Source organism: Vicia villosa, linkage group LG1, assembly GCF_029867415.1.
Source record: "Vicia villosa cultivar HV-30 ecotype Madison, WI linkage group LG1, Vvil1.0, whole genome shotgun sequence".
NCBI classification, from domain to species: Eukaryota; Viridiplantae; Streptophyta; class Magnoliopsida; order Fabales; family Fabaceae; genus Vicia; species Vicia villosa.
Window position 1 is genome coordinate 240,686,603 of NC_081180.1, and position 72,089 is coordinate 240,758,691.

General features: G+C 34.9%; 2 protein-coding genes across 2 annotated transcripts; one reads left to right on the plus strand and one right to left on the minus strand.

Moving 5' to 3' along the window:
* Positions 1 to 29,873: 29,873 nt before the first annotated feature.
* Positions 29,874 to 33,217, minus strand: LOC131624411 (receptor-like serine/threonine-protein kinase SD1-8). The gene is made up of 6 exons (XM_058895355.1): positions 31,875 to 33,217; positions 31,517 to 31,779; positions 31,085 to 31,295; positions 30,750 to 30,987; positions 30,506 to 30,656; positions 29,874 to 30,405 (listed from the first exon to the last, which is right to left on the minus strand). Exons 1-6 carry the CDS (start codon positions 33,175 to 33,177, stop codon positions 30,088 to 30,090), a joined length of 2,484 nt encoding a protein of 827 aa, XP_058751338.1. The 5' UTR covers positions 33,178 to 33,217; the 3' UTR covers positions 29,874 to 30,087.
* Positions 33,218 to 38,667: 5,450 nt separating this feature from the next.
* On the plus strand, positions 38,668 to 49,000 carry LOC131645024 (uncharacterized). The gene is made up of 2 exons (XM_058915682.1): positions 38,668 to 39,455; positions 42,916 to 49,000. The coding sequence occupies exon 2, from the start codon at positions 43,456 to 43,458 to the stop codon at positions 44,518 to 44,520; it is 1,065 nt and encodes a 354-aa protein (XP_058771665.1). The 5' UTR covers positions 38,668 to 39,455; positions 42,916 to 43,455; the 3' UTR covers positions 44,521 to 49,000.
* Positions 49,001 to 72,089: the final 23,089 nt, after the last annotated feature.

Consider the following 72,089-nt stretch of genomic DNA (forward strand, 5'->3'; position numbering starts at 1 on the left):
AAATTCCTACCTCATAATCCATCATTTCTTCTTCCCTAGCAAAAATGGCAAAATGGATAGAAACACTGCTTCTTACAGTCGTCACCATTGCTACGGTGATCGCAACTTTCTTCTGCCTGCACAGTCCTGAGGAGTGTGGACCTGCAATGGTTATGCTCCCAATCATCTACATGTTATTGTTCATAGCATGGGTCATTAATCGTCATTCTTAAAATTTGCCGTATTTCTTATTTCTTAAATGTACCGTTTATTCGTCGTACTGTTCAATATAGTATGTGATATTTGTACTGTCAGTATTAAATGTTGTACTATTTGTCATAATATTGCTTAGTTACTAAGATAATATTTTGTGTGTTTTCTGCCAGTCAAATATTCCTATTTCTGTGCATTAAATGATTTTCAGGGTTATTATCGGTAATTTTGCCCGCATACCGTAAATATTAGTTATTTATTATGTCTGTGTTTTTCTAACAAGTCATGTAAATAAACTTTCATTTTTCACATAAAACAAAAACAAAAAAACAACAAAAAAGAAAATTAACTTTGACTGTTGATTTTTCACTTTAACTGCTGCTTCAGTACACGAACAGTCGGTTGACAGACAAACTGCAGACAGTACAATTCACAGTGATTTGTACAATCAATCAAATCAATCATTCACAATTCAAATTTCCAAGATTTTTGTGTTAGAAGTCTTCTGAATATCACATGATTAGCAGAAACTCAACACTGCACAAAAATCAGGTACGCTTAACTGCCTCCTATACAGACAGTCCCTAATCAGGGTTTTTCTTGTTTTAACAGGAGCAACAAGTTTTGAGAGCTCAAATGGATTTCATATACATCCATACATCTCAAAGTACCATCATACAAATTTTCAAACTTCAATTCACTCAGACGCACCGTCAGCAGCTCAAACAGTCAACAGACGACCCGTTTGACCAAAAAAAGTCAACTGACAGTCAAAAATGAAATTTTTTGTCAAAGTCCATATTTTGTCAAAGGATTCAACATTTGATCATTGGATGATCACAATTCATCAAGGAAAGATCAAAAATCAACAAAACCCTAAGATTCAAAATTAGGGTTTTTGCCTGAAAAGTCAACTCAACTTTGACTGATCATAACTCTCTCATCCTTCATCCAAAAAATGTCAACCAAAGCTCATTTTGAAGGAAATTCAATTATCTTTCAAATGCAATTGATCCCATGGTCATAGCATTCACCATTTGAAAAATATGGCCAAAGACATTACAGGTCATTTTCAAAGTCAACAAAAAGACACTTTTTTCAAATGGACACACAAGGAGAACCAAAAATCATTTTGATATGAGACCAAAGACATTGGTTAGAGGACTCTTTGAGGTTTCCAAAAAGTGCAAGATCTCCTTCATATGACAAAAATTGAAGGATTTACACCTTGTTGAAGTTGGCTAAATTTTGGGAAAATGCATGAAATCAACATTGCTCAAAAATGTTTTTTTTCCAAATGAGTCCAAGTTTTTATGGTCCAAACATCTTTGCCATGTTACTATGGGCCTCCCACGACCAAGACAAAGCCCACATCTTTATTGGCCATTTTTTGCATAATTTTATCTTACTTTAAGATTAAAATTAAAAGGAAAATGCATGGATAATGGTTGCTTGGCCTCCAAGTATGACTCACTTCAAGGAATCTTCATTTTTTCTGCAAGAATTGAAGAGCAAGACAAGAGCATTGAATGGAGTCAAGCTTGGTCAACAATTCAAAGATTTTTAATATTTTAAAAATCAAACTTTCAACAAAGACAACAAAGCTTCTTAGCTTGAGTTCCAAGCAACTTTGGGCTATAAAAGAAGCATCATACTTCAGCAAAAGAGAGACACACGAAATAGGGCAAGAGTATAGCAAGAAATATCACAAAAATTCTCAAAATTTGCATATACTTTGTAATTTTCAAATTCAAATTTCCAATCAATATCAATACCAATAAACACTTCTAATCATCTCCTCAAACATTATAGAGTAAGATTGAGCTCTAAATATAGACATATGAGAGTCGTATAAAGCACTTAAAGCTCTTCATGTACATATGAGTTTTATTTTCGTTTTTGTATATGCAACTAATTTCACTGCAAACTAACCACCCTAACATCATTATGGGGACCTATATGTGTGATCTGGGCCTTAGCATGAGTGTTCCAACGTGAGGATCAGGCTCCACCATTAAAACGAGTCCATGAGTGTTTAAGCTTCATCTTCTTCGTATCCATAGCTAGGAGCTTCAAACCTTAAAACAAATGACATATTTGGATTCAGGACACTCTAATTAGTGGATCTGGGTCACTTGTTTCTATTTCTAACTCGTATTTTTTGCAGGTTCATAGGTTGTTAAAAAACTGGAATTTTAACGTCCAAATAAGGGAGGTTAAAAACCCCCGCTATTTGAAGCTGAAAACCTCACTTCTGGAGGTTGAAGACGACCACGCGTCCAAGCGTGGTTCGTCTGACTTTTCAGCGCGCCAAGGTGGCCCTTCCCTCAAATCTTATTCGCTGGTCAATCCAGCGTGGGCCCCTGCAAAGACTTTGAATCCCCTTGGATTCAGTGTACACCATCATACCATGCACCTACAAATCTGTGCCCTTGGATCAATCTCAAAGCCAATCCAACGCCTCACACATGCAAGCTCACCATGCTCCTTCATTAATTGCCACACCAGATCAGTATCCTTACATTTTTAATTTTATTTTCTATTTTTATTTTAGTTTCTTTGATAAATTAATTAAAAATAGTTAAAAACTTCCAAAAATTCCACAAAAAAATATTTTAAACTTCTAAAATAATATATTATTTTATGAAACAAAAATATTTTATTTTTCTTCAAAATTTCAATATTTTTCATAATTAATTAGTATGTATTTGTATATTTGCTTATTAATTATTTTAATTAGTCAAAAAATCATAAAAAAAAAAATTGTTCTTTGTGTTAAATATTGTTTATATATCATAAACTAATTTTGTACATATTTAGGATAATTTTCTCTTTAAGTTTTAATTATTTGTGTAATTATTTGCATAATTATGTTTTGATTAACTTAAAATATCCAAAAACAAATTTCAAAAATTCCAAAAAAAATTAGTTTTGTTCTAAAATCAATTAACAAACATTTTGTACATATTTTTAAACTTATTTGCTAGGTTTAATCATATTTCCATCTTTTCTTTATTTTAAATTAATTAATAATGCATTAATTATATTTAAAATAAATCACAAAAATACAAAAATATGCCTTTTATTTCTTGCAATTTAAAATTCCTAGGTAAATGTATAGGATGTCAAATTCATGTAAATAGGCTAGTTTACATTTCCCGCACAATCGATGTAATAGCGTAGATTTACTTTCTGCACTTTACATTTCCGCATTTTAATTTCCAGCACCCATATAAACTGCGTGTATGTCAAAGATAAAACTGAACCGTCAGATCACTAACTTCAAAGATAAATATCTGAATTCAATCACAATCACATTTGCACCTCCTAGGGTAACCCCTTTTCACTCTTTTCAAAATCAAAGTTACATTTCTACTGTTTCGAGTACAAAATCGAACCTTTTGTTTATATCCGACGAATGGATAGATTTTTAAAGGGAACAAGGATAAAGACCTCCTAACTCAGGGTAGACCTCCTAGTTTGCTTGCTCAAAATCAAAACAAACAAAATTCTCATACACTGTTGTTTTTTTTAAAACGAATTTTCCAAAAGACAATATTTTGTATACATCCAAACACGGATCATTACAAAATTAACGATCTTTTCAAAACATCTTTCGAAAGATAAACAAGCATTTGTATATATCCGCACAAGGATCATTACAAATTCTATTTGCAAAGGTATTTCAAAAACACAGGTAAAGCATTCCGAATCAATTGAAAAGTAAAGCAAATGAGCTAAGCAAACTAAAGAGCCCATGGATAACCATGGATACAAAGGGTGCTAACACCTTCCCTTTGTATAACCTACCCCCTTACCCAGAATCTCTCAAAGGTCTTTTTTCTGTTTCTTTTATAAACCTTTCCTTCATTGGATAAAATAAAAGGTCGGTGGCGACTCTGTAAACTTCTTCAAAAGTGACGCGAAAGCGTCCGATCGACAAAAAAGAGTCAGTTCACGTATCCCACCCACGGAGGGGTATGGCCCGAAAGGACGGTCCACAGTATTCCTATGGAAGTCCATCATTTATATTCCCCTTGTAAGGCGACAAGGATCTTTCCGTGGAACTCCAAAATTTAAGTTGACAGTAAATTCAAATAAAACGGTTGCGACATCTATGACAAGTGTCTATATCTTCTTTGCCTCGTGTGTTCATCTTCTCTTATTTAATATTTGGATAAACTCCATATATCTTTTTAAGAGCATCCCACATTTCCTTGGCAATTTTACAATGACAGACATCAAAAAGCTTACTATCATATAAAGCCATTATTATAATGTTTTTGGTTTTAAGAGTAAACCTAACCATTCACAATAGTTTTCCACAAATCCTGATTTATACTTTGAAGAAACTTTCGAATCTAGCTTTCCAAATATTAAAAATGACATTTTTCCACAAATCCTGATTTATACTTTGAAGAAACTTTTGAATCTAGCTTTCCAAATATTAAAAATGACATTTTCAAAAAGTGATTATGTATTTAGAAACGATCTTGTGTCGAAAGCCATCTTCCTCTTGAGACAATTAGTTCTTAAACGAGAGTTATGTTCTGATGCCACTTGTTGAACTTGAGAAGAAATGAACTATGTGGTTTGGAAAAATGTGATTTTGAAAACTTTTGGGAAAAAAGATGATGAAGAAATCGTAAAAAAGTCTAACTCAGGTATGGTTATGAGCGCGATAGAGGTCGTCTTGGATCGAGAGAGTGAGGAATGGGTTGACAAAAAAGGTGTTTGTAGAGTGCTTTAAGTGTCATAATCTAGTAAAATATTATCCAGTTTTGTAGAGTGTCATAGTTTACATGATATTTCAAATTTTGTTTAATTTGTTGATAGTGAAGACTAGTTGCTTATGGCTCAAGATCAAGTGAGAACCAACACCAAAGATGAGATATAGTTCCTTGATTATGGGTGTAGAAATCATATGATATGAACCAAGGAATAAGTATTTGACTTTAATGATACTTTTAGATAATCAATAAAGTAGTGAGATGATTCTAAGATGCCAATCATGAAAAAAGGGAACTTAGAGTTGTGCTTAGGAAGAATAGTTTTGGTTATCCCTAATACATATTACTTTCCAAGATAGAGGAATAATCTTTTGATTAATGGTCAACTGCTGCAAAATGAGCTCACCACTGTGTTTCACAATGACACTTGGAAAGTTTTCCATAAAGAAATATGATTTATTATCTTTGTAAAAATTTCCTTTAATATAATATTTATGATATTTGCACCAACAATAATTCCAATGTGTTTACAAATGAAAATATTTTATTGAGGAATTGCATATATACTCATATAAATTTGAAAGGAGTAAACGATCCTGCAAAGAAGCATTTGTCAATGGATTGCCTATTTTAAAGAAGCTTGAAGAGATTTTTTTCCAGATTGTGTGTCTCTGGAAACAACATCGAGATGTTATCCCAAAAAATGAATCTCAGAGAGCCCTTGAGAAAATGAAGCTTAAACTTTTAAATATTTGTGATCTAATGGATCTAATATCTAATAGATGAATCATGTACTTCAGTATATTCACTGGTTACTTTAGTAGAAAACATGGACCTATTTGATATTTTTAAGAGATTCAAAGAATTGGTTGAGAAATAGTCAAAGTTGTCAAATCAGTGTCTTAGAAATGATATGTGTGGTGAGTTCACATCTATTGCATTCGATGAGTTTTATAACATACAGTACATGACATAAAAAGAAACTTTGTTTATCAGAAAATATGGATAATCAACATTTATCCCTGCCATATAGGCGAGATTCGGGTTACCCCCTATAATTTTTTTTTGGATTGCCCCCTGGAAATATGAAAAGTTCTATATTTTTGCCCCTACGACTCCCGTGTAAAATGGTTTTTTTGATTTACCCCCCCTGGTTTTTCACTGTTTTTTACACGCTTAGGGGGTACCCTAAAATTTCAGGGGGGCAATCCAATTTTTTTTTATAGGGGGTAACCCAAATCTCGCATATATGGCAGAGGGGTAAATGTTGATTATTTCTATATTTAATATAATACCCACTTTGTATGTTAAAAATACTAATACTAAGAGCATAGATGCCCCACTTTTATGATTCTGCTAAAAAAGATTATGATAACTAGAGATGTTGTGTTTGAAGAACCAATCTCCCAGAGTCAATAAAATAATAAGTCAATCAAAAGCCTCAAGCTTGGGCCTCATACAAGCCAGCTAAAAATCAAATCTTTTATACAGTAGATGGATATAGCTTATCTCTATAGAGAGATCTTTCTCCTATCTCACCACATTCAAACAAACAAACATTACATTACATTTTAATTTTAATCAGTCTCCCACTTAGGATTTTGAAAGGCATGCTCTGGCAGTAAAACCCAGGCATGTGGTAACTTTCCCTAATTTGGATGAGCATTTTTCTTTCATTCAAGACGCAGTTGACTGGTATACTTGCACATACACAAGTAAGGTCCCCCTCTTGAATGAAATGAATTCAGTTATTCTGTCACTCTTTTAATGTTTGTGGTGGAATAGTAGAAATACCTCTCTGTAGAGATGATTTCATGTCTCTTTACTGTAAACAGAGACTTAATTCAAGCTTCAACCTTGAGCTTTAAGCAAGGCACCAAAAATAATTAATTTCCCTAATTAGTTCCCCGAACTACATTAAGCTCTGACTTCCATTAGGGATATGTAGGCATGAGGTTCACAAGGAATCTCAGCGAGCTAATAAAATACCAAAAATAGTCTGTCTGTCTTTCTTTTAAATCAATTCAATTTCCTTCTCCTAACACAAAGGAGAAACTTTCCCATTACTAAGCAACAAACACAATCACATAGACACAGAGAAGGTTCCCGTAGAGTACTACGGATATGTAGGGTGCTTAAACTCTTCCCTATGTATAACCGACCTCCCAGACTCCAGAATTTCTAGTCTAGGTGAATCCCCACACTTAGCAAACTCCTAGGGTTTATTTGAGATCTTTTTCCCCTCTCCTACTCGTAGGATAATTAAAAAGTTCGTGTGATATCGTAGGAAGAACTGAAACAAAATTCATCCCGCCTCGGGCGCATTATCCTTCCAAATTTCGCGTGAAGGGTCTAGCGTGTCGTCCTCCCAAGTGAAACGGGGAGGTAAAGAAAACGACACCACATTAATTATGTTTTATTAAATATCACTTGTTTTTGGTTTTATGTCTAATTTAATTAATAAAGTCTTAAAATCAATAGAGCAAGAGTTTGAGGTTTTAAGGCCGACTAAGGTTAAAATCAATAGAACAAAAGTTTGAGATTCTTAACTGGATAGTAGACATAGGACATTAGTTTTGAGGATGGCGAAAGCGTATTAAAACTAATTAGAAATTATTTACTTTCAAAAAGTGTTTTTAAACCCGACGCGGGATGGCGAAAGCGTACGTTAGGGAATACTGGCATGAACCGAGTCAACAGAGCGAGAGTTTGAGACTAGGGGATTTAAGTAGATAACGACTTCATAAAGCAGGCATTTTATAAACTATGATGTTTTCAAAGAGCTTTTCTAAATCTAATGGGATGGCGAGAGCGTACATTACGAGTTAGGATAGTAGTCTAAATCAACAGAGTGAGAGTTTGAGAGGAGGACTTTTAATCAACAGAATTAATAAAGATATTTAATCGAATAATACAATAGCCAATGGACCTTCGGATCACCTAAGTTAAACGAAATACATACTGATATCCGTTATTATTATATTTCTTAGAATTCACAATTACTTTCCCTTTAGAAACAATCAAAATATTAGTAGCCTTAGCTTTACATAGTAACCTTAGATAACGGTAGATCGATTCATAGTCCCTGTGGATTCGATATCTTTTAAAACTACATGACACGACCGTGCACTTGCAGTTATCAGATTTATAGACACGTAAAGTCGCGATTAGGTACCTTCTGGATTTCCATAGCCTTCATACGTTCTTCCAATTGCTTGTACCTCTCTTCACGATATTCCTCCTCATAATAGTAGTCTCCTTATTCATCATCTTGCTTAGTAGAAGCGACGTTACTCTTTGCATCAGTCTTGATGCTAGCATCATCATCTTCTTCTTCATCGTCTTTGGGAATTTCTGCTTCTTTGACCTTTTTGAGAGGGCCTTTGAATCTTCTTCCCAGGTTGAGAACACCCACTGGTTTCTTAGCCTTCTTCTTCTTCTTAGTCAGAAGGGATTTCAGCTCGTCTTGCCCCTTGGATAAATTCAGGATCAAAGCTTGGAACTCGGCATTTTGAGCCTGGAGATTCTTGACAGTTTGTTCGAGATCCATTTCCTTACTGAAATAAACAGCGGAAAGATGAGATATCTGCTTACGAAAACCTGTGATGCTATGTTATGACTAATATGTTTATGCGTGCAATGTTTTCAAGGAGTTAAAGGATTTTTAACACATTTAAAAAAAAAAATAGAAGCAAAACAAATTAGTAACTTAATTGAAAATCAGTATATTCTAAGTTTTATAGTTACATCAAAATTACTGAAAATAACAATAAACAAACAAAGTAAATAGAAATCAATCTTCAAGTCGGCGCTTCCTTTTCAAACTCCTGATCTCTTCCTTATGAGCTTTGATCATTTCGTTCCTTTCCTGAACAAGTCTATCAATCTCTTGTTCCCATGAATGTATTTGATCTGGAGAGATAAAATCTTCGATCTTCCATTTACGGGAGAAATAGTCAAGCATACCATCTCGCTCTTTAGCATCAGCCACTAACACTGCTTTTTCGGCCTCAACCTCACGTAAGCGCTTTTCAAGATCATCTTTTTCTTGCCTCAAGCAAGCAACAGTGGCAGCAAGGTCTTCATCCGGAGCGGGTACATAAGGCTCCACTTCCACAGGAATGACTGGAGGAGTAATCCTTGGAACTATAGGTGTGTCACACGGATATGGTATTCCAAACTCAACGACTCGGTCATAGATCCATCTGAAATAGAGGTCCGAAGGAATATAGTTTCTTAATCCCAAATCTCTTATACCTACTTTTTTTACCTCGTACCAAGCTGTAATGAAACGACCCTTTTTTTCGGTTGGATCGGAATCGTAGTCAAAATTTTCCGCACTAAGATATATGGAGTGTGGCCTGTCTTTCAAAGCAAAACCAAACTGATGTCGAGCAAGGATAGGGTTGTAAGTGATTCCCCCTCGGGTACCAAGAAGAGGCACATTAGGGAATTCTCCGCAACGATCAAATAATTGGATTCCCTCGAACTCTTTTTGATGCCAGATGATGTCATCATAAGAAAGCTTCATAATTCTCAGAATCCAAGTCAAACCTTCTTCATTCCTTATCACTGATCGAGGCAAGTGCGAAATAAACCACTTGTGCAGAAGAGGAATACATCCAAGAACACAACCTTGTCTTTTTGATACTCTAGCATTGATGGAATGCAATAAATCACCAAGTAGAGTGGGAACAGGATTCTTGCTAAGGAAGATCTTAATAGCAGCCCTATCAACAACTTTGTCACAACGGTGAAACAAAACTTGTCCATATATCAGCAAAGTTAGAACACTCTCCAAAAGCATCTATGCTTAAAGCTTTGGCAAAAATCTTGGCCTTCTTGTATAAGAAATCAACAGGTATCCCAGAATAGGGTAATCTATTAATCCAGACCTTTTAATTTATGTCCTTGGTAGGTGTAAAGCAGCAGCAATGTCCTCCAACTTAGGACCTCCTTCCTCACCCGTGTAAGGAATTTGATCAGGTATGGGAATGTCCATTATGTGAGAAAATTCTTCCAATGTTGGTACCAGTTGGAAATCTCTATAAGTAAAACAACGGAGGAGAGGATCATAAAATTGCATCATAGAATTGAGGAGAGCTTCATCCACTTTGGTTCGTACCAAACTTATCAGTTTGTTGAGAGACTCAGTGAGGACGAGAGAACCAGAAATATCATCGCATAAAATCTTTAATGCAGTAGGTACTTTCTTGAAATTGAGAAAGAAAGGTTTACGGACTAGAATTTCCATATTCAGGTGACCTACAAAACAAAGTATGGTTAAAAACCTTTTACCTCCTTGAAATGGGTTAGTCATGTCATGAATGCATGTATGCATGATGCATCATAGAAAAACAAATCCACACAAATCACACAATTTTTGGCTTAAGGCTTGCATGGAGTATGATCAGGTGCCTTTCCCAAAGGTACTTCTATGGATATGATTGAATTTAGTAACAGAGTTCTACCAGTTACTCAGAATTGTCAGCCCTTCTAAAGCACCCTCGGACATGATACATTCGCATCATGCAATGATACTTTAAGAAAGAACCTATCTGAATTGTAGTATCGGGTAGCGACTAGGTTCTCAACATTTGTCAAGAGTAGTCCCCCCACTACGTTCCTAAAGGCCAAGATGGGTTAAAGGTAACTAAAGGTCCTTGAGCTCCGGCGCACCCACAAGCACATACATAGACCTCCCTCATTTGAGAAAGGTGTGCATATAGCTATGGAGTCCTAACTCAAGCGTGAACTTCATATTGACTCATCTCCCACATATGTGAAAGAGGTCGCCATGACTATGCCACTCCTATCTTAAGTGTACTTGAATCCGGGTATAGGATTCGTCCTTCATTTATTTCCCAAAGCAGCCCTGAAAAATAAAGCAAGCAAAGCAAACAATAGAAAACATTTAAGTGATCCTAAACTTTTAAGGTAACCCCTCTTTTATTCGAAAAGTCCCCAGCAGAGTCGCCAGTTCTGTAATACGGTGAACTGACTTTAAAGAAAATGTCGCGGTAAGCAAGATTCGCCACCGACTTTTATTTTATCCAATTTAAAGAAAGGCTAAAAGAACAGAAAAAGATCTTTTAAAAAAAATTTGAGTTCGGGGGTAATTTATACAAAGGGAAGGTGTAAGGCACCCTTTGCATCCATGGTTTTCCATGGGCTCTTAATTGCTTAGCTCACTTTTAAATGTTTGAAAATGTTTGTAGTGAATAAAGAAAAAGATTTGAAATAAGGATTTTAGCTTGTCAATAAGCGTAGCCTTTTTGAAGGTTTTTGATAAAGGGTAAGAAAAAGATTTAAACCAAAGCAAGCAATTAGGAGGTAATTACCATTAAAGTTAAAGAGTTCTTTTAGCCTTTCAGGGCTATCCATAACATAAAAGGGTAGGAAGTCCTTTTATTGGAGGTTGAAGGGTCGTCGAAGTTCTCCATAAGACTGTCCCTGCCATAAAGAGGGCAGGTGGTCTAAGGGAAGGATAGAACAGTCATTTTAGGCAACCAAAGAGGACGCCTCAGCAATCAAAAGGGACTATCACATCGTATCGTAGGCAACATCGAGGGACGAGATCATATAACCGAAGGCAACATCGAAGGGACTTATGATCTTTAGTGATGAGAATAAATTGAGGGCAACATTTGTTGAGGCATCCTCGGAATCCGAGGGACTTGACTATTCTGTAATAAACAAGGCAGCAAATAACAAGGCAACAGGCAACAAGCAACAGGCAACAAGAGGGGTTACCTTTAAAGGTGTGTGGGTGCACAATCACGTGATTGATTCAGATATATTATCTTGTAAATTAGTTATTCTAATTCTGCTCAGAGTTGCACTCCCTAGAATTACTAACCACGCAATTATAATGTAAAGCGTAATAGTTTAAGTGCCTTCAAGGCCAAACAATACAAACCAGAAGCAGTTACAAAAATATATTAACCATGTGGAGGGGGAAATCACAGTGATAAAGAAAAATGGGTTAGCCACAAGTAATAATGTGAATAAGTTTAGGGTTACCACAAGGTTTGAGCTTTAATCGATTGGTTAACCCTGAAAATTAGCGAAGGAAAAATAATAAGGGTTAGTGTATTACAGATTCATTGACTATTGATGCAAACCCTATTTTAATCCGAAAGGCAAAATAAAATAAGATTAAACCAAAAGAAAAAAATTAGAACTTAGCTTTTTGATCTGGTGTGGCGCGTGGCTGAAGGATCGTGGCTAACCCTGAAAGTTTGCACAAAGAAGAGAAATTTTAGTGCATGAGTGATCTAATGACAAACCTCGCAACCCTGATTAGGGCACAAGTTAACCATGGTTAATATAATAAGAAAACTAAGTTAATTAATTATTGGTTTTCACCCTAATTAATTAAATCGACAAAAGTATGGTTCCGATTAAATTATCTAACCCTAATAATTAATTTAATCAATTAATAAAAATATTAACCTAATTAAATAATTAAACAACTAAATTAAATTAATTATTTAATTATTTAAATCAAATAAATATTATTAGAAAAAAATTATTATGATTTTATAAAAAAGATAAAAATTAAAAGAATTTTTATTAAATAAACAAACAAACAATATAAAGAAATAGTTATTGAATAAATAAAAATAAAAAAATTTGGAAAACTTAGCTTGCGATCCAGTGTGGCAAGCCAATGAGGTCTATGGTGCATCCGCGCGTCCAGGAACGTTGGATTGATTTGGGCATACATCCAATGGCTGATGGAATGAGGGAGCATGGCACTCACGTGAACAGGCACGCACTGGATCCATCTGGCTATCACAAAAAGAAGCGCGCGCTTCTTGGTTTGAATCATCCAACCTAGTCATCTTCTCCAAAAAAACCTGCAAACCTCTTTTTACAGCGCTCGCGGCATACAAGGTGTAAAAAGCCCTTACCTATTACACCTGTTGAATGCTAAAACACACCAAACACGCATAAAAGTTGACAAGGAGACCATGGTTCGATTCAGTTTGTCGTTGCGAACTCAACCATGGTCTTATCTTAACTTAATGCCACCTGCAACAAAAAACCCTAAAAACAAACCTAATGTCCAACAATGGCGATTCACGATATATGTACGCAAACAAGCAATTAAACAACCAAAAACACTCCATACATCATAATAAACAAGATTATGCCATTGGAACATGTTTATGCATTGTGAATTAAAGCAATCGAAAATTTTAGGGTTGTGCGAACCGTGGCTTATTGGAGACAATTCCAAAGGTTATGATCGTGTGTAAGGACTTGATTAGCTTCAGCAAACTCCCAGGAACGTGTTGCAATGCTTGAAACTCTTTGAAACGCCTCCAATTTCCAAAACCGATTTGAGTTTTTTCTTGAACTTTGGAGCTCGGGCTAGGGTTCTTGGATGCTGCAAAAAACTTCTCCTAGGGGTCTGGGATCAATGAGTACTTATAGTGGAATGGTTTAGGTCAATAAAACTCAAGCAAATCCTTTTGAATCCATGATTGCCATTTAAGAAAATTTGATTGAAATTTGGTTCATGATCTTTCTATTTTTGTCCCATATTTGACTCCATTGTTCCAAATCCAATATACACGAAATTTGATTGGTATTTTGGTGTAAATGTAGATTGGATTTGATTGGAATTATAAACCACATTGAATCTTTGATTTATTTGAATTTAATCATTTTTTAAATGAGTAAAAATCCATAATAAATCAAATAAATCCAATAAATTCGTGACAATTGGTTTTAAGGCCTTGGATCTCTTGAGAGTGAAGATTGGGCCCAGAAAGATTTGATCCCTTTGGCAAAAGATTCATTTTGGAGCCCTTTATTTCACATTTTTTCTCTCAAAATTGTCCAACTTTGACAAGGCGTATCTCCTTCAATTTTTAAGATATGGAAGATTTCTAGGACTTTTTGGAAACCTCAAGATGTCCTCTACAAGCCACTTTGGAAGCTTTTTTCCATTTGAAGATTTTATCTTGATGATATAGGCTTTGACAAAAAACTGCTTTTGGTTGACTTTCAAAAAGGACCTATAATCTTTTGATCCATATCTCTCAAATGAAGCATTTTTAGACTTGGCATGTGAGAGACAAAGTTGTAGAGAATTTAATTTCCTTCAAATTGAGAATTGGATGAGAAATTTCTGATGTCCCATGTGAAAGTTATTGCTTGTCAAAGTTCAGTTGACTTTTATTCCAAAAAACCCTAATTTAGAAACTTTGGATTTTGTTGATTTCTGAACTTTTCTTGATGAACCATGATCAATCCTTGATCAAATGATGAATGATACTTCAAAATAAGGATGTTGACCAAAAATCAGGAATTTTGACTGTACTTTGACCACAGTTGACTTTTAGGTCAAACTAGTCGACTGTTGACTTTTTGAGTAATTGACTGGGCAATCCTTGGAATTGGAGCTTGTACTTTGCCATAGAGATAGTTTGAAACATTATAGGCCATATGAAATCCATTGGAGCCTTTAATTCATTGATTTCCTTTAGAGAATTCAAAACCCTAGTTCATTGAGCCCTTGTCTAGGAGAGTGTGTCTTTGAGTCTTGAGCTTTGGTATGAGTTTGAAAAGAGAAATGAGATGGTCAAATTTTGGGGTATGACAATAGGCTACATGTCAGACTTAGGCTTTCAATTTTTTAGCAGGTTAGACTAAGGTTTGGCAAAGTCTAACTTGACCCAGGTTAGGCAAAATACCCTTTTTAGTCCCGTAAATTTACCTCAAGGTTCATTTTGGTCCTTTAACTTAAAAAATGTTCATATTGGTCCCTTAACTCTTCAAAATGTTTCATTTTAGTCCTTTTTGTCTAATTAGCGACAGAAAAACTCAGAAATCGGCCGCTAAAGTTGTCGCTAATTAGACTAAAATGACTACAACGAAACGCTTTGAAGAAATAAAGAACCAATATGGATATTTTTTAAGTTAAGGGACCAAAATGAACCTTGAGATAAACTTACCGACCAAAAAAGATATTTTGCCTTTAATTTATATAAACGCGTTATTAATTAGTAAACCTTAAACTCATCAATTCTTAAAATTTATATAAACCACCACAAATTAATTAATTTAAAGATATAATTTTTATAAATAAAAAATTTAATGAGATTTTTAATAATAAAATAATAAAAAATTTAAAAATCATTATAAACAAACAACTTTTTATATATAATAGATTAAACAATTATTATATTCTATTTTAAAATAACTTTGAATAATTTAAAACATGTAATGTAATGATACTTCTAATTAGATATTAAAATTCATTGACAATTAAAATAAACTAACAAACATTAGAATATGATGATAAATAGAACTAAAAATTTTAACAAAAATAATATTTTAAGAGTTTTACACTTTTAGGTAGGGGTGGTAAAACGGATCCGTCTTGTGATAAAAGTCTGATTTACCCGCACTTTCTTGCGAGGCGGGACAAGGTTTTAGGCACGCTCTCTTTGATGTGTCTGCCCACTCCTCCTCCTTTTTTTGCGGATTTTTGCGTGTATGGGCTTTTTCATACAATTTTACTATTTTTAGGCTTAAAAAGTTCAATGTCAGCGGACCTTCCCCACCCCCTCACTTTTTTGCAGAACAAGACAACGTTTTAAACCCACACTTTTAAATATGCCCGCCCCACCCGCCCTATTTTTCGCGGGCTTTTGCAGACGAGCTTAAACAGAACAGACATATCCGTTTACCACCCCTACTTTTAGATATCGAGCCTTCATTAACATGTCAATCTTAATTATATAAAAAATGATTATTTTAAAAATGTTTATTTGGTTATAGATTTTTGTTAACGATTTCTTTGCGTTTGCCTAAAAAAGTTATTAAAAACAAATTAAAATTAATAAAATATTATTTAAAATTAACAATATCTCATCAACAATAAATGAATGGGCTTTATTGACAGTCAAAATAAAATATCAAATGAAATTAATTATAATAATTTAATAAATAATTATACATTTTATAAAAATTAACTTTTAAATAAAAAAATTTGCTTTTATAATTTTATTACAATTATTTTAAAAAATATTATTATAAAATTCTTCTTAGGCTACAATATCTATTGGATAGGCTTGCTATTTATACACCAAAAATCAAACTTCTTACATTTACACCGTATAAATACCAAATGTGCATATGTTGGTTTGTTATAAAAAAGAAGTTTATTACACAAACCAATATTTTACTCTTCATTAACCAATTTTGTTTATTACTAAAAAAATATTTTTAATATCAGGATATTTATTAACCAACTTCACAATTTCATTAACCAATTATTTATATTTTATTAACCAACTTTTATTTACGATTAAAAATTACTATTCATGTATACTGTTCACGAATAAGATAACTTAAAAGGAAATATTTTTGTTGAATTTTAAGTACTTGTGACAGAAACTTCAATTACATTACTTTAATTGAATACATAAGCAAATATTTCCGCAAGCGTCATTTTTTATAGTTTATAACTATTTTGACTGGTCAATAGTTTATTTTTGTTTTTATATTTTAGTTTGAACGGGTTAATTTACAAGTGTATCTCATAATCTTTTTTAAAGAATTTACTACAACAAAATTGTGATAACAAACACTTGGAAATCTTTGAATTTAATTATGTATTGGTATCATTGGTCAATGAAAAAAATATATTCAATGTCATGTATTATTTTAATATTAATTTACTTTAAAATAATTTTAAATTTTAAATTTATTTATATTAAATATACTGATGCCAACAAAATTCATAAGTATCAAATAAAATTACTCAGTTTTTAACACATTTTATTGCTATTTAAACTAAATTTGTCATAACTAAAATTCAATCTTGTTGTGAGGCCTTCAATTAAGCTAGAAACTTTATATTTATTACCATCAACAAGTCCTTTAAACATTTTTGTTCTCTCTCTTCTCCCATTTTTTTCAATCTACCCTTCACTTTTTCTTTCTCCTCTAATTTTTTTATTTTATGAATATATAATTAGGGGTGACTAACGAGCATAGCCACCCCTTTTAATTCTAATTTAAAAAAAATATCCACCCCTTTTAATTCTAATTTAAAAAAATAGACGAGTGAAGAAGTCATATTTGAGAGTGTGGAGCTAAAACCTTAGTCTGTCCCGCAAAAAATTGAGGACGGAACACGGCGGGCACACGGGCGATGCAGACACATTAAACCCTAAAAATAATTGAGTATCAGCATTGCAATTTTTAAACCTAAAAATACAAAAAATTATGTTAATAAGCTCTCTTACAAAAGCACTAAAAAACTAAGATATGGCGATGCATGCACATTAGAGGGTGCATGTCTAAAACCTTGGGCCGCCTGTTCACTTCTCAAAGTGGTCACATGCAAGTATACATGTTTTGATTTAAGGAAGTGATAAATATAAGAGTATCGTACCCACAGGGAGTGTTTACTAAATAGATGTGACTTTTGTATAAACTCTATTCTTTCAATTTAAGCATGAGTATGGAAAAATAATATGAGTTGGATTAAATTCAGCTTTCACTTTAGAATAAGTACCCAAAGTATTGAGAGAAGTATAGGAAATGTATGAGAGTGATTGATTTGAGCTTTGATCCATCAATATTTCTAGTTTAGTTATGCGTTAATATTATGTGGTGTCGTGACAGGCAAGGTTAGAAGGATCTATAGGTGTATCTCTACATCATTTAGATACGTGCATAAAAGGGTAAGGAAAACAAATCTCTGAGCTTCACTTGTAACTCTAATATACGTCTGTTAAAAGTTCTTATTTTCGTTAATGGTTGCAGTTCCATATCTCTAAGTAAACTAGGTCAAGTGAGTATATCTATCCTACATTCTTCTATAGTAATTAAATCACTCAGATTTAACTAAAACTCTTCACTTCAGCTCAGGCATGATGTCGTGACATCCCATGTGACATGTTATTCCAGATTCAACATAACACGTTCTATCATTTCAGTGGGACTTCTTTGTTGTTCATGTTCTTCTATTACATAACCGATACTATTATCTTAATCTTAATATATATAAATGGAAGGTTGTCATGATGGCAACCCTAGCCACGTGTCATCATGATAATCATTCTTAACAAAAATCCTAATGTGTTATTTACTAAATTGACCATATATTAAAAATAAATAATAATAATAATAATAATAATAAATATATAATAATAAATATATAATAATAATAATAATAATATATTTTGATATTACTATTAATAATAATATAATATAATATTCAAATTGACACTTTATTAATTATAAATAATTAATAATAACAACAACAATAATAATAAATAAATAATAACAACAATAATAATAGTAATAATAACAATAATAATAATAATAATAATAATAAAACTAAAAATAATATAATTTTATATCTATATTTTATATAATATAATATCTTATAGAATTCAATATGTACATAAAAAATTCCTAAAAAAATGCCTCTCAAGTAACATTTTACTACCTTTATAACTCCTATTATCATTGAATGTTACTATTTTTTATTTTAAAAATTAATAATAATAGTAATAATATAATATTTAGATATCACTATTAAAAATAAATATAATATATATAATCAATAATAATAATAAATATATAATAATAATAATATAATATTTTGACACTACTAATAATAATAATAATATAAATATTATATATATGATATAATATTTAATACAATTCAATATATAATTATTAATAATAATTATCAAATTGGCACTATAATAATAATAATAATAATAATAATAATAAAAATAATAAAAATTTATATTTACATTTTATATAATATAATATTTAATACAATTCAATATGTAAGTAAAAAATTCCTAATAAAAAATGTCAGAGAAATCTTTTATATAATAACTTACTAAGATTATAAAAACAATCTATATTAAAATCTTATTTCATGAAGAAACAATTCATTACAACAACATATCTTCTTTGAAATTAATTTAAATAATTTGTTTATATTATATAAAGAGAGACTCCAAAAACATATTAATATCATGTCATAAATTGTTTTTAACATGATTTTGCCATTTCAACTAAACCTTTTCTACATAGTATATACACACAATTTCTTTACCGTAAATATCTATAACGTAATTAATTAATTGAATATTAAATTTTTTTTACATATTCATAACTATAACGGATCTATTTAATTGAATATTATATCTTTTTACTCTACATTTATCAGACGTTACATTTGCAATTTTACATGTTTCCACTTTCACTGTTTTTCTTTATATAAAGTATTCCATTCACTTCCCATTTATTATTATATATGAAATGAAATATGAAATGTCACTATCAGTGAGGTATAAGGTGAATCCGAATATTCATAGTAAATTCAACCAAAAAATAAGACATAATTTGGTTTATTTATATAATTTTTATTTTGATAGATGAGAAGACATCAAGACTCACTAGGATCATGTGGTATAAGGTAAATCTATTTACTTTTTTATTCAACCACTACACATATTTCTGTTATATAATATGCTCTTAAAAATTATAAATATTATTGTTCCAACTTATTTTCTGTATTTTTTTTTTTACATTCTAGGTCAAGTTTGTTATTCTTTTCTTTTTATAATTTGTATGTGGATGAAGATCATAATTTGTATGTGGATGAAGATCACGTTGAAACCACGAGGCATACATTCTAGGTCAAGTTTGTTATTCTTTTCTTTTTATAATTTGTATGTGGATGAAGATCATAATTTATATGTGGATGAAGATCACGTTAAACCACGAGGCAATGTTGTTGCGGAAGTTGTTATAAATATGTTAGACCATCTATAAAATTGTGATCCTATAGTGTTAGACATATTTCAAAGTATAAATGAAATATGTATGTGGATGAAGATCATAATTTGTATGTGGATGAAGATCACGTTGAAACCACGAGGCAATATTGTTGCGCAAGTTGTTATAAATATGTTAGACATCTATAAAATTGTGATCCTATAGTGTTAGACATATTTCAAAGTATAAATGAGTTAAATTACTTTGTAAGTCATTTTTTATATGTTGTATGATTATTTTTTTATTTTTCTATTTTTTAATAATTATTTTATTTATTTTATAATGATAAAGTGTAACCCTTTTTCTTTCCATATTCTTGAGATAAAAACAGATAAAGGTAGAATAATTCTTAAATTTTAAATATTAATTAATTTTATTAAGTATTAATTTAATGAGTAATGTATTTCTTATATACAAAAATTTCACTCCTCCCTTGATAACCAGTCAACAAGTTTATACACATGTCTTAGATAAAACTTATAACTTTATTTTTTGTTGGACAATTCATTAAGTTTTTAAATATGCATTCAAACCAACTTCTTTATTGCTAATTCATTTACTTAGTAATTAAACCTATTATTAATTGTAGTATAATATTAAAATTTGAACGAAGCGTGAATTTAGTTATATTCTAATTCATCATTAGTTTGTTTCACATTCTTCTTCTATGTCTAGAATTCCAATCCATTTGTTAATGATCTATTTACATGTATGGTAAACTCTTACCTACACTCAAAATTATTTAATTTCATTGTTAACACAAATTTTAATGTATTTTTAAATTTTTAATTTTACATATTATTTTCATTATTCTGAAGATTAAAAGAACTCCAAGATGTCATCTTATATTTTATGTGTCGTAAATCATAATTGAATTTCTGCTAAATCATAAAAATATTTAATAATTTGACAATATACATAAAAAAAAAGAATGATAAATATTTAAGACAAATTGAAAATAATATGAAATAATAGTGTTCAAGTATATTTCTAAATTTAATAATCTTATTATGCACATAAAAACTAAATGCATATAATATTTTACAAAATATAATGTCACAATTATTTTATATCAACATATTCCAAATAAATTTATATATTTATCATAATTATTTTAATTACTCCAAAAAGTTGAAAAAATCCCGCGCATCGCGCGGGCCAAAATCTAGTTTGTTTTACAAAAATTAAGTCAACCCTAAAAACAGAGAACTAACAATATATATGAGATATTATCTTTTGAAGAAGTTGTTAATCCACAAAGAACAAAAATGTTATTTAGCTATATATTCTCAAACTCAGCAGAAAAACTTCAAAGGAAAATGAGAAAGAAAGATCTTAGAGAAAATGCACTATACACTCCATTCTGAGAAATCTAGTTTCTAAGAATTTGTAAGAACACAAGAGTTGTTGCTCATAGATTGTGTTAACATTTGTGCTAAACTGTTTATGTTTCAATCTGCTATTTAGAAGCAATATCTTGTAAACATTACCATTTGTAAATTTGTTAAGGTGTCTTTCTAGACTCTTAGAGGTTGTTTGTGATCTTTAAAAATGAGTGGATTAAGTCATTTTCTAAGGCGAAATCACATTGGCGGTTGTATATGATTAACCTTTTCTAAGTTGAACCTATATAACCGAACATGTTATTTTCCTTCTCCCTCCTATCTTATTGACTTTTGTGATTTATCCTTTTAAGAAGAAAAGTTTTTAGAAAACCCAATTCAACCCTCGGCCCCTTTCTTATGTTTTTCTCAACCTTCACCTACTACATAAGGGACCATTTAGCTATGCAGAACCTAACAATCAACCTCCACAAATTCAAACCTTTTTTCCTTAGGGATTTTCTTTCAAGCCTTTTTTGAAAAGGCATGTACTTCCTTTCTACCGCAAATAGGCAACGCGTAAGTCTCCACACAACGAGCGACAAATCCTAACTGCTAGAATGGGAAAGTAACATCGCCTACTAAATACAACCAAAATAAATATTTTCTAGCCGAACTACGGAGCTCTAATTTCATCATCGCACATTGAGGATACGTAGATATTAGGTCTAGGAAGTCTTGGCGAGCTCACTAATTTAAAACCTTATTTTTCCCTTTCTCAGCAAGTAAGCCCTTAGATAACAAAACCCTTAGAAACAAAGAAACAAAGTGGATCTTGTTGAGTACAATGGATGTGAGGGGTGCTTATACCTTCCCCTTGTATAGCCGACTTTTATACCCAATCAGTTATATCCCATAATTTGCCCTCATATATTTGCAAATGCAATTTTATTTTAAATAAGTGACATAGCCCAGTTGGTAAGGATTTGAGGTTAAAAGGTACAAGAGCGAGATTTCCTTGGCTCGAATCTCACTTCTAACATTTCTCATTTTTTATTTATTTTCTAATTTTAATTCTAACTTTATTTCAATTTATTCAAAAATCATAAAAATTGCATTTTTTTAATTATTTTAATTTAAATTTTCGCACTAATTAAATAAGCATTTTTTTAAATAGTCAATTTTCACTTTTAAGTATTCTTTAATCAAAAAATCACTAAAAATCATAAAATATTAAAAAAATCCAAAAAAAGAAGTTTTTAATTCTAATTTTTCGTTTTTTCTTTTAATTTTTTTTAAAATATTAATTTTTAATTGTTATTCATTATTTTATGCATTTTATAGCTAAAAAATATCAAAAATAAAATAGTACCTTTTTCTTAGCTTTTGGTCCAAGTCAATTGGCATTAGAATTTATTTGATTTGATTCTCTCTAATTTTAGATAAAATCAAAACAAATAATTTTGTTATGTCAATAGTATTAATGTTAATTTATTTTTTCCTTTTTAATTTTAACCTAACTTTACACCATAAATTGAGTCATTTTGTACACTTTTAAGAAAAAACTAACAATTACCAATTTTTCAATTCACTCTCTCACAACTAAACCCCTTTTTTAACACCTTCAACCTCATTCTCCATTCCTAATTTATACACTATATTCATTTTTGACACACTTTTCTTCAATCTCTTTTCTTTCAAGAGTCTCTTCAATATCTTTTGTTGTTTTTTTCTTGGTTCATGGCCAATGATTTTCTATGAGGCCTCCTCTTTTATTTTTTAGAAAAAAACCTTTTCTCAATCTTTTTTATCAAAACTAAAAACAAACATTTTCTTTTCAAAAACCTTTTGGCCAATGATATACCTGAGGCCTATTTTTTAAAATCATTGTTTTGGCCATTGTTGATACATTTTAGTTTAAATTTATGTTTTTACAATCATAATCTTTTTTTTTAACCCTGAATTTTACCCTTTTAGCTATGATGTAATTTTCTGAACCTTTCTTTATTTTTTAGGAAAATTGTAGATTATATGAGGTCAAACCCTTTAATAATATTTTTTTATTTTATTATTATAACTATTATCATTACTAGCCTTTTTTTTATTATAATTATTATTATTAGTAATATTTTTGTTAATTGCTTCAATTATTATTATTATATTATTGTTATTATTAGTATTATACTATTATTATTTTTATTATATTATTATTATTACTATTATTATTATTACTATTATTATTTTTATTCATATTATTATCCTATTTTTGCAGGTACTTCCTTGGGCTAAAGAGGAGCGGTGCAGGAATATGCGTTTACCATTGTTAGAGCATAAAGTTTTTGCCTCTTCGAAGAAAACCCCATTGGCATCTCATGGACCTCCAACCACACCATATCAGATCAAATCCTGATTTTTCTTTAATTCATTTTTTTAATTATTGGTTTATTGTTTTATTATTTAAATTTTCACTAAAGCCTTAATCTTTTTTTTCTCAAACCATAAAATTCATGTTATTTTCATAAATCACTCTTAAAAATCTTTTTTTATAAAACTAATTTGTTTTTTTATTATTTAAATTAATAATTTATATTTATTTTTAGATTTAAATAATTAATTTTTTAAATTTAGGTTAATTCAACCATAACATTGACTTAGGTTAATTTAATCAAATTAGGATTTTTAGGCTAATTTATTTTTAGGTTTTCTAAACCTGGTTTTATTTTTTTGGCTAACTATTTTTCATTATAACTATTAATTATTGGTTTCTCTAACCCTTTTAATTTTAGATCTGTTACCTTATAATTGTTGAGGTTTTTTTTTATTGCGCGATTCTTTTCTCATCTCTTATTCTAGTGTATGTCGCATGCCTTTAATTTGTTCGGTTATTTATTTTTCTGCCATTTAAATTCTAGAAAATGTGTATAGGCTTGCAAGGTTTTTTGTAATAGTTTAGCTTTATTTCCCGCCCTTATTTTTTGTACATTATAACTGCTTATTTTTATTCATTGTGTGGTTAGTAATTTAGGGAGTGACAACAGTTAATAAATTTAGTTTGCCTAATACAAGATAAATATCTGAATATAATCACGTGATTGTTGCACCCACACACCTTTAGAGTAATTCCTCTTATGTTGCCTTCGATCAAAAATAGTCAAGTCCTTCGGATATGAGGATGCCTTAGCAAATGTTGCCCTCAGTTCATTATCATCATCAAAGATCATAAGTCCCTTCGATGTTTCCTACAAATGTATATGATCTTGTCCCGCGAGGTTGCCTATGATAAGATGACGATTGTCCCTTTCGAATGCTAAGGTATCCTCATTGGTTGCCTAAAATGACTATTATATCCTTCCCTGAGACTTCCTACCCTCTTTATGGCATGGATAGCCTTATGACGAACGATAATACTCGATGACCCTTTTCAAATCCAATGAAAAGACTACCTACCCTTCTTATGGTATGGATAGCCCTTTCAAACGAAAATCTTAAAGAACATAAAGACATTAAACTTAGGGTAGGTGCTTTTAACTACATACTCACTATTCAAACTCAAATTACTTTTCACACCTCTTTTTCAAATCAATTCAAAAAGGCTACGCTTATTTACAAGATAAAGTCCTTATTCAAATCTTTTCAATTCACACACGACACTTTTTCAAACAATTCAAACAAACAAGTGAGCTAAGCAATTAAGAGCCCATGGATAACCATGGATGCAAATGGTGCTTATACCTTCCCTTTGTATAACGTACCCCCGAACTCAAGGTCTTTTTAAAATGTCTTTTTCTGTTCTTTTATCCTTTCTAATTGGATAAAATAAAAGTCGGTGGCGACTCTTGCTATCCGCACATTTCAAAAAGTGAGTTCTCCCACCATATTACACTTCCCGAACCAAATCATCTTCTTTTCCCAAACTTCATTTTTCTAGAAAGTCACGTGTATATACAGTAAGTTTAATTGTACCATATACTTTAATCTTTGTTTGTTCTTATAACCTTATGTTAATTACAATAATCTAATGTTAATTAAAATATTATAACAAATGCCATAATCTCTTTTTTAATAAATAATGTTTAAAATGTATGCTAGTTTAGTAACTTTACAACAAATAAAATTATTTAAATTTGATAAATTGATTAATAAAAAATTATATTGTAATTTAGTTTCTTTAGAAAAAAAGCAATTAACTTGTATATAAACCACTAGTAAAGAAAAAAAAAGACAATCTTTTCAAGTTAAAACCATGTACAAAATCAATTTTTGACCGGTCATCACCCCGGTGAAGGTACTGAGTCACTAGTTTATTGGTTAAACCAATGGGTCACTGATCGAACTACATGACTAAATCGGATTAAAGCGGATAATTCGGTTGAATAAATCGGTGTCTATTGCAATACTATATCTTTATTAAATCGGTCGAACCAGATGACTTAGTCTCTAAAAAATATCACAACACCTACAAAATTTTACAATTTTAAAATATCATAATTTCACATGTTTACTTTTTACATTCAAATTCTAAATATAATCGTCTCTCATAACAAAATAATATAAAATTTAAATTTAAATATATTTTAAACCAAGTCTAATTGCAAACTGGAGAAAAATTGTTTCAAATAAGATTTGAACAAAGTCTAATTATATTTTTATAAAAAAAAATCATGAAAACGACATCATTTTGTGCGGGAAAATAAAGTATGCATTTGAACCACCGGTTTTTTAAAATTGCCGATTCACCGGTTTTTTTTTGACCGGTTCTCACCGGTTCAATAGCATATCTGGTCCAACAATCAGATCAAACCGATGACCTCTCTGATTCCCGGTCTGACCGGTCCGACCAACCGGTTCGGTCCAGTTTTTAAAACACTAATACCATATACTTTAATCAATCATTGTTTATTCTTATAACCTTATGTTAATTACAATAATCTAATGTTAATTAAAATATTATAACAAATGCCATAATCTGTTTTTTAATAAATAATGTTTAAAATGTATGCTAGTTTAGTAACTTTCGAACAAATAGAATTATTTAAATATGATAAATTGATTAATAAAAATTTAATTTGTAATTTAGTTTCTTTAGAAAAAAAAAACAATTAACTTGTATATATGAACCATTAGTAAAGAAAAAAAAAGACAATCTTTTCAAGTTAAATCCTTGTTCAAAATCAATTTTTTTTCCAAATCAAATTAACTCCAATCTTTTTACAAATAAATAAGCGGATCAACGGATACATGCCACATGGCCTCTTGACGGTCATAGGATCTGGTGGCCATTGACTAGTCACCAAGTGCACTCCGTCTCTCATGTCCCTTAGTCAACTTCTAATTTGGACCGTCCGTTTGTTTTACTTTGGATCAACGTACCTAGGATTAACTCTTGGGGCCTATTTGGTCGAAATCAAACGTTAATCAACTTCGCTGGTACACCATAATACCATGTAACATTCAAACTTAATCAAAATATCTAATCAATTTAAATCTTTTTTTCGACTAACTTAATCAAAATCAATATTATTTCAAAAAAAAAAAAAGAGGATTGTGTAACTTCTTTCAAATTAAACTTCGAGCTACGCCCACGACTATGCAATTTTCAAACCCTGACAAATTTCAAAGGATTGTTCGAAAGTATTTGCAAAATCTTTTAAAAACAGCCAACCAAACACTTCGAACAATGATAACTCTGAATTTCTCATTGTATTATGAGAATACGTAGGTACACGGTTGCAAAACCAAGGCGAGTCCCCTAACTAAAAACTAAAACTCTTTCTTATATACATGATAATAATAGCGTTTAAATAATAAAATCCTCACACCAAACCTAAACCAAAAGGGGGTCCCCTTGAATACAAGGGAGGCAAAGGGTGTCTAACACCTTCCTTTTATCTAATTGACTCACTCTAACCTGGCCATCTTATACTTAGCATTTTCATTCCTTTCGTACACTTTTTATATCGAGAATTGAAGTTCAAATTCTCAAGCTAGCAGATGGAATAGAAAAAACATGCATGGGTGGTAGTTTTGTAATTATTAAACTTGCCTCAACATCTCAACCCATTTATTTTCTTTTTTCCTTCTTGGATCCCATGTGATTTATTACTTCCACTGAATCCCCTCTAGGTAGACTAATAGAAGGAAAATTTTTATGACATTATAGAAGCAACAACTATAGACTAATAGGACTAATGAAGCTAAGAAGAGCATAGGTAAAAATGAGACAAAATTTGAGATTCTTGAAGAGTTTATTGATGAAGAAAACCATGATATCGCTCATAAGGATCATCTTAATGAAGAAATAGGTAATGATTCCGATGAATTTCCACCCACAGAAAGGAGAAAACATGTCTACCTGAAAAACTATGTCATGATTCAAGAAGTATAATAAAGGAGGAAAGTAGACAATTTATATTTCCTTAAAAATAATGATGATACAATCATACATGAAGAATCTTCTTAAATTATTGTTTGGAGGGAAGTTATGAATGAAGAAATAGAATCCATTAAAATAAATAATATACGGGGATTGACAAATTTACCAATAGGAAACAAGAAGATTGGTGTGAAAAAGGATATATAAAATTAAGTACAAAGAAAATGGAGATTTTAAAGCACAAAGAAAGACTAGTAGTTAAGGGTTGCTCTCAAAAACATGAGATTTATTATAATGAGGTGTTTTACTTAGTTCCTAAATGGAACACTTTTAGAAATATATTAGCCTCAACATCTTTCAATAATTGGAGTGTGTGTCAACTTAATGTGAAAAGTGATTTTATTCATGGTCAATAGATTGAATATGGGTACATTGATAAACCTCTTTGACATCAGAAAGATGAGGGAGACAAAGTGTACAAGCTCAAAAATGCATTGTATGGCCTTGGGCAAGCTCGAAGCGCTTCGTACAACAAAATTGAGTAATGTTTTTTTTAATAAAAGTATGATAAACATCCACATGAACATACCTTGATTGTAAAACAAGAGGAAGAGGTTAAAATTATTATAGACAATATTATTTACACAAGAAATGATTAAGGAGTGTTAATACATTCCAAATATCAATACAAAAAAGATTTGCAATAACTGGCTTAGGAAAGATGAGGTATTTTGTTAGAGTAGAAGTCAATAAGCTTAATTATGGGATTTTGTTCATTGGTAGAAGTATGACAAGGAAATTTTGATAATGTTTGATATGGATCAATGTAACAAAGTGTGCAGCCCCAGTTTTTAAGGAAACTAATTAACCAACATAAGGGTGGAGAAGTTGTTGATGCAACCAAGTATAGAAAAATGATATGGTGTTAAATGTATTTATTGGCTAATAAACGTGATCTCACTTTATGAATTTTCCTAATTTATAAATATTTAAAGATTGAAATTTTTAGTACAGGCACAACGAATGCTAACACAACTTCCTCACGTGATGTCAAGACAAATGTGACGAGATCTAGAAACAGATCAGGCATATCAGACTGAATTTGATACTTAATTAAAATTGAAGAATGATAAATAACACATAGAAATTTTAACCCAGTTCAGTGCAACAACACCTAATCTGGGGGATACATAGTCAGGAAGGAAATTTACTATCAAGAGTATTAGTTCAAAGCTAAACAGTCTCAGCTTACAACTTCTGGCCTAATCACTACATGCAACTTCTGCCTAGAAATCAATATATAGACTTGGGATATCACCATCCCACAACCTAAATCACCCCAGTGATATGTAACAGCCATAATCCCAATGAGTGTATCAAGAATAACCCAATTTAGAAGATTACTCTTCAAATACAAAATACTTAGTTTTGCTTAAAAGTTTCAACCAAGAACAATACTCAACTCAATGCTTAAAAGCTTAAGAGTGAGAACAAACAACTTGACAAATAGTCAAGCAACAAACAATCTACCACACAGTATCAAAAGATACATGGGAGACTTGAAACACAAGAGACTCTCAAAACCTAAGCTTTCTAACCTTCCCCTAATTTTACAATTGTAAAAGACTTGGTTACATTAGGTCTAGGGATCTCTTTAAATAGTCTTTAGCAGTCCATGGGCTTCGAAACACTTTACTTGATCCACAAGTTGAGAGTTGCAATAAATCTACAGAGAAATTATTTTGAATCTTGAAAACAAATATTGTCTCAATCATCTAAATTTAGAAACTTTAATTCTGGTGGAGATTTGATTCATTTGTTCCAGATTAAATCTTCTTGAATTGCGTAAATCACTGAGATATATCCAAATGAAATATCACATAATAAATTTAAAACAAATCAAATATGTCAAGATTCCAAACAACTTGTGTTGATCTTCTGGTTCAGAATGTCAGGATATCAGTCATGACATCTGATTTTTCATGTGAGCTCAAACTCAGTTGTATCAAGAGATCAAGATGTTACGCCATCTTGCTTAACATCTTTCAAGCACCATGTTTTAGAAAAATTCTGCCAATCTCAAAAACAATAAGCTAATAAAGATACCAACTAAGGTTCACTTGGTTATAACTAATAGAATGATAAGGTTTCTCAAAGTATCATTGAGTCTCGGTATCTTATATAAGACGAACACTAAGGTAGAGTTGCATGTATGGTAGATTTAATTTATGGAGGTCATCTTGATGATAGAAAAAGCACTTCATGATATGCACTCATTTCTATATTAGGATATATATCTTGGTCATCTTAAAAACAATTTATAGTCATTATTTCAATCACAAAGTCAGAGTTTGTGGCAACAAATTCTTGTGCGAGCCATGGTATATAGCTTAGAATAATTTTTGTTCAACTTAGACAATCTCAAAGGAAGCAAATTGTAATGTTTTTTGAAAAAAAATGCTTTTGTAAAGCTCTTTGAAAATAAAGTGTTGCATGGAAGATGCAAACACGTCAAAATTAAACTCTTTAAAAACATCAAATTTACAATTCCTACTAAACTCTATTTACAGAAAAAATTATGTTTCTGACTGTCTAAGACTATACAAATATGTTAGATCATGATGATGTCTTATTTTTTTTACTACCTAGCATCAAGCAATGTGACTGTGACTTTGTTCACACTCCATGATTCATCTTGCTTACTTGAAGACGAATCAGTCTCTGGAGGATTATTTGATCTTCCAAGAGAAAACCCCGGACTTCTAGGTTCTGGCTTTAGTGCATCATCACTTCCAAGCATCAAAAGCACTAAAGGCATTGTTGGCCTATCTTCGGCGCGTTCTTGGACACACAATAGCCCAACATGTATGCATCTAAGAACTTCAGATTCTGTATATGAATCACCAATCGACGAATCAATCAGTTCTATTGCATTTCCTTCTCTCCATTGTCCCCATGCCTACAACAATAAAACATTATCAGTTCTTTCTTAGTACCTAAAACTTCGAACTCATCGAAGATTATATCATACTATTGATTGAAGGACCAGTTTAACTTACATTCTTTAGAAGATTCATATCCTCGTTTGTGTAGCAGAATCCTCTATTTTTCTTTCCACTTATGATCTCTAGCACAATAACTCCAAAGCTAAAAACATCGGATTTCACTGAGAAGTTTCCGTCCATAGCATATTCAGGAGACATATAACCACTGCACGTTAAAAAAACATACAAAATGTCAAAGTCTCTTATATTTGATCTTTTATTAGAGAGTACTACTATAATGCAACATTGTGTTACTCACTATGTTCCGACTACACGCGATGTTTTTGCCTCTATTTGATCATGGGCAAATATTCTAGCCATTCCAAAGTCTGATATTTTTGGATTCATTTCGCCATCGAGTAGAATGTTGCTTGCCTTGAGATCCCTATGGATAATTCTCAACCTTGAATCATGATGTAGATAAAGGAGCCCTCTAGCAATTCCACATATAATGTAGAATCGTTTTTTCCAATCTAGTAAGGGTTTTCTAGCTTTGTCTAAACACAATAATAAGACAATCTAAAATGAGAAAAAACATATCTATATTTTGCAACATGAAAAGGACTTAGGATAAAAAATGTTGAAAAAACTCACCAAACAAAATCGAATCAAGGCTTCTATTTTCCATATACTCATACACAAGAAGCTTCTCATCCTTGTCAATGCAACAACCTAAAAGCCTAACAAGGTTTCGATGTTGAAGCTTGGCAATTAACTTGATCTCATTCTTAAATTCTTCATTTCCTTGCCCTGAAGTTTCTGATAACCTCTTGACAGCTATTTCTTGCCCTTCAGCCAACATTCCCTAATATCATCGAAACGACAAAAACTCATGTTAGTGTTAGAATATTTTTTTTACATTATACTCTCTCTAATCACGATTATAAGCAAATATTCTCTTTTTAATTTTATTAAATAAATAATGTATACGATATCTATATAAGCCATATACTTGAGTTATTCAATAAACTTGGAAAAAATGTTTGACATATACGATAGGAGATAACAAAAAGAAAAACAACTTACCTTATAGACACTACCAAAGCCTCCATGTCCAAGTTTATTTGCTTCCAAGAAGTTATTTGTAGCTATTGTTATGGAATTAAAATCAAACATCGGCAAGTCTAGTTCATCCATGTTGTCTGTATTTCTATGACTAAGCAATTTCCTCTTCTTATATAAAAGAATACACAATCCCAAAACTATAACAGCAGCAACAGAAATTGTGATTCCTATAATCTCAACTTTAGGGTTTTTCTTGTGAGAGCCACCACTAGAACTTGAGTTATCTGAAGGAAAAAGAGTTTTTTTTAATAACATTTGTTCTATTGTCAAAATATAAATTTATATGAAAATATTAGATGAAACTTTTTTAAAAACATACCAAGTAGTTCAGAAGCTGCTAATCTAACAAAAATATCCTGTCCACCATCAGAAAAATTTCTTATATCATTGAGTTCTCCAAACCACATAACACAACCACTTCCTCCATTAGTTACATAAACATTAGCATAAGCTGTACAAGAACAATTCCCATGACACAATTTCCCGCATTCATCGATCTCCATTGTCGTGTTCACAAACACTGAGGTTGTCTCAGGCAACTTCACATTCTCCATACGATAAAATTTATCGCTCTCGCAATCCAAATCCTTATCCCTCACACACCCATCAGATCCATCTCTCAATTTCCAAGCTTGTTCATTCTTAGGACTGAAGCCTTTCATGCATTCACAAACCGGCGAAGCCGTGGAATCACATACACCGTAAGGACCACATTCTTTGTAATTATCACATTGATCTTTCGGCGAATACCAAAACGTTGTCCATGTTTTGCTACTCTGAACCCAAGTTAGACGTTGAGCATGACCATCAGAATTCACCACGAGTCTCGAAAAAATGGACTTGTTTCCAATCGAATACGAGTAGTTCACACCGTGTTCGTTCCATGAGAAACTGAAAACTATTGAATCTGTGACAAGTTGCATCTCTGGTACACCGCTGAATCTTTCACCATTCCAAGGTCCACTTCGATATATTATTGTATCATCATTCCGCAGGAAAACATCTGGTAAACCATGAAAATTTATTCTGTATGAATAATCTCCTGTTGAAGGATCTTGACCTGTGATCTTCCATGAAGTTAAGTGTTTTTCAGTTTTTTTGTCGAAGTTCCAACCCATGATCATGGTTGGTAACATGGTATCTGTCGGATAATCAAAGCTTTGCCATAGATATTTAGTTGGATCATTCACGTTTGTTTCTCTGAGTACTAAATTTCCAGTATCTAAAAGCTGAAGAACAAGAACTTGGTTTTTAGCATTTGTTTGATTCGAAGAATTTGAAGACCAAACGAGGTTGTTTGAGTCTGATGATGAATTGAGAAGTACTATGTTTCCATCGTCAGTGATTTTGAGGAAGCTGTTGGTTGAATTTTGAAGAGGATTGTCTCTGTTAGCGACCCAAACAACAGTGTCTGGGATGTTTTTGTACCATATGGCTAAATAAATGTTGGAATATGTTCCTGAGATGAAACCAAGAACGAATGATCCTTGAAGAGATTCAAGGGTCTGATTTGTTCTGAGAATTTTTGATGAAGATAAGGTGTCTATGAATGTAGAAGTTGAGATTAAGGTGGGAAAAGAAAGTGAAGTGATGAACAAGAAGAAGAAGAAACCTCGTCGCATGTTTGAGAATTTTATGTTTAGTTTGTTTGTTGTCTTGTTTTGTGTTTCTGTGGAATTGAAAAGCCTAGTTTTTAATATGGTGAATTCTTTAATAATATGACGTATTCATGACAAGGTAATCCCAATTATTTCAGACAATAATTGGGGTATAATTTAAAATTATTTCAGACAATAATTGGGGTATAATTTAAAACTAAAGTCATTTTTTTTGTTTGAATGAATGAGATAGGATCAATCGATTTTTGCTAGGTCAATGCTTGGACAATTGCTTCCATAAGGTGAAACAAAAATTAAAATATTTTGTTTTGAATTTAAAATTTTAATTAAAAGTAAAATATATATTTGATAAACTTAGAAAATTTCTTCACCACCTCCTAACCTTCTTGCTCACCCCTGGTGAATTTACCACAATACCCCTTGTTTCGGAAGTTCATTTCCGAAACTGTACTTTTTTTCTTAAAAAAGGTGTTTTCGGAAATGTATCTCCGAAAACGTGTTTTTTTTAATATAAAATATTAATTTCGGAGATGCATCTCCGAAATAAAGTTACTTTTCAGAAAATGTGGTGTTTCGGAAGTTCATCTCCGAATGCACCCCCCTTGGAGAATTCGGAAATGAACTTCCGAAAATATGTCTGGACAGAATAAAATGAAAAACAACAACAATTCGCTTTATTTAATCGGGTGAAGATTACAACGATAATATTACATAAAATTAAAATTACATATTGTTGAACACGGGTAGGTGGGGATGAGAGAGTGGTGGGGAGAAAAAAAGGCTTCCAAATTTCAAAAGGTTTTTTTATTCTTTTAATAAAAATACGTACTACTGTAAGTAACAAATGACGGAGGAGGTGTAACCGGGGCCGGAACATATGACGGAGGAGGTGGATGTCCGGAGGAAGAAGAACCGGAGGTACGTCCACCGCGAGACAAAGGAGCCAATCAATGTAAGCTATAGTTTTTCATTATCATCAGGGGACGTCATTACAAAAAATTGGGAAAAAAATCTTATTATTTTTAATCTTGATTTTTTAGAAATGACGTCCCCAGATGATAATGATAAACTATAGCTTACATTGATTGGCTCATTTGTCTCGCGGTGGACGTACCTCCGGTTCTTCTTCCTCCGAACATCCACCTCCTCCGTCATATGTTCCGACCCCGGTTACCACTTCCAAAAACTAACATGATAAATCCAATACAAAAACACTGTGTGATACAATCCGAAATCAGAACAAAACAAAACAAAACACGTCAAACAAAACAAAAACATGTTATTCTGCCCGACGAGCGTTACAAAATAGACATCAAACAAAATAAAAACACGTTATTCTTCCCGACGAGCGAACTCCTCCGAATGAAGATAATTATACCAATCCTCATCCCACTCAGTATCAGAACCATCAGCGTTGATCACGCCTGAAGGCTGAGCCTGCACGTCCGAGCCATGGACCCCCAGAGGACGAGAAGCAGAACCAGTCAAAAGCTTCTTCTTCTCCGTCACCTCCTTCACCTCCTTCACCTCCTTCACCTCTTTCACCTCCTTCTTTGAAGAACCCTTTCTTCCCTTAGCGCCCTCTTTAGAAGACGCAGTCCTGCGTGCTAGTTGGTTGCCTGACATGTTCCTGTAAACAATTGAAAACGATTAATATGCATAGACAAAATAAAAAACAAAAAAATTTGAACTTATGATACATTTCGGAAGTTCATTTCCGAAAACTAGGATGGAGGTGTTTTCGGAAATGAACTTCCGAAACACCCCTGCGATGGAGTTTTCTGCAACTTCCATGATAGACCCCTAAACCAAACTTTAAACCAAATCAAAATGCTTCTAAACAACCTAAATACTACTAACAACCTAACCATATATCATTTATGCAATTAAAACCCTAAATAACATGCATTTGAATAATAGATCTAAAAATTTTAAAACTTACAAAGTGTTAGGATTGAGGGCTTTTGAATGTTGTTTAGCAGTGTGATTGGAGCCTTGATGCAGCTTTGAAATTCTGTTTGCACAAATTTTCGCCTTTGCCACTTTTTGTTTTGATTTAGGGTAAATGATTGGGGGAGGGGGAGTGTTTTGATAAATCTGCAGAAATCGCAGTATTTCGGAAATGAACTTCCGAAATAAGTCAATTTTTTCAAAAAAAGACGCTTTCGGAAATGAACTTCCGAAGCAGGGGTATTTTGGAATTTTCGCTGGGGGTGACCCCCATAGGGAGGTGGCCAACGAAATTTTCTAAACTTATTCAATCAACTTATACTATAGAGTTTGATAAAAAACAACTTCATATATATATATATATATATATATATATATATATATATATATATATATATATATATATATATATATATATATATATATATATATATATATATATATATATATATATATATATATATATATATCCCTCCTCATTCATTCTAATATAATGTATTTTTTTAAATTATTTTATTTAATGTAAGATATTGAACTTTGGACTATCAGTTTTCTTAAACCAACTAGTGTCAATTGAGCTATCCCACCCATCCTCATTTGGTGTGGGTTAGTTATCATTAAAAATAAAATGGAACGTAGGGTTAAATGATTCAATAATTAATCTTAATAATTAACTAAATGAATTAAAATTACTAAATTATTTGATGAAATAGTTGGTTAGTTATCATTACAAATAAAGTGAAAATGGAACGTGGGGTTAAATAATTTAATAATTAATTAAAATAATTATTTAAATGAATTAATGTAATATATAATAATATTAAACAAATAAATTGTAAAATTATTAAATTATCTTTCATTTTAGCGGCAAAAATTCTAGGTGACTTAACAACTTTTATATATATATATATATATATATATATATATATATATATATATATATATATATATATATATATATATATATATATTGTTTTATAGAACACATAATAATGTATTTGAGATGATTGTATAAAATTAGTATATAAGTGTTATGTGTCAGCCAAAAGTTCAAGGACACGCTGCTCTGTGCCTGTCGGCTAAAAGTTTAATACCACAAAACCTACTTACCCAGCCTGCTTCATTAAATTCAAGATATAAATACCTTTATAAAGGAGTTTCAGGTACATAATCTCTAATTTGCACTCTCACTATGATTTGAACCTTAAATTTACTTAAATGTTGGAGTGCTAACCATGCAAGTATTCTTCCTACTCTGATCCGTCGTATCGGAGATTAACGACGCCGATTTAAGATCGACATGATCAACAACATCATATTAAGATCAACATTTACGGTTTAAGAAGCATTGTGATCGTTACCTTCGATCCACGGTGCTGTGTAGTTTTCACAATCTTCTCCATTTATAGTTCTGCAACAAAAAATGACACTGTTATGGGAATCGACTTCCGATTCCTATGATTTCCACGATTTCATATCCTTTCTTCCACTCACCAACGTGTAAAATCCTCGTGACGTCAAAATGGAATCATACTTAACCTTATGATTCAACGATCTCTTTCGATTTGCATACGCCGTTTAATTTCTTCGTTCGGGCCTTTCCAGATCTTAGAAGCAAGGATGCACAAAGGTAAGCACGGAGGTTCGTCGAAGCCTACCCAGTCTCGATTCCACCGTCCAGATCTACAATTTCCTCTAATATCCTGCAAATCAGTCAGGATGATGATCTCAGATCCAAATATAGGATTGCACCGGCCTCCTAAGGCAATTTCCAAGAAGATCGGTCATAAACCCCGCCGACCAACGACCAATTAAAGACGCCAGCGCTTCCTACCATGGTTAGGATGACCACTAGGGAAACATCATGAAGTTGTCGCAACATCATAGTTAATGTTTTCATGGTGTAGTAAGATCATAGTTAATGTCGGATGCCAGACAAATACCCGGGTGCACCCCACAGATCTTCTTGTAGGATTTCCGCGGGATGCACCAGGGCTTCCACCGACCAGATAGCAAAGCAGGGGTCCACATGAGGTTCCCAATGAAAGATGTCCTAAGCCCTGGTTGCCACAATACTTGTCGATATTCACATCCGATAAAAGCTCCAGGGTTCTGTTTGAGAATAGAATGAACAAGTAAGAATAAATCATTCAAGTCTCCCAATCCAACCAAACATTACAGATGTCCCATAGAAACTTCGAGTCCAAAGGCGCCAGTCCATCCTGAACCTGGAAAGCATAGTCGGATGCATCCATTAGAGACCGACCATCTCCCATGTAAGGACCCAGTCCTCTAGATCGACCGACCATCAAGCCTCCCGGACTAGATATCTGAGGACGAGCGATCAATATACACTTGCGGAAAACCGTAATACTTAATTAATATATTTGTAAATTATTGATATAATAGTGAAATGAAATATATACATATAGATTGTTCTGGACTAGGCCGTTAGCTAGCTCACCATCGGGGAGGGTCCAGTCCGACGCTATTGCAATGAAGGCCCAACAAAGTGGCCCAAACTGCTATACCTGTTGGGGAACTTCTCACCCACGTGCCCCCCTGAGGACACGTGGCCAACTGCCCTCTGAAAGAACCGGTCTTTCAACATCTCAAGATCACGGGGAAGTTGACCCAGGAAGAAGATCACGCGCTGGTCTTCCCTACCCACGTAGGATCTTGGTAGTCTTCGATTGTGGGCAGAAGAATCCAGCCCACGGTAGAAACCTTGGCCCAGCGCCCGGGGAATTATAAATACCCTCTTCCATCAGAGGTTCGGGTATTCTAATCACTCTAACTTCGTACTTGAACTCTTTCAATTTAAATCTTACTTTGGCATCAGAGTATCTTGCAGGTACACACCCCCTTTTTTCTCTCATAAACCACAGAAAAGTATCTTGTCCCCTCTTTAGGGCACCAAAGTATGACTGTACGTCATAACAAACCGGGGTACACCCAATGCAGTTGATATTAAACTTAAAGATTTTAGGGGTGGTGTCAGAGACCCTTTTCACTTCCCACCAAAGCAATCAAATCCTCTCAGTGTTGCACGCGACTTCAAAGTTCAAGGGTACTGTCGGAGACACTTTGGACGTTCCGCCAAAGCAATCAAATCCCTTTACCGTCGAGTGCGGCTTCAAATTTCAGGAGTGTTGTCGAAGACGCTTTGCACGTCCGACCAAAACAATCAAATCCGCTCAGTGTCAAACGCACTGTCAAAGTTCAGGGGTGCTTTCAGAGTCGCTTTGTACGTTCGACTAAAGCAATCAAATCCCCTCAGTGCTGAGCGCGCCTATAGATTCCAGGGGTGTTGCTTGTGACGCATCGCACGTCTGACCAAAGAAATAAAATCCCCTAAGCGTTGAGCACACCTTCAAAGTTTAGGGGTGATGTCGGAGACTCTTTGCATGTGTTACTGTCATACCCCAATTTTTGACCCTAAGATCATACATCATTTGCATTTCAATCATCAATCAAGATCACAACCTTGAGGTATCATTTTTCCTTTGAGGGGAACCATCGAGCATTTCTAGCTTTTTATTTGTTTTATACTAACCCAAATACCAAAAACATTGCTTTATTTCTTTGTAGGCTCTTGTTTTGTAGGTACCAAGCCAAGACATACAATAAACAAGGCATTTTTCATGTTTTGGACTGATGAAATCGATTTCCCTACTGGGTAAATCGATTTCCCTGCAGCAATCTTCAACAAAATCACATTCTGGACAGCATGAAATCGATTTCCCTCCTGGGTAAATCGATTTCCCTAGTGTATTTTGCGCCAAATTCTCTTCTGGAACAGAGTGAAATCGATTTCACTCCTGGGGAAATCGATTTCCTTAAGGCAAAATTCAAAAATATAAGGAGGGAAGCTTGACATCATTTTGGCACCTTTTTCTTTGATTATTTTTGATCATTTTACCAATTTTCCACCTCATCAAAATTAATCCCTTCATTAAACCCACTTAAACCCCATTTTACCACTTTTTACCATTTAATTGCCACTTTAATCACCAATTAAACACAAGCTAATTTCCAAATGCAAAAAGACCAAACTACCACTACTCTTGCTCTCATCCTATAAATAGAGCCCACTACTCTCTCATTTCTCAAGCTTTTGAGAGCCAAAAAACCCCTTGCAATTTCTCTCCTCATCCCTACCAAATTCACCAAAGCTCTTTGTTCTTTCATAAAGTTTGTGAGTCACATCTTGAACCTCACAAACTTTGAGCTAAACCACCATCTATTTCACTCTTTTTTCTTCAATTGTTGAGAGATCAAGATTTGTGTTGGTGATTCTTGAAGTAGATCTAAGTTTTGTTCAAGATTTGGTAATTTTCTTCATCCTTTTTGTATATCATGATGTAGATCTTTGTTGCTTGTGTGTGATGCATCTTTGATGCTATATTGGTGCTATTTGATGGTGATTTGATGGAAAATTCGTGCTCCAATTGATATGTGATCATAAGGTGTTTGTATGTTTGCTTAAGTCAAGTTTTATGCCTTTAAATGTTGTTTTTGCTGAAATTTGCACTGGTCAAATCGATTTCCTTAAGGCTCAAATCGATTTCATGCTGTACGTAACTTGTTTTTTTTGAAAACTGCCTTATGGAAATCGATTTCCCTCTGCATGAAATCGATTTCCTGCTGGCAGAATGTGTTTTTTTGCCTTTTTTATGCTTGTTTTGGTTTCCTACTTCCTCCACTTCATTAATATCATTGGATCTAGGATGTTGATAGGTTTGAAATGACCTAATCCATAATATTAGATGAATGATATTAATGATAGTGTGAGTTGATTATCTTTTGTGTTTTCATTCTTATTTTCATCTTATCTTTCTTTTGATCGATGAAAGTCTTAACATCTTGAGAATTCTATGGATTCTTGATAAAGACTAGATCAATTTGTTTCTATTCTTATCTTTTTCATCTTGTTTTCTTTGATCGATGAAAGTCTTAACATCTTGAGAATTCTATGGATTCTTGATGAAGACTAGATCAATTTGTTTTCCTTATTATCTTTTCATCTTATTTGCTTTTGATCGATGAAAGCCTTAATATCTAGAGAATTCTATGGATTCTTGATAAAGGCTAGATCATTTCTTCTTCTCCTTCTTGTTTCTTTTGATTGATGATCTTGATACATGGAGAACTCTCCTACATTTGTCCCGACTCGATAAAAAGATCAAACATGGAAGAGAATTGTATGCGGTTGATTTAAGACTTGTGGAGGTTTTTATCGTGTAGTCGCTATGATTTTATCAAGCTTCTGATAAGCCCCATTGACTTTAAATCCGAGTACATCATTCACTCACCATAGATCTTCCTACTAACTTTGATAACATACTTGACAAGTTTCAAGATGGTTATCTTTAACATTTAACAACTAACTTTAATTTCCGCACCTTTACTATACCGCTCTTTATATTACCGCTCTTTATATTTCTCGCCTTATCGCTTTACTTTATCATTTCATCATATTTACCTTCCGTCATTTTCTCTTTGTCCACTTGGACATATGTTTATGTTTCCGTTATTTTTCTTTTGTCCACTTGGACCATACTTTATTTTTTCGCTAAAACACTAATAAATAACCAAAATCTAAAAAATACATAAGGCTCTCTTTGGACTATCGGTTACTATCCCTAGCACTTTGGAGATTCGGACTTATGGACCTAGTACCTTTGGACTCATTCTATTATTATCCTGTGATTGTTCTGTCTGTCTGGCATTGTGCTGTTGTATGTTTTTGTGTGCAGGTATTTCCTTGAAAGCCCTTGATGGTTAATTCCAAGGCATTGAAATAAGGATTTTACCCGAAAACAGCCGTTACTCTGCCCGATTTTCGTCAGAACCTTAATGTGTTTAATGCAAAGTGGTGCTAAGACAATAAGTTCATGTGGATCCCCAAGTGTTAATGTGTTGGTATTGATAAATCCAAAGGATGGGAAAACTACATTGACTCTTAATGTCAAGTGTTGGCTTCTTATTTGGTTAGACCGTTTCTTTCCTTAGCTTTTATTTTATGCATTAGGTTAGCCTCTTCATCTCCTCCCATTCTTAAATTTTCAAAATCTTCTCCCTTTTTCCAAAACATTCTTATGTTTGCAAACCTTTTCAAAACCTTTTCTTAAAAATATCTTTCGCCCTTAGTGGCTTTTCTTCAAAAGTTTAGACACCGTTAATTGTTGAAACGAGTGGTTATACCCCACGATTTTGAAATTGATTGATAATAACGAGATCTTTTCCGCGTGAGAGAGCTAGTGGCATACTCGTTGATTTTATCCGAGTTGGCGCCCTTCTTTCATTTGCGATGCAAAGAACTTGTTTGTTCTCATGCTCAAGATCAATGGCTGAGTATTTCTCTCTAACGACAACAAAGTGTTTATTCGTTTTAAAATGTTTTTTCCAAAAAGCGGAACTACATTAGCTCTGACTTCTCCATTGCACCGAGGAGGTATGTAGGCCCAAAGCTTAACGCTTTGCCGAGCTTATTTTGAAAATAAAACAAACCGTTTTTTAGCACATACACAACACAGATTTTCAAAAAGGTTCCCGTGGAGTACCACGGATATGAGGGGTGCTTAAAACCTTCCCCTCATATAATCAACACCCGAACCTGAGTTCTCTTTCTTGTTTTAAAAAAAAACAAAACTTTGGGTTTTACGTTCTTTTCCCTTTTCCTTTGAAAAAATAAAGCGCGGTGGCGATTTCAAACGAAATATTGATTCGAGTCAATCCCATGGCTTCGATATCAGATTTTCCCCGCTACAGAAAATGGCGACTTCACTGGGGATCCAGTTTTAAGTGTGTTAAGCCTATTTTTGTTTATCTGTGTGTTTTTATCTGTATATATTGTTGTGTGCTTTGTATGTTTATTTTCTTTTTTTTTCTTTTTGGTGCTCGATGGTTCCTCTGTGATGAGATAAAGTTCTAACCCGAACTTTGGTGAGTAACTTGAGATAGGAGGTGGTAAGACCAATAGTCGCATGTCAGGAGCAATCCTTACCATGAGCGTCATATGGTGGAACCCCAATCAGTGGAGGCCTCATGGAAGGTAGTAGAGGTTGTTACGAACCATCGTGATAACGCTATTACTTTCAGTAGTGAGTGTCCGTAGAAGCTGAATGGCCTAGAACCTTTTTAACACATCTAAGCCTTTTTAGGATGTAGTGCAGAGACAAGATCAAGTACCAATTTGAGCTTGTTGTCATGCGATACTACGCTCAGACGAGGTCTTTTTAGGCATATTATTGGCGCCCATGAGCAATTGTGCGTGCCGGTATTATCCGATAGAAGATTGAAAACTCTGGGAACCTTTGTAGAACCCGATTGGCAGGTACAAAATTCCCTAGTACATACCTTTGTGGGTGGTTCTTAACCTTGACTCCATGCTCGTGACGTCGAACCTTTGAACTCTGTTTGTGCGACCATGTGTGATCTTGATTGTGATTGATGCATAAACCATGCATCCATGCATTCATTTGATTTCCAAGGAACTCATAGGTCTTTCTTTGTAAACATCATAAGTTTCATCAAACTCAATGGATCTTGGGTGTTGATGGGGTGAAAACTCTAATCCACCAAAATGGATGATTGATCTTGATGATAACTTGATCAAAGCTTTGATCCAATATAGGATTTACTTCCTTCATGTTTTGATGTTTACAAATTAATAACTTGAATTCCTTGAAAATCAAATAAATAAAAAGAGACAACAACAATTGCATCATTTGCATACATACATCCAGGTTGTCCAGAAAACTTATCCTTGTCTGTCTCCATCTTCAGAGTTTGTCTACCGTCAAGCTGATTCCTCCACACAAGTACGGAACTAGAGCCAACGTCAGATTGAGAATGGAATACCAAGAGCAACACAATGCAGAGGTCAGAATGGAAATTGATGAGTTGAAGTCAGGCATGACCAAGCTAACTGAAATGCTGCAAGTTTTGATTGCTAGAGGAGAACCGCCTTAGAAAACTGTCATTGTTGAAGTCTCAAGTGCTGATGTTGACCCTCAACCTACTCAACAACCACCTTCTACATGGCCAGAGTTTGGTTTGCCACATGGTTACACTCCTCCATATGAGAAGACTCCTGGTATTGGTCAATCTTCACAACTTGTGATTGGTCAAGCTTCAAACCAAGTTTTTCATGCTCCTGTCTTCACTGAATCTCAGCCTATTGTGCACACTGTTGCTCAGCCTACTTATGTGAATCCTCTGTTTGAATATCAAGCTGCCCGTTCCCAGAATGGAAGTCAAGGAGATGCTGGAGACATTGAAGATGTCAAAGAGCAGTATCATACCTTAGAAAAACGCCTGAGAGCCATGGAAGGAAATGATTACTTTGGGGTTGCTGCTGAGAATATGTGTTTGGTTTCCAACTTTGTCATGCCTGCAAAATTCAAGACTCCTGAGTTTGAGAAGTATAAGGGGAACACTTGCCCAAGAAGCCATTTGACCATGTACTATCGCAAAATGGCTGCTTATACCCAGAATGATAAATTGCTTATCCATTGCTTTCAGGATAGTTTGAGTGGAGCTTCACTGAAATGGTATATGGGACTTGAGAGTAATCACATTCATTGTTTCCAAGATCTGACTGATGCTTTCATGAAGCAGTATAAGTACAATCTGGACATGGCGCCTGATCGCCGACAACTGCAAAACATGGCTCAGAAGGAAAAAGAGTCTTTCAAAGAATATGCTCAACGTTGGAGAGAATTGGCTTCCCAAGTTGAACCACCATTGGCTGAGAAAGAATTGACTGGAATGTTCATGGATACTCTCTCCCCTTTCTACTGGGAGAAAATGATTGGAAGTGTGTCCTCAAACTTCACAGACTTGGTTACTATTGGCCAGAGACTTGAAGAGGGAATCAAGAATGGGAAAGTTGCTAATGTTGCTGAATCCTCTGGTGGATCGAAGAAACCTTATGGAAACTTCCACAAGAAGAAAGAGAATGAGACCAATGCTGTGTCTGATGATAGAAGGGGATCTCGTCGTAAACCTCAAAATGGGGATCAACCTTATGTAGCCGCTGTCGCTCCTGTGCAAGTTCAAGTTCCTCAATCTCAGGTTGCTAATCAGAATCAGAATCGTGGTAGGACAACTTATGATCCTATTCCCATGACTTATACAGAACTGTATCCTGCTTTGGTCCAGAAAGGGTTGATTACAACAAGAGCCATGCCTCCTCCTCGAAACCCCCCCTCAAGAGGATTTCGGCCTGATCTTCATTGTGAATTTCATCAGGGTGGTGCTGGCCATGATTTAGAAGGCTGCTATGCTTTGAAGGCCTTAGTGCAAGAGTTGGTTAGAGCAAAGATGCTATCTTTCCGGGATATGGGTCCCAATGTTGTCACTAATCCTTTGCCAGAACAGAGTGGCTGAAGACAGATCAAAGCCAGATATTCCTAAAGCCAAGTGTTTCAGACAAGATAGCTCATCTTTGTTGCTGATTAGTCACTAGGCTTTGTTTCTGTACTGTTTGTTTTTCCTTTATTGTACTGTTTACTTTTAGACTTTGTTTGTTTCTGAATGGTGATTTTAATGAAATGAGCATTGCATATTTTGAATTCATTAACATCCACTGTGTTTATATTTATACCTTATTTTACAAAACTTTTTCTTCCATTTGCTTTCTCTATCAAACTTGTGTTTTATGCAAAGATTGGAGGGAGGATGATGACAACGAAATACCCAAGTTGTTGAACTGTATGCTTTCGAATAAAACTCTGCTGATGATGTACAGGCATTGTTTCAATTCCCAAACACTGGAGAAATAAGGAAGTTAATCCCTTGTCAACCCCTCTGAGCCTTCGAAGTTGGAGTTTCTTTCTGTATGAAAAACCCGCATTTTTAACCTGGGGCAGGGTAGTTCTCAGTTAATTTGGCTGTGCATTCTATTTTAAGAGAATCATTCAGTACACCTTTCAACAAGTGCTTCAATCGCAAGCGTTCCTCCGCACACATCAAAGAAATGTTGGAGATGTCAATCAAAAGCCAATGATGGTTCATCAATCATTAAGCAAGGCGGTTGCTATCTTTCAAAAAAAAAAAGTATCAAAAAATAGAATCAAAGAAAAGCCTGCTAAGTCAAGACCAAAAATGACTTAGGCAAAAACAAGGTCATCCCGCTGACTGTAACTTCAAAAATAAACAGTTCAGGCAAAAGTTAGGGATATCAAAAGAAAAAGATGAAAGAAGAGAAGTCAATAAATTCCTAAACAACAAAATGTTGTGACTACCAAAAGGAAGAAGTGACTGCCATCTCAAAAGTTCTCTTTGCTTGTGAACTATCATCATTATCAAAGGTGCAATTCCAGAAGTCTCTTGGAACCTGAATGCATAAGTTGAATTAACTGAGTTGTAGGACTGGAGATCATCACGAAGGGGGTGGGAACAATCAAATTTTGAGCCTTATATCCTTTGTTTCTTAAACCGTGAACCTGGCCACGTTACAACCTTTAAAAGACCTAATTGAGGCAAGGTTTGTTTGAAAGCATACTACAACAAGGTTGCGTAAGCTGACTCCCATGAGATTTGCCAATCATTTGCTTTGATATCATATCTTTGTTTTATCTTTCACATTGAATGTCTGAACCTTTATGTTTTGACTAGTTGATTCCATTTTCTTTACATCAATAACATCTTTCAAAAAATGATTTTGATTTCAAAAATATTCTTTGAGCATTGCATTAAAATTACCATTCTTGAATGAACATTTTGTTTGCAAGTAAGCACTCATTTTTCAGGAAGTTCAAACAGTCGAGAAACTTGATCAGTGATCCTATCAGGGGCATGTTATTTCAAGATCCTGTTGTTCATTCAAGATTTGTTGATCAGAATATCATTTCAATACTTGTACTGGGGCAAGCCATCCCAACATGCATTTCAAGAATTGAAGCCATGATCAGTTAACTTGCAACAATTAGTGAATCAGGGGCAATCTTCTTCAGCAATCCCCAAGCAGTTTTATCAGCCCTTCTCAAAGGATCATCGATTTGATACAGTTACCAGTGTAATAGAAGTATGTCCAAGCATCTTCTTCGTAAGCAGAATTGGCAGAGTTCCCGTGTTGAGGAATCAGAGTTCCTATCGTGCCTCACAAAAGAGTCTCCCTCAGTTGTCACAAACAATTGCATTGCATTGATCATATATCATGCATAGAAAAAATTCAACATCATGCATTGAAACAAATTTCATACTCATTTACATTCTCCGAGGTCCTGTTGTTATCAACATTTTACCTTGAGATCTAAGTCCAACTTACTTGGCACATACCAAAGTAGATGTTCGTCTGCCTGTTTCTATTTCCGTCCAATGCTACTCTTGGATGTGTAAACTTTTCTCTCTGTCCAATGCTACTCTTGGATGTGTAAACTTTTCTCTCTGTCCAATGCTACTCTTGGATGTGTAAACTTTTCTCTCTGTCCAATGCTACTCTTGGACATGTTATTTCTCACTTTTTATCCAAAGCCACTATTGGATGTCACAATCCCCATTAAAATGTTTCTCACCTCCTTCAAAGCTACTATTGAATGACGTTCATGTCTTTGAGCTGGAATAACATTCTTTTTGTCCAATGCCACTATTGGATGTTTATTGAGTTTGTTTTCCATCCATTGCCACTCCTGAATGGTTGCTCAAATTTTCCGAATTGGTTTCCATTTTGTTCAAAGCTACTGTTGAACGCCTCTGATGTATTTCCGGGTTCAGGTTTCCATTTTGCATTCAAAGCCACTATTGAATCTCTTTGGTTTCCATTTTTGTCTAAAGCTACTATTGGATTGTTCCCGATGTTTTCCAGAGTTTGGATTCCTTTTGTTCAAAGCTACTGTTGAACGTCTCTGTCGTATCTTCGGGTTTGTAGGTCTCCTTTTGCATTCAAAGCCACTATTGAATCTTGTTGGTCTCCTTCCATCCAAAACAACTATTGGATGTCTCCGCTGTTTCCTCAGAGTTTGGGCCCTTTTTCAGATTCATTCAATGCCACTCTTGAATGTCTCTGATGGTTGGTGTCGTCTAATGCCACTTTTAGACGTTTCTACCCAATATGTTTGTGTTCCAGAGTTCATTCAATGCCACTTTTGAATATCTCTGTTGATTTTCATCGTCTAATGCCACTCTTAGACGTTCTTACTACACTTCTAACTTGGGTTTTATCCCTCCCTTTCTAAGTATTGCTGGATATTTCTTGTCACCCTGACGGATAACCAGTAGTATCTTGTTTCCCTAGCCACTCCTTTCATTCGAGTCTATCGCTCATTCCTTTTGTTCCCCCCAGTGGCATTATATTCCCCCTCTATTTTCATAAGCATACTTGATGCATCCATTAGCATCGCATTATACCTTAGGTTCAAAAATTGTGTATTTTATATTTAAGTCTCTTCAATTACGTCGAGCTGAGGATTTTAACCCTCACATCTCCGGAAAGAAGAAACTTAAATAGGGGCATCTGTCATACCCCAATTTTTGACCCTAAGATCATACATCATTTGCATTTCAATCATCAATCAAGATCACAACCTTGAGGTATCATTTTTCCTTTGAGGGGAACCATCGAGCATTTCTAGCTTTTTATTTGTTTTATACTAACCCAAATACCAAAAACATTGCTTTATTTCTTTGTAGGCTCTTGTTTTGTAGGTACCAAGCCAAGACATACAATAAACAAGGCATTTTTCATGTTTTGGACTGATGAAATCGATTTCCCTACTGGGTAAATCGATTTCCCTGCAGCAATCTTCAACAAAATCACATTCTGGACAGCATGAAATCGATTTCCCTCCTGGGTAAATCGATTTCCCTAGTGTATTTTGCGCCAAATTCTCTTCTGGAACAGAGTGAAATCGATTTCACTCCTGGGGAAATCGATTTCCTTAAGGCAAAATTCAAAAATATAAGGAGGGAAGCTTGACATCATTTTGGCACCTTTTTCTTTGATTATTTTTGATCATTTTACCAATTTTCCACCTCATCAAAATTAATCCCTTCATTAAACCCACTTAAACCCCATTTTACCACTTTTTACCATTTAATTGCCACTTTAATCACCAATTAAACACAAGCTAATTTCCAAATGCAAAAAGACCAAACTACCACTACTCTTGCTCTCATCCTATAAATAGAGCCCACTACTCTCTCATTTCTCAAGCTTTTGAGAGCCAAAAAACCCCTTGCAATTTCTCTCCTCATCCCTACCAAATTCACCAAAGCTCTTTGTTCTTTCATAAAGTTTGTGAGTCACATCTTGAACCTCACAAACTTTGAGCTAAACCACCATCTATTTCACTCTTTTTTCTTCAATTGTTGAGAGATCAAGATTTGTGTTGGTGATTCTTGAAGTAGATCTAAGTTTTGTTCAAGATTTGGTAATTTTCTTCATCCTTTTTGTATATCATGATGTAGATCTTTGTTGCTTGTGTGTGATGCATCTTTGATGCTATATTGGTGCTATTTGATGGTGATTTGATGGAAAATTCGTGCTCCAATTGATATGTGATCATAAGGTGTTTGTATGTTTGCTTAAGTCAAGTTTTATGCCTTTAAATGTTGTTTTTGCTGAAATTTGCACTGGTCAAATCGATTTCCTTAAGGCTCAAATCGATTTCATGCTGTACGTAACTTGTTTTTTTTGAAAACTGCCTTATGGAAATCGATTTCCCTCTGCATGAAATCGATTTCCTGCTGGCAGAATGTGTTTTTTTGCCTTTTTTATGCTTGTTTTGGTTTCCTACTTCCTCCACTTCATTAATATCATTGGATCTAGGATGTTGATAGGTTTGAAATGACCTAATCCATAATATTAGATGAATGATATTAATGATAGTGTGAGTTGATTATCTTTTGTGTTTTCATTCTTATTTTCATCTTATCTTTCTTTTGATCGATGAAAGTCTTAACATCTTGAGAATTCTATGGATTCTTGATAAAGACTAGATCAATTTGTTTCTATTCTTATCTTTTTCATCTTGTTTTCTTTGATCGATGAAAGTCTTAACATCTTGAGAATTCTATGGATTCTTGATGAAGACTAGATCAATTTGTTTTCCTTATTATCTTTTCATCTTATTTGCTTTTGATCGATGAAAGCCTTAATATCTAGAGAATTCTATGGATTCTTGATAAAGGCTAGATCATTTCTTCTTCTCCTTCTTGTTTCTTTTGATTGATGATCTTGATACATGGAGAACTCTCCTACATTTGTCCCGACTCGATAAAAAGATCAAACATGGAAGAGAATTGTATGCGGTTGATTTAAGACTTGTGGAGGTTTTTATCGTGTAGTCGCTATGATTTTATCAAGCTTCTGATAAGCCCCATTGACTTTAAATCCGAGTACATCATTCACTCACCATAGATCTTCCTACTAACTTTGATAACATACTTGACAAGTTTCAAGATGGTTATCTTTAACATTTAACAACTAACTTTAATTTCCGCACCTTTACTATACCGCTCTTTATATTACCGCTCTTTATATTTCTCGCCTTATCGCTTTACTTTATCATTTCATCATATTTACCTTCCGTCATTTTCTCTTTGTCCACTTGGACATATGTTTATGTTTCCGTTATTTTTCTTTTGTCCACTTGGACCATACTTTATTTTTTCGCTAAAACACTAATAAATAACCAAAATCTAAAAAATACATAAGGCTCTCTTTGGACTATCGGTTACTATCCCTAGCACTTTGGAGATTCGGACTTATGGACCTAGTACCTTTGGACTCATTCTATTATTATCCTGTGATTGTTCTGTCTGTCTGGCATTGTGCTGTTGTATGTTTTTGTGTGCAGGTATTTCCTTGAAAGCCCTTGATGGTTAATTCCAAGGCATTGAAATAAGGATTTTACCCGAAAACAGCCGTTACTCTGCCCGATTTTCGTCAGAACCTTAATGTGTTTAATGCAAAGTGGTGCTAAGACAATAAGTTCATGTGGATCCCCAAGTGTTAATGTGTTGGTATTGATAAATCCAAAGGATGGGAAAACTACATTGACTCTTAATGTCAAGTGTTGGCTTCTTATTTGGTTAGACCGTTTCTTTCCTTAGCTTTTATTTTATGCATTAGGTTAGCCTCTTCATCTCCTCCCATTCTTAAATTTTCAAAATCTTCTCCCTTTTTCCAAAACATTCTTATGTTTGCAAACCTTTTCAAAACCTTTTCTTAAAAATATCTTTCGCCCTTAGTGGCTTTTCTTCAAAAGTTTAGACACCGTTAATTGTTGAAACGAGTGGTTATACCCCACGATTTTGAAATTGATTGATAATAACGAGATCTTTTCCGCGTGAGAGAGCTAGTGGCATACTCGTTGATTTTATCCGAGTTGGCGCCCTTCTTTCATTTGCGATGCAAAGAACTTGTTTGTTCTCATGCTCAAGATCAATGGCTGAGTATTTCTCTCTAACGACAACAAAGTGTTTATTCGTTTTAAAATGTTTTTTCCAAAAAGCGGAACTACATTAGCTCTGACTTCTCCATTGCACCGAGGAGGTATGTAGGCCCAAAGCTTAACGCTTTGCCGAGCTTATTTTGAAAATAAAACAAACCGTTTTTTAGCACATACACAACACAGATTTTCAAAAAGGTTCCCGTGGAGTACCACGGATATGAGGGGTGCTTAAAACCTTCCCCTCATATAATCAACACCCGAACCTGAGTTCTCTTTCTTGTTTTAAAAAAAAACAAAACTTTGGGTTTTACGTTCTTTTCCCTTTTCCTTTGAAAAAATAAAGCGCGGTGGCGATTTCAAACGAAATATTGATTCGAGTCAATCCCATGGCTTCGATATCAGATTTTCCCCGCTACAGTTACCCTAGGATTTCGACTTATTAAATAATGGTAAATAATCCCTGAAACAGGTGAGATTATTAAAGAATCTAAAGAGAAAAGTCTGACTAAAAGGTCTTGTTTAGTCAAAGCTGACGTTCGACTATTTATAAATCATCATGGCCAAGGTTCGACTGGAATTAGTCAATATGCATGTTCGACTAGAACAAACAGAAAAAAAAACTTAGACGTTTTGTTTAAGTATAGTCCTGAGGTCGGAAGGCATCAGAAGTTAAGAGGCAGTTTCAAGCAGTATTCTGGCAGTTTTCACAGGACGCGTGGAGGTCTCACAGTTGAAGATCTTGCATGTCGAAGACACGTGTTGACTGATAATCAGTCGACCGTTAGTAGTAGTTATTTTATTTTTCCTATTTAAGCAAGTTCAATAGGAACAGTTTGAGGTCCGCATTTTCTACAAAACACAAGTAAACTCAAATCTCTGTGCAATAATGAGTGACGAGTGCAACTTTGGAATGTTCGTATGCGTACCAGTTTGATTTATGCAATCATTTTACGTTAAATCTCATTTTCAGTGCACAGTTACTGCTCTTTTACTGCTTTTATTTACTTTAAAGCCTTTAATTTCAGTGTTTACTTTTACTTTAAAGTTATTGCTGCATTTAATACAAACCAGATACACGTAATAAACAAATTAAAGCAATTAGTCCTGGAATATTCTAGTTGATTCCGCAAAAGTAACCTTTAAAAAGGAAACTAGCGCTTGTTTACCATTTTTCTGGGTAAACAAATTGGCACACCTGGTGGGACTCGTCAATTGCTGTTTGTTTTATATTTGTTAGTGCATTAGTTATGTATGATTCTAAGAAGTGGTCGAAAATTAACTAACATGTCTGAAGTTAATGCAAATGATTCTGACCTTTCTGGAAACCAAGGAGTTGTTCTAACCGGAACAACATCACAAAATGCTGCAAATTCGTCACCAGTTAGAACAACAAATATTGGTGGATCGACGGCAGCAACATTGGTATCATCACCAATGAATGTACGGTCACCGTTTAACCCATTACGACCGCCGTTTCATGGAATGCTACCTCCACCAGGTTTTAACCCTCAGTTTGGAATGCCTACGTCTATGATGCAAGGATTGCACACAAATCCTTCATTATATTCCGACAGCATGATGGCAACAAGCACATCAAATCCAGGGGTTCGACCTATGGGCATAGGTTACAATAACCAGGCTTTACCATTGTTAAGTACTACGTCAATGTTGTCAATTCGACAACAAATAGACGAAAGTAATCATGAAATGGTGAATGCCCTTACTCAACAAATGGGAACTGTTTTTACTCCCATGATAAACAACATGAACCAAAGTTATGAAATATTGGCTAGACAAATGGCCAGAATAGCAGATTTCTTTGGAGCACCCCCACAACCAAACGTTTCGACTCCACAAGGGTCAAATGTTAGAGTAGTTGAAACTCCTAGAAATGGGGAACAAATTGAACAAGAAATCCCTAGAGTAGTACAAAGGCATCAAGAAGCTGATCAGGTTCTTAGAAATATCCAGCAAGATGTCAATGTTGGACACAATAATATCTCTAATGTAGTCGAACAAATCTTAGTTCAGAATGGAATAAATGTAGGTTTGCACAGACCAAATTTTGTTTCCCTATTGTCAGAGTACGTAAGGCAGACACAATTGCCTAGAGGTTGGAAAATTCCAAAATTTACCAAATTTGCTGGTGGGACTGGCGAATCGACAGTCGAACATATTGCTAGGTTCCAGACAGAGGCTGGAGAATTAGCAAACAATGAGAATTTAAAAGTGAAATATTTCCCAAGTTCTTTAACAAAAAATGCCTTTACTTGGTTCACGACCTTACCTCCACAATCTGTATTTTCATGGAGTCAGTTAGAATGATTGTTCCATGAACAGTTTTATATGGGACAGTCGAAGATTAGTTTGAAAGAATTAGCTGGAGTTAGGCGAAAGGGTACAGAAACGGTCGATGACTACCTCAACCGGTTCAGGTTATTGAAAGCTAGATGTTTTACACAAATTCCTGAACATGAGTTAGTCGAAATGGCCGCAGGTGGGTTAGATTATTCCATAAGGAAGAAATTAGATACCCAACATTTAAGGGATATGGCACAACTGGCAGACAGAGTACGCCAGGTCGAAAGGCTAAAAGCAGAAAAAGCCAGAGTTAGTAAATATCATAAGAAAGAAAAGATAGCTTATGTTACTACAAATGAGTTCGACTCTGATAGTGATAGTGAATACGAAGAGGGAGAGGTCAATGTGGCTAAATTAAAGCCGGGACCACCATATATTTGTAAATTACTCAAGCCCTCAAAAGATAAAAATCCGATCGAAAATAAAAATGATAAATTTTCTAGTAAAACGTATTCATTTGATATAACAAAATGTGATGAGATATTTGATTTGTTAGTAACTGATGGGCAAATCATAGTACTCCCAGGACTTAAGAATCCTCCTCTTGAACAAAAGAAAAAAAGAGGATTTTGTAAATTTCATAATTTCCTGGGTCATAAGACTTCTCAATGTGTTCTTTTCAGGGATTTGGTGCAGAAAGCTTTGAAAGAAGGAAGGTTACAGTTTGGAGAAAAGCCAAAGTCATCAATGCAAGTGGATACTGACCCCTTGCAAGTCGAAGAGGCTCACTATACTGAGCTTGCTGATGTGATGATGGTCGAAATTACTGATGGTTTTGGCGGAAAGCAAGATGGTGCTACTGATGGCAAAACCTTGAACATGGTCTATCCTGAACCAAACGAGAGCCTTTTGAAATTCCTTGAGAGGTGTCACAACAACAACTCTCAAGTTGGATTATGTCCAAGGTGTGATGCTGTTTTCAATGTTGATGCTGCAAACAAAGTGAGGTTCGACCCTCGTCGAGGCAAGAATCGTCAATTCATGTATACAGGAGAAAACAGTGGTCGAAGGGCTGGAGAGTACAGGAAAAGGTTTGAGAAGCCAAAGAATTTTCGACCTAAGACGGATGTCCCTGAGGACAAGTGGGTGAAACCCATTAACTTCAGAGGAGGTAAACGTCCAGAATGGCAGATCCAAGGTACTGGAGCAAATGCTGAAGGCTCTTGGACTGATAGTGGATCTAAGAGGAAAGACTATATATCTCCAAATTACAAAGGAAAGAATCCTATGACTCGAATGCAGTGGAGGTGTTACCAAAGAAGCCATAAGAATGGCCAGGAAAACTCAAAGATGATGCAGGCAGGTTTCTCTCACTACCAGCCGAAACCTTTTCAGAGGAGATTGACTGAAGAGCAGGCCAAAGTGGCAAATGAGAGGTTGGCTACAGGAATGATCCTGGGAAAGAAACTCATCAAAGAATTAGTTGATGATGATGCTCCGACTCTCAATACAGGAAAAGAGCCTGAGTATTCCCCATTGTCGGACGAAGAGGTCGACGACAATTTTGACATAGAATCAGATGAGTTGTTAATGTTAGACGCTGGCCTATAGATCTAGAGGGGGGGGGTGAATAGATCTCACTAAGTTTTTACAGATTTTTCTACAAACTCAAGCGAAAGCGGTTCTGAATCGACTTGCGTCTATTCTGGACCGCTATTGCAAAGGTCGTATGTGTTTCAAAACCAAAAAGTAAGTGGAATTGATGGTGAAGTAATATGATAGCTAACCAATACGTTTAACAACTGAAATCCAATTAACTTCTAGATTGACAACTTTGATTTGCAATGCAGTAAGATTGGATTAAGCAAAAACACAAACACTTGGTGATAGGTTCAAATTGATGGTGATTCAAGTTGTGGTGAATTGTGATGTTTGTGCAGAACTTTAATTCACAATTTTAACACTTGAATCGTTGATCAATTTTGCACTTATAACCAATTATGAACAGAAAGTAAAAGAGAAAGTAAAAGCGACAAGAACACGATATTTGTTTAGGCAGTTCGTCGATCGTCCTCGCTACGACTACGTCTGCCCCCAATTCCAAATTGAAATTGGGTAATCTTTCATTAATGTTGAAAGTAGTATATACAAAGAAGATAACAAAGCGATAAACGATAAACCAATTATGTCGATCCTTTGAATCTTCTTCCCCCTTAATCTTGAGTCAGATCAAGGTTATCCAAGAGCTTCACTTTGATTCCCTTCTGCAGTGTCTTGATTCCTTGAACTCCCCGTTCCTCAATCGTTACACTCAGCCGAATCCTCAATGAACGCCTCTTGATAAAAACCCCCAAGAACCACCCGTCGTGGAGGACAAAACCCGCAGATTTTATTCACCAACAAACCCCACAAACCTTCACCCACTAGGAATCTTCAATTCCGTTCCATGGACGTTATCGAACTCATCACTAACCCGCAACGCAAGAATGATTATGTGTAATTGTGTTGGAGATGATGAAGAACGAAGATGAGAAGCGTTTGTGTATCTTTCAGTCGTTGGTGTTGCTTGAATAATTAACCCTTGCACAATATATATGATTGCATAGCAGTTGGAATCAAGAATAACTGAATTTTGGACTCTCTTGATCAGTTAGGTCGACCTCTTGTAGAGGTTAGGTCGACCTAGCAGTGCTTGCTGAATTTTGCTCCCAGTTAGGTCGACCTGTTGAAGGAGTAGGTCGACCAGAATCCTCTTCTGGTGCGTTCTGGGAACATTTTCTCAGATTAGGTCGACCTAGTTGCCATGTAGGTCGACCTAGCAGACTGATATGAAGATTTCTTCATTTTGAGTCGACCTAAATGGTCTGTGAGTCGACCTAGCAGAGGTATATGGATTTTCCTTCATTTTAGGTCGACCTAGGTTGACAGTAGGTCGACCTAACTGCTGATTTTCTGCATTTTTCATGTCCAGCTTGTGTTGAGTTGACTTATATGCATAGTGGATCACCTTGTGCTTTCATGAGTGATCAAATGATTTGCTTTTCTGATTCCTCCTTGTTGTTTGAATGCTCATTTGAGTTTGCCATAAATCAAAAACATCTTTGAGTGTAATCTTGTACTCACAGTTAATTGACTGTGGAATTGTATCCGTACTTCCAGCAGAGTTCGACAGAATATCTGAGGTGTCTAAAAATGAAGATGATTTTCTTCCAGACGAAAATGTGGAAGAAACACCCGTTTGTTACTATGTAATGGGAAAAGGAGTAGTGGAAGAACAAAAGGCTGTGTTTGAGAGACCAGGTCGAGGAATGATGTATCATTTGAAACCTTTATTCATAAGGGCAAAAGTAGATGGTGTTCCAATAAACAAAGTATTTGTCGATGGTGGGGCTGCTGTGAACTTAATGCCCTATTCTTCGCTTCAGAATGTGGGTAAGTCTGACAAAGATTTAAGGCCCCATAATATGGTGCTGTCTAATTATGAGGGTAAGACAAGTGGAATACTCGGCGTGATTCAGGTGAAATTAGTTGTTGGTTCGACTGTCAGGTCAACCATCTTTATGGTGATTGCATCTCAAGCCAATTTCAAGTTACTTCTAGGTCGAGAATGGATCCATGGTATAGGGGCAGTTCCCTCTACTTTGCATCAGCGTGTGGCCATTTGGAGGCCAGATGGTATAGTGGAGAATGTTGAAGCTGACCAAAGCTATTACAAAACTGAGAGTGGTTGCAAGCATTTCGACCAGCATCTGGCAAATGTAGCCCCTTGCTACAAAGCAGAAGAGGTGTATTCTTCTGATGAAAGTGTGTCTAAGTATTTGAACTTAGACCCAAATTATGGTTTCATTTGGAATAAGGAAGATCCCAATGAACCATTAAATCATGAAAGTCCTCCTGAACAGGGGACAACAGTCAAAGATGATGACCACTGAGTCAGAATACCTGGCTCGAATAACGGCTTATTTGGCCGAGAACAAGGAAAAAACGGCTTTAGAAGCCGAATTAGAGAAAAATATGGCCATTGAGGCCATGATGGTAAAAAATGCAAACAATCAGGAAGTCAATCACCAGGTCGAAAGGTTTGATGGGATATACGATGACGAACCTTTAGGCTTCGAAATGGATCCATTAGGATCGGTAAAAATAATGCAAGCTCAAGATCCTCTTGAGGAAGTTGACTTAGGTGACGGAGTCACTAAAAGACCTACTTATGTAAGTACAAAACTTACAAGTGACCTAAAGACCAAGTTGGTTCGACTGTTGAAAGAATATAAGGATTGTTTTGCATGGGATTACAATGAAATGCCTGGTTTAAGTCGAAGTGTGGTCGAACATCAATTACCTTTAAACCCAGGAAAGAAACCTATCAAGCAACTCCCTAGAAGATTTGCGCCAGAGGTTATGGAAAAAATCAAAGTAGAAATTGAAAGATTGCTGAAAAGCAAGTTTATTCGAACTGCGAGGTATGTCGAATGGTTAGCTAATATAGTGCCTGTAATAAAGAAAAATGGTAGCCTTCGTATATGCATAGATTTCAGAGATTTAAATAAGGCTACCCCTAAAGATGAATATCCCATGCCTGTTGCTGAAATGTTAGTCGATTCCGCAGCCGGATTTGAATATCTCAGTTTATTAGATGGATATTCAGGTTATAACCAAATTTTTATAGCTGACGAAGATGTACCTAAGACGGCGTTTCGATGCCCAGGTGCTTTAGGAACTTATGAATGGGTAGTAATGCCCTTTGGTTTAAAAACTGCTGGAGCTACATATCAACGAGCTATGAATTCCATGTTTCATGATTTTATTGACAAGTTTATGCAGGTCTATATCGATGATATTGTAATAAAATCTAACTCTGAAAATGGTCACTTAGACCATCTTCGACAGTCTTTTGAACGAATGAGAAAATATGGACTCAAAATGAATCCTTTAAAATGTGCTTTTGGTGTCCATGCAAGGGATTTCCTGGGCTTCGTGGTTCACAAGAAAGGTATTGAGATAAACCAGAACAGGACGAAAGCAATCTTGGAGCTAAAGGCGCCAGAAACAAAGAAACAACTCCTGTCATTGTTGGGGAAAATTAATTTCTTGAGGAGATTTATTTCAAATCTAAGTGGAAAAACGAAGATTTTTTCACCACTTGTGAAGCTCAAGAATCAAGATCAATTCAAATGGGAGCCAGAACATCAACAGGCGTTTGACCAAATAAAAGCTTATTTAACTAAGCCTCCTATTCTGTTACCCCCCAATAGGACAAAGAGTATGAAATTGTACATAGCTGCATCAGGTTCGACAATTGGGAGTATGTTAGCCCAAGAGGATGATAATGGCGTCGAAAGAGCTATATATTATCTAAGTCGAACCTTAGTGGATGCTGAAACTAGGTATAATGATATTGAAAAGTTATGTTTATGCTTGTATTTCTCATGTAACAAACTTAAGCAATATATAAAGCCTGTTGATGTGTATGTGTCCTCTCATTTTGATGTTATTAAACATATGTTGTCTAAACCAATTTTGCATAGTCGAATTGGTAAATGGGCCTTAGCGCTAACTGAATTCTCCTTAACATATGTTCCTTTAAAAGCTATGAAAGGACAAATCGTGGCCGATTTTATAGTCGAACATGGGTTAGTTGAACTATCAGCAGATCTGGTCGATCAATCTAACTGGAAGTTATTTTTTGATGGTTCTAGTCATAAAAATGGATCAGGAATTGGAGTCCTGATTATTTCTCCTGAAGGACTTCCAACTAAGTTCCACTATAGAATGAAGGTTGTATGTTCTAATAACGAAGTCGAATACGAAGCTTTGATAACTGGTTTGAAAGCCCTGATAGACTTGGGGGCAAAGCGAGTTGAAATTCGAGGTGATTATGAGCTGGTAATTCGACAAATCAAGAAAGAGTATAAATGCATCAAAGAAAATCTAATAGTGTACTATGCAATAGTGATACGCTTGTTAGAGAAATTTGAACATATCGAGATCTTGCATGTACCAAGATCTGAGAATTACATTGCTAATGAATTGGCACAGATTGCTTCTGGCTATAGAGTTTCTAAAAACAAGTTAGAAGATATGGTCGATATCAAAGAGAAAGAAACTCATGAAATATCAGACAAGTTAGGTCAATTGTCGACGTCAAAATTTGGGGGGGTAGATGACAAAGTTGAAAGTAAAGATTTGTATGCCTTAGAAATTTTTGCCATCGACAATATGACAGATTCTGACTAGAGAAACCCATTGGTCCAATACCTAAATAATCCAGTCGGAGGAACCGATCGAAAGATTAAATACAGAGCTCTAAACTATGTGATATTAGGAAATGATTTATACAAGAAAACAGCTGAAGGTGTATTGTTGAAATGCTTAAGTGAAGCTGAAGCATATTTAGCTGTGTCAGAGGTTCATAGTGGTGTTTGTGGAGCTCATCAGTCAGGCCATAAGATGAAATGGTTGTTGTTTAGACAAGGTTTATATTGGCCGACAATGCTAAAAGACTGTATTGAATATGCAAGAGGATGCCAAGAGTGCCATAAATTTTCAGGCATTCAACATGTTCCAGCCAGTGAATTGCATGCCATTGTCAAACCTTGGCCTTTTAGAGGATGGGCTTTGGATTTAATAGGAGAAATCAAACCTGCATCTTCTAAGCAACAAAGATTCATTTTAGTGGGAATAGATTATTTTACTAAATGGATAGAAGCAATTCCACTAGTCAATGCTGATCAAGAAGCAGTGATTAGTTTCATACAAAAACACATTATTTACAAATATGGGATTCCAGAAACTATTACTACTGATCAAGGATCAGTGTTTGTTGGTCGAAAGATGCAAGCTTTTGCAGCAGAGACAGGATTTAAATTGCTAACATCCATTCCATATTACGCTCAGGATAATGGTCAGGTCGAAGCTGCTAACAAAGTTATTATAAATTTGATAAAAAAGCATGTGGGGAGAAAGCCAAAAAATTGGCATCAAACGCTCGACCAAATCCTTTGGGCTTGTCGAACGTCACCAAAGGAAGCAATAAATACTACCCCATTTCGTTTGACTTTTGGGCATGATGCTGTGTTGCCTGCAGAAATTCATTTACAATCAGCTAGAATTCAACGACAAAACAGTCTTTCGTCTGATGAATACTGGAGTATGATGTTAGACGAATTAGTAGAATTAGACGAAGAACGACTAATAGCGTTGGATAGGTTGATAAAACAAAAGAAAAAAGTGGTGAAAGCTTACAACAAGAAAGTCAAAGAAAAAACATTCATGATAGGTGATTATGTATGGAAAGTTATTTTACCCATGGATCAAAGGAATAAGTTATTGGGCAAATGGTCCCCAAGTTGGGAAGGACCGTTCAAAATTTTTCAAGTATTTTCAAACAATGCATATGAAATTGAAGAACTAAATTTAGATGGTCGAATCTTGAGGATAAACGGTAAATATTTGAAGAAATATAAACCTATACTTCAAGAAATTCGCATAATAGAATAGAACCAAAAGATTATATTAAAATGGCTAAAAATTTGGCCAATCATTACAAAAAGTTCCTTATAAAGAGCATTGGCAGACATTACAAAATATAGCCAGTTAGTCGAAAACAAAATTACAAAGTTGGAAAGTTGTTCCTAAAATAAGCTAGCTTGGCTGACTCAAATTCGATCTTAGAATCAAGTCGAGACAAGTTTTGCTTAAGTTGTCGAATGTTGCTTTCCAACTTAAGGGCATTTTCACCATGACCAAGTCCTTTCAAGACTTCTTGGTTAATAATTTCAGGCGAAGGGATTTCTTCAGTTTGGGCTAAATTGATTTTCTCTTGTTCAAGACCTTGAATCTTCTTGTTGAGAGCATCAATTTGAGCTTTGTAGTCAGCAATTTTGTTGTCGATCTCTCCCTTCTTATCAAAAAACTTTAAAGTTTTTTCCGGAAATTCTTCAACCTTTTTGGTCGAAGCTGCACTGGCATCCCATTCCCTCTCCAGTTCACGCTCTTTGTTCTTTGCCTGACGAGTAATGTTCTTCTTCGTCATAAGGTCCCTCCAGAGCTGGTCGAAGTACGCCTCAAAATCAAAGAAGAATTGAACAACAACTGCTGGAAGAGAAGCTTTGATTAGTAAGTCTAGGATCTTACGAATTTCTCCACCAAGATGTTTAGAACTCTCAAGAACAGCGAGAAACTCAGGTTCGTTCAGATGGGTTTTTAGCTGACATATAGCTTCGACAAGAGAAGCATCAATCTCAGCATTAGGATTGGTCGATTGAGCAGGAATCTCAAAAGAACTTGGTTACAGCTTCTGAAGTCGAAAGAGAGCTTCTAAAGGATTAGTCTTCTTCAAGTCCAGAATTTCCTCCTGACTAAGAGAACTGTTGGAGTTAGTATCATCAGCAATAGGATGTTGTCTGGACTGAGAAGCTGCATTGTGTTCTGGTCGAGGGACATCTTCAACATTTTTTGTGACAGGTGTTTTTTTGACAATGGGTTTATCCTGAGGATCTGTTCGACTTCGACCTGGAGTGTTAGCCGAATCAGTGTTACTTCCAAAAGCATCAGTCCTCTGAGGGCTAAAAGGGTTGGAGTCAGGAGTAGCTTCAGCAATCTTTTCAGCAACCTCGACAACTTTCTCCTGAGTGTGGTCGACGGTTGGTGCATTCTGTTCAAGAAAAGTGTTAGAAAACAGAGATATTGAGAGATTTATTGGAAGAGAATGTTAAGTTACCTCAGGAAGAGTTTGAGATGAAGAAATTGTTGGAGCTGTTTGAGGCTTGACAACCACTTTGGGAATGTTCTTTACAACTTTTCGTCTTTTTGGTGGAGTCGGAAGCGGGGGTCGTGAAAAGATCTCACTTTCCTGATTTGGTGGAGATGTAGTTTCGTCTGATTCAGTAGGAACTACCAACTGAAAAGGAAGAATAACAATTAATGAAGGTTAAGGTAGAGTTGACAAGATTAAAGATCAAGTAAAGTACCTTTCTAACAGTTTTGTTTTTCTTGGTGGTGGTGCTGTTCGATGTACTGAGGCGCTTTCGACCTCGCTTAGGAGCAGGAGCTTCGATTTGATTGGTAAGATCAGGCCCTGAAAGGTCTAAAATTGATATTAGAATATTGCTGTTGACAATGAAAAGAAAACGAAGGCAGATATGAAATACTTACTTATGGTAAGTTGATCCTCCAACTTGTCGAACGCAGTATTCAGTTTCTTGGTAAAAGAATCTCGATCAAATAGTTGGTAGTATTCAGACCACCACTCACTAAACTCTTTAGTTGTAAAATAGGAGTTTTGAAAGGTGAAAGTTGGGTGTTCCGGAGATTGTTTGTTATGAAACTTTAAACAATCAAGGTGTCGACGAGATGTGAACGGTCGACCGAAATAACAAATGTCATTGTCATGAGAATACAGGCTTTTGGGCAGCATCTGGCTCAAACCAAATTGTCGAGAGACCAAATTTGGTTGATAACTCACAAACCCATAGCACTTGCCTGTCGACTCAATACGATGAGAGAGAAGTGTTGGGGTCAGAAAAGCAGCCCAAATAGCGTTCAATTGAGCTCGAAGGGTTGGAGTGTTTCCTGGGAAAATAGCTTTGAACCAAGTCGGCCCAAAGCATCGATTGGAAAAAGGGGCCATAGAAGCTATGAATGTTTTACATTCAGAAAACAATCTCACATATTTGAGAAGGTTGGGCCTGTTAGACTCATCTTGAGGAGTTTGAAAGGCAAGCTTGATGCCTTCGACCCTCCGGTCATACATGACCTCTAGAATGGACCTGGAAACAGTGTAACCTATATGTGACTCGAAGGTGGCATTCAACCAGTGTTGCAAGAGCCAATAAGGTCCCGACAGAGAGAGTTGTTTTGAAGTTTCGTGTAGACGTTTGATCCTTAAAGATGCTATGCCTAAAGTATGGTAAAGATAAGCAAGGAGAAGCTTACCTAAAGAGACCTTTCGACCTTCATGAATCTGAATAGCCAAAGGTATGTAAGCTTTAGCAATTTGAACTGACCCTGGACAAAACAGATAGTATGAGAGCCAGTAGGTGAGGAAGGCAACATGCTCTTCGTCAGAGACTTCTTCTGTCGACTTGTCATAATGATCTTGCATATACTTGGTGATGGTAGCGTTGGTGAAGTTGAAATTCATTTCTGTGGGGAGAGTTGGGTCGAAGATCTCACCCAATGGCGAAAGTCCTGTGATGGCAGCCACGTCGAAGAGAGTGGGAGTCATCATTCCACAAGGAAAGTGGAAGGTGTTAGTCGAACCTTCCCAGAAAAATATCGAAGCAAGTAACATTGGAGGACAAACCCTATGACCAGTTCTGGATAGTTGTATGGCGTCGAAGATGCCCAATTCCTCCCATCTTTGTTGCTTTTTCGCTTGAACTTTGTTAAGCCAAGCCAAATACTCTTTGTTGCCAGGAGCTGGAGTCGAACGAAACACCCTAAGTGAAGGGTCCATAAACTTCAAGTCGAGGGGACGTGGTTTGTCGAAAGCTACAGGCATAGTGGTTTGGAAGCAAGGAAAGAAACCAGTGGTTTGTTCTGGATGATAACGATGATCTGGTAATGGCCCTGAGAAAGCCATTAATCTATCAGTAATATGAAAAGGGATTAACATCTGGTGTTGCCAAATAATGGCTTTGGCCTCTGTGAGGTTGGGTTGAGGAACAAAATCCAACCCTTGTTCTTCTTCTTCACGAGACATAATAAACCCTAAAGGGTTAGCACCTGTAGCGTAAACGGTTGTGTTGGTGGTTGCAGCAGCCATTGTTGTGTATGGAAGGAGAAGAAGAAAATGGTGAAAGGTTAGAAAAGAGGGGTATTTCTTTCTAAAACGTTTGAGAAGAGAAGGAAACGAGAAGAAAGAAATAAAAAGGAGAAGGAACCTGCACATATATATAAGCTGGTAATGACGTCAGCAGAAAACGTGCAAAAAGAAGTTGTAGAAATCAAAGGTCATGTCAAAGAAACGCTTTGGAAACTCGTTTTTAGAAAGTGGGGAGCAATTATAGCCCACTACCTAAGATTTAGGTAATAATTAGTACCTAGGGATACGCAAAGTAATCATGGCGTCAGAAGGGAACAAAATTCGAAACCTAAGAAAAAACTGAAACGCCATTTTTTCTCTTTCCTGAAGTCAGTCGAAAGAAGTCGCTTGGGGGGAAATTTGTTACCCTAGGATTTCGACTTATTAAATAATGGTAAACAATCCCTGAAACAGGTGAGATTATTAAAGAATCTAAAGAGAAAAGTCTCACAGTTTTCTGGCAGTTTTCACAGGACGCGTGGAGGTCTCACAGTTGAAGATCTTGCATGTCGAAGACACGTGTTGACTGATAATCAGTCGACCGTTAGTAGTAGTTATTTTATTTTTCCTATTTAAGCAAGTTCAATAGGAACAGTTTGAGGTCCGCATTTTCTACAAAACACAAGTAAACTCAAATCTCTGTGCAATAATGAGTGACGAGTGCAACTTTGGAATGTACGTATGCGTACCAGTTTGATTTATGCAATCATTTTACGTTAAATCTCATTTTCAGTGCACATTTACTGCTCTTTTACTGCTTTTATTTACTTTAAAGCCTTTAATTTCAGTGTTTACTTTTACTTTAAAGTTATTGCTGCATTTAATACAAACCAGATACACGTAATAAACAAATTAAAGCAATTAGTCCTGGAATATTCTAGTTGATTCCGCAAAAGTAACCTTTAAAAAGGAAACTAGCGCTTGTTTACCATTTTTCTGGGTAAACAGCATGTCAGACTACAACAATCAATTCCTCTACAGTGCCTTATGCGCCTTCACTATTTAGAGGAGTAATCAGAGACGTTTTGCTTCTCCGAATATAACAACCAATTCCCCAAGGGTGCTATCGGAGATGCTTTGCAAGTCTAAATGCAACGTTCAAATACCCTCTGTCCAATAACTACAAGCAATCATGTGTAGTTGGTGCACTCCCTCGGATCCAGCTAATCCAAGGGACGTGAGAGGTTGAGCATGGAGATGCCCAACTCGATCCGAGCTAGCACCTTGGGGAAAGGAACAATTATTCTCTACCTTTGACCGGGGAATGATCCTCTGTGACGTGGGGCATTGCCCAAAAAAGTATGATCGCATCTAGTTGATTTCATGTCACTCATCTGTAAGTATGATTCAAGGTGTAACCACATTTAATTGAATCGGTGCTTTATTCATATGATATGATCCAAAGCATTAGCTGCACCTACCCGATTCTATGCTAAATCATTAGAGGTGCATCTCAAAGCATAAATACACAAGGTTGGGCTCATGTCTCACCTGCACTAATCCAAAGTTTGGACACATAAAATTGAACTAATGCTTTGCTTATGCAAGTACAACCCAATTATAGCCATATCTGATTGGCTTGACATCCCGTCTAGACAACGGGCACGTCTTAACACAACATGCTCACAAATAAAACAGTTATACTTGGCCTAGCAAAGAACTTAAGGTTATTTACACTTTAAGCAATTATTATATACTACTTTCAGTAGCGAACAAATTGTGCAAAATGCAAGGCTTAATAGCAAGCCCTAGCTCTCCTCAAATCTCAGCCAGCTGGATATAACGGTTGAAAATAGCGGAATATGAAACATAAAAGCACAAACATGCAAAACGTAGTGATATAAATAAACATAAATACTGTTTATAAATTGAGACACAAAGCTTAGTAAAATCTTACAAGAGAAAATAAAAAAATAAAAAAGAAAGGAGAACGCAAAGACCCTCTAACGTCAGCCTCTAACTCCAAAGCACTCGGACCACCTCAGGATTCCTCTCTAAGAACGTCTTGCGAAGGATCGAGCTGATCGATAGTGACAAAAAAGCCGGAACAAAATCATTATGTTGTCTCCAACATTTGATGTCAGATTCGATACACGACTTCCACAACCTACTAACAGGACTCGAGAGATTTCTGACAAGTGGGAACCACTTTCTCCTCAAGGCCTTTCAAAGTATTAATTTGTTCATCCTTATTCTACTGAAGAACAATTCATTCCGCTTCGAATGCACAATATGTTTCAATCGCATCTTCAGAAGCCTTATTCCAACATTTCTCTCCCTCAGCAAGAGAAACCTTTAACCTCGTTATTTGAGCAGCCAAAGTTAATGGAGAACCATACTGATCTACCTCTTCGTATAAAGAATCAACTACCTTGGCCTTTACCCGCAGCTCGACCATCTCCTTCTTGGCCTCTAAATTTTCTCTTTCAAGGGCTTCACATTTCTCCTTCTACTTATTTTCTCCCTAAAAAGGTCACCAGAGCCTAGTACATCATCTTGCATGGTAGATACCATCGAAACCAGGTATTTAACCTAAAATAGGGTTCGGGAAGCATCTTCAAAAGACCCTGCGTGTTAGTTACAAATAAGCTTTGGTCAAAAGCTAGGTCCTCAATAGCCATTGCAACAACAAATTCATCCACCTACTAGGTACCCGAGATGGAATACTAGTAGGAAGTCAGATGAAAGGAGTAAGATCCCCCGAATCGGCACTGTTCGACAGGAGGACCTGTTTGGACCAGCTAATCCACCTCCGGAGTTATGCCCAGGACAATAGTTGTAACTACTATTGGGGCTGCAACTATATCTGGTGCTCGGATGGTCGTAGCAGAAGTAGTAGTAACAACAGGAGTATTAGGTTTCACCAGCACCCGTACAGATAATTCAGTCGTAAGACCCTGATCCTTGGAAAACTCGATAAACAAAAGCAAAAATGAGCCTCATGAGTATTAGGTTTCACCAGCATAAAATATTCAAGGAATTTCTCTAATTAGTGGTGAAAGGGATTAACCAAGGCACTTGGGTGAAGAAAGACCTATCCCTGATCCCGGGCATCATCCTGAGAGGTACGAGCCATAGAAAAAAGATCGAAAAAGAGCTCCAAAGAAGGTCTCAAAGACTTATATTCAACACAGAATTGGAACACCTTCATGAAAGCCCAAGCTTTGGGATGAAGCGACGAGGTGGAAATCCTCAAATGGTCCTTCATGACCACCTCAAAATCCGAGAAAGGTAAACATATTCACAACCCGGCGAAGAGGAATTCATATAGAGGAATCGAATAAACCTCAAAATATTTGCATATCCTCTCCTTCAAGCCTATTGGGAGAAACAACCAATCTAAGGGGGTTGCCGACCATAATGTCAACGTTCGTTATAGCCTTAACAATACTCAAGATGGAAGGCGTCTCAACTACTTCAGTGACCACCCAGTGGTATCTATTAACGTTAGCTGACTCAACTAACCGAAGTCCTTTGCAGGCCGTTTTATGACATTTGTAATGATCACCATAACTGATCCAAGACACATCATTTGAATGTCTTTATAATTCCAAATGATGCCCGATTTCAGTATCTCCAGGATCACGACTACTAACATGTTCCCTCCTCTGACGATCAACTTTTATTTCTGCCTTAGTCAAGACAGGGGGAGACACTAGCTTCTCAATAAGATTTTCACCCATATCATATTTCTTTTAAAATAGAGCCTCCGAAGAATCCCTGGAAGGAGTTTAGTCTAAAAGAAACCCTTCAGACTTAAAGTTTCCGACTTAAAGTTTCCATAAAAAGAAGGAAAGGAATGTGACCTGGACTCTTCCTCCCTCTCAAAGAAGAAGAAACACTACCTTCTGAATCACTCTCTACAATAATAGGGCATTCATTCATCATTACCAAAAATATAGTAAATGCTTGAAAGAAAAGTTGAAGTGAAGAGAAGGTGCCTTAGATTATAAGGTCGAAGGCGGTAAAGCAAAAAGACAAGGCCGAAAGTCGAAACTTTGGAACTTTGAGGCTTTGAATGTATAACAGCGGTTACTCCTACAAAAAAGCGCTCTTAGAGAAAAAACAAAGACTCAAAGGAAATAAGGAAAACTCAGCCTACAGGATTGCGAAAAATTTTCTCGACATTCCTCCTATTCTTATATAGGAAAAGATAATTGGAAGGATTAGATTGAAAGTAAGAAGCAAATAAGGACCAACAATCAGATTTCATCTTGGAAATACAACCAAACTCAAGTACACTCAAGTGCACAATAAGTTGGATCACGTCACTCCATACCTTTTCAAATCAAATGTTAGGAAACGAAATGGTGAAATGTTTTAAATGATGGAACTACATTTAATGCTCACATTCCCCATTACACTTTGGAAAAACCAAAGCAACGCATACCATCCAGCGCATGTACAACCACTCCCAAAGGCCGACCACGACTACTTAAGACTCCCCCGACATCCAGAGTGGCCGAAAAGTCTTGGGGGAAATTGTTCCGTGTTAGCCAAAGACTCAAGGACACACTACTCTGCGACGATCAAATGCCCTATACCACAAGGCCCACTTATTCAGCCCTCCCTATTAAGCCTTGGGTATAAATACATTCACAAAAGGGTTTTCAGGTACACAATCTCCAATCTTCTATCTCACTACGATTATCTTGAACCCTAAATAAACTTGAGCATTGAAATGCTAGCCATGCAGGTACCACTCCCTATGTTCTGGCGGATGGGAGATTAGCGATGTTGATTCAAGACCGACATCAATCAATGGAGTCAATTCAAGATCAACGTTTACAGTTCAAGAAGCATCGTGATCGCAATGTTCGATCCACGGTGCCGCATCACAGAATCACTCAAAAAGCTTCGTTCTGCCATAGTTTCCATAATCTTCTCCATTTTTAATTCTGCAACAGTAGAATAAATAATACCTAATGTTTTATAATTTATAAATTTTATAAATTCATTCTTATAAAAATATTGGAAAAATAGTTAGTGAATTCTCTAAAACAAATCAAAATTATCTTTTCTTTGTAAAATTATTTCACGTTGTTGAAAAACTTTTATAAAGAATTGTTGAAAAAAATTACAAAATTGGATAGAAAAATAAATATGCATATTCTTACAATTTGAATCATATATCATAATTATTGAGATGTTTTAAAATAAACACATGATCAAGTGCATTATATATATATATATATATATATATATATATATATATATATATATATATATATATATATATATATATATATATATATATATATATATATATATATATATATATATATATATATATATATATATATATATATATATATATATATATATATATATCAAATTACACCCGAAAAGTTACAACGAGTTACACTCGCTCGTAACTTCATTTTAAATAATTTTTTTTTTAAATATCAACTGTTGGATTAAAACATACTATCATATAGATCATACCTATAAAGTTTGAGATCAATCTATAATGATTTACTATGTCATTGAATTACATCAAAATTAACGTTATATGAAAGTTCATTTTGACGTTAATCTTTGGATATCATGATGGTATAGTAAATCATTATAGATTAATCTCAAACTTTATAGGCATGATCTATATGATAGTATGCTTCAATCCAACGGTTGATTTTAAAAAATATTCATTCGAAATGAAGTTACTAGCGAGTGTAACTCGTGATGCAACTCTTCGGGTGTAATTTGATCCCTCCTCATTATAAATTCCCGTTTTAAATAATTTTAAAAAATATATTTTGAATTACACCTCAAACAACTAGTACATAAGTATATATTCAGGTGAGTGGATTTTTTAGTATTAATTTAGTTATGTACCAAGACAATCTATTAATGTAATAATAATTAAATATTTTTTACACAATAATTAAATAGTCAAAAAGTCATTATAATCAAAATATATTTACTAATAACAATAAGTAGTAAACAATTAAAATTTTATTAATTTTTTATTAAATCTCATTTATTAATAAGAATTAAAAATTGATTTTAACTAATGAGATTTCAATTAAGTAGTAACTCTGACAACTTTAAGATAACAAATTCCTACACTAAAACAACTTATTTTAAGTTTCTGACACAGTAAGCTAATTTACCATTATAAACTCATTACACACTCATCAATTTATCATTAAATTAAACAATTAAACACATATGACCATGGATGGATTTATATACTATCTCAATTTCCTAAAACCTTCAAACATCATCAATAAAGGAAAGACATATACACGTCAAAATAAAATTTTATTCACACATTGGCATTAGAAATTCAACAATCATAACACATAAAATTACATAGAATCATCAAATTCAAGATTTATCAACAAGTCAACTAACCCTATTGGAGGTTAAGGATCCCTCCACTCTACCCATCATCATACCCCTATTATTGAACTAAATTTCCACCCTTCCCTTGTGATTGCAGAATTTTTTTTTGACCCTTGATTTTTCATCTAACTCAAATTGGTTCACTTCTTCAATCTCGGGTAAGCTTGAAATTGGGAAGATAATATATTTTTGGTGACACCAATGACGTGATTCTTCCTCTTTTAACGTCTCTTTCCCATCTGTATTTCGGTTGTGTAATTCAATGATTCATGGGTGTGAAACTTTTATCTTGATGGGATGACCTTGAGTGGTGTGGATGCCTTGCTTTTTGAGAAGTTGCTTGTGATTTTGCAAGGGGTGAAGCCTAAACCCCTTGAAATGTTAGAACATACAAAATCAATTAAGATGTATCAATGGAGAATTAGGTTTAATTGGAGAAGATGAAGTTTAGAGAATTGAGAGAAATTAAGAGAGAGAGAGAGAGAGAGAGAGAGAGAGAGAGAGAGTAATTGAGGGTGAGTAGTGAAATTGGCATTAAAAACAATAGGGAGCATTGAATCTCTTATATACATCAAATTACAAACTAATTGGGAAGTTAAAAAACACATTTAAAACTAAAACAGAAAAATCAGAAGTAACAACTATAAGCGGTTACGTACCTGGTTACAACCCTAACAGTTTCGATACAGTTTCTTTGTAAACTTTCATAACCGTTTACAACATATAGGGTAACCGGGTACACCAACTGAAATAGCCAAAAAACAGCTTTATTGGGAACAAGACAGTAATGCCATTTTGGTGCAACGCTTTGAGATCACGAAAATTCAAATGTCCAAGACGGTAATGCCATAACCACTCCTCTCGACTTGTAGCTATAGCTAAGCACGTATGCTCTAATAATTTCAATTCAACTTTGAAAGTCCTAATAGAAGCCATATGATCCTTAAGGATCAACACTCCCCTAACATCAATAACACGCAAAATCTTGTCTTCCAAGCGTATCTTGTAACCTTTCTCAAGTAATTGGCCAATACTCAAAAGGTTGCGGTTAATACCCAGAATATACGACACATCTTTGATCATAAAATTCCCATCATTCTTCTTCTCGATCAAAACATTACTGACACCTTCGACCCTAAGAGTGGAATCATCCATGAACTTTACTCTACTTTTTGTAACTTGATTGATTTACACAAACCAATATTTTCTCCCTATCATATGCATTGAAAAACCGGAGTCCAAGTATCACTCATTGCTGCCTTGAACACCAACTCGCACTGAGATCATCATATTTTGTTCCAAGCGCAAATTTGCCCCGTTTTTTGCACTACTGCAGCTGCTGTCCCACGACTTGCAGCTGTTGTTTCACGACTTGCACCTGCTGTCCAGCACCTCTGAACTGCCACCAAACTCTTCGGTAATCATCACTAAGAGTGTATCTTCAACATCTACCTCTTGCCTAGAAGCCTTGGCTTCATCCCCTTGAGATTCCCATTGTTTTGCATTACATTTGACAGAGAAATAACCAAGTTTCTTACATTTCCAGCACTGCACTTTACTCATATCTCTTGGTTTTCGGCCTCTCGCGTTACTACGATCATCATACCCATTGGAGTTTCTGCTCTCACCCTTTTGCCCCGTCAAAACCTTCAAATTTTGTGAATCACTTCCACCAAAATTCTGAAAACCTCGCTTCCCTTTCGAAGCCCATTTTCCTTTCAATCTTTTACTCTTCTCATTGAAACGAGGTTGCAAATCTATCTCCGCCTTTGCCTTATTGTTTCCTCTCTCATCCATTCTTTGTTCATGCGCTTCTAGAGAACTTTGAAGCTCATCCTAGCTCAACGTCACAAGATCCTTTGATTCTTCGATAGCCACTAGAATGTTGTCGAATCTTGACGTCAACGAACGTAAAATTTTTGACACAACATTCTACTCTAGAACGGTTTCTCCACACGCCTTAATTTGACTTACCAAACGTGTAATACGCGTCACATAATCATTGATCGTTTCCCTCTCTTCCATTTGTGTTAGCTTGAATTGCCTTTTATGAGTTTGTAACCTCACCACATTCGCCTTAGCAGCCCCAACATAAGCTTTCTCCA

Excerpts from the sequence above, each read along its gene's own strand:
- LOC131645024 (XM_058915682.1), top strand. The coding sequence starts at position 43,456 with ATGGAAGGAAATGATTACTTTGGGGTTGCTGCTGAGAATATGTGTTTG.
- LOC131624411 (XM_058895355.1), bottom strand. The coding sequence starts at position 33,177 with ATGCGACGAGGTTTCTTCTTCTTCTTGTTCATCACTTCACTTTCTTTT. Across the intron at positions 30,657-30,749 it reads TCGCGTGTAGTCGGAACATA|TGGTTATATGTCTCCTGAAT; the intron begins GTGAGTAACACA and ends TTTAACGTGCAG. Across the intron at positions 30,406-30,505 it reads ATATGAATCTTCTAAAGAAT|GCATGGGGACAATGGAGAGA; the intron begins GTAAGTTAAACT and ends TTATTGTTGTAG.